General features: G+C 58.2%; 2 protein-coding genes across 6 annotated transcripts; one reads left to right on the top strand and one right to left on the bottom strand.

Moving 5' to 3' along the window:
• The first annotated feature begins 7,505 nt into the window (after positions 1-7,505).
• Positions 7,506-33,622, top strand: ADGRD2 (adhesion G protein-coupled receptor D2). The gene is made up of 25 exons (XM_070518777.1): positions 7,506-7,753; positions 8,343-8,437; positions 8,804-8,867; positions 9,245-9,457; positions 9,773-10,414; positions 10,772-10,870; positions 11,240-11,325; positions 11,581-11,862; positions 13,091-13,202; positions 13,925-14,059; positions 14,533-14,656; positions 15,090-15,195; positions 21,694-21,749; positions 22,398-22,524; positions 23,471-23,574; positions 23,825-23,927; positions 24,212-24,365; positions 24,872-25,005; positions 25,093-25,208; positions 26,044-26,164; positions 30,308-30,349; positions 30,483-30,709; positions 31,292-31,350; positions 31,659-31,689; positions 33,322-33,622. Exons 2-22 carry the CDS (start codon positions 8,402-8,404, stop codon positions 30,630-30,632), a joined length of 3,006 nt encoding a protein of 1,001 aa, XP_070374878.1. The 5' UTR covers positions 7,506-7,753; positions 8,343-8,401; the 3' UTR covers positions 30,633-30,709; positions 31,292-31,350; positions 31,659-31,689; positions 33,322-33,622.
• A 2,815-nt stretch (positions 33,623-36,437) lies between these two features.
• On the bottom strand, positions 36,438-63,610 carry NR5A1 (nuclear receptor subfamily 5 group A member 1). Of its 5 annotated transcripts, none has more exons than XM_070518773.1 (7): positions 61,547-63,610; positions 57,692-57,808; positions 57,439-57,580; positions 54,808-55,433; positions 47,731-47,850; positions 45,710-45,857; positions 36,438-38,167 (listed from the first exon to the last, which is right to left on the bottom strand). In XM_070518773.1, exons 2-7 carry the CDS (start codon positions 57,791-57,793, stop codon positions 37,920-37,922), a joined length of 1,386 nt encoding a protein of 461 aa, XP_070374874.1. In that variant the 5' UTR covers positions 57,794-57,808; positions 61,547-63,610; the 3' UTR covers positions 36,438-37,919. The 5 variants fall into 5 exon arrangements, with proteins under 5 accessions (XP_070374874.1, XP_070374877.1, XP_070374873.1 ...); XM_070518776.1 differs by lacking the exon at positions 61,547-63,610 and adding an exon at positions 61,247-61,540; XM_070518772.1 differs by lacking the exon at positions 61,547-63,610 and adding an exon at positions 59,533-59,910.
• Between the last annotated feature and the right edge of the window lie 4,921 nt (positions 63,611-68,531).

The raw sequence follows: 68,531 nt of genomic DNA, 5'->3' as shown, positions 1-68,531 counted from the left end.
CTGTAATTGGAGGAGGGTCAGAAATGTCTCTTGTGTCCTCAAATGTCCTTGATTAAAAAACAAAGGACAGTGGGGTGGGCCCCATGTCACAGTGGTTAAGTTCGTGCACTCTGCTTCAGTGGCCCAGGGTTTGCAGGTTCAGTTCCCGGCTGTGGATCTACACATCACTCATCAAGCCACGCTGTGGCGGTGTCCCCCGTACAAAACAGATGAAGATTGGCACAGATGTTAGCTCAGGGCCAATCTTCCTCACCAAAACAAAGGACAGAACAAAGAAACACAAACAAACATGATTCTCCACTTTGCCTTTGGGAGGCAGCATTGCTGGGCAGCTGTGTTGCTGCAATGTCCCCGAGGCCGGAGACCCACCCATCCTCTCGCTGGCACTGTCCACAGTGGGCAGGGACCGGCGGGGACTCACGGCGGTGCCAAGCACGCAGCATTGGGAGCCCCTACTTCCTTGTTAAAACAGGAGGACGTACAAAATCCTGCAGGAACCCAGAGAGAACACCTCCCTCTGCCCCGAGGGCGGGGAAGCAGCCAGTGACACAGAGCCGAGTCTTGAAGCGTGACTAGGAACTTTCCAGAATTCCTAGAAATCCACCAGGCAGAGAGACAGAGGAAAGGCAGTTCAGGAGGAAGGCCCAGCGTGTGCAAAGGCATAGAGTCGTGAGAACACCGCATGTCTGGGCCTTGGTGAAAAGCGCAGGGTCACCCCGAGGAGGGTGTTTGGAGACGAGAAGGGACAGGAAAGGAGTTGAGGACACTGGAAGGGCCTTCCAGAGCTGGCCGAGGAGTTGGGACTCTACCCCTGCATTCCAGGGGACGCCCACCAGGTGCTCACCCAGCCTTGGCTGAATTAACGACGTGGCCAATTTTTGACCCAGATCAGGAGGAGGGGACCCCAAGTCCAGCAGAAGCCCGGGCCCCCAGCCCCCCCCCCCCCCCCCGCCCCGGCCCCAGCAGCGGCTCCCCCTCCCGTCCTCCAGCCGGGATGTTGTTCTCTGCGCTTGATGAAGTTGGAACAAGTCCTCTCCGGGGCGACTCGCAGGCGTCCAAATTGGATTGGCACGCGGACGCCGAGCAGTTGGTGGCAGGAGCCAGGGGACCGGAGAGCAGGTTTTCGCTGGAGGGGACGTGAGCTTTATTTCCCTCTTGGTCGCTGACAAGGAAGCAGCTGTCCCTGCCTGATTATTTTTACCTCGAGTCACAGCCGCGGATGCGCAGCCCCCCGCGCGCCCGCCGGGGCCGGGGGAGCAGCGGCCAGCTCCTTGCGAGCCTCGAGCGCCACCTCCCGCCTGCGCGCCGGCCGAGACCCTGCCGCTCCAGGGGGGCGTCGCTGCCCGGAAGAGAAAGACCAGAGCAGCCTTGAAGAATATTTGAGACAAAAAAAAAAAGAGAGAGAGAGAGAAAAATTCCCATCCTCTAAAGCAATAGCTCATTTCTTCTTCTTTTAGTCTGATGAGACTAAATCTGAATACCCCTTAACTGTTAACTGAGCACGTCCAAAGCTGTCATGTCATTCTATTCTTGAAAACCCAACGGGTTCTAGGTGTCATTAGCTCCATCTTATGGCTGAGGAAGCTGAGGCTCAGAGAAGCGGCTTGCCTGAAATCACACACTAACAGAGCAGGAGAAACGGGATTTGACCCCCAGTTTGTCTAACTCCAAATCTTGTACGCCATCCACTGTGTTTCCAAGTCTTTGTCCATGTATCAGTTAGGAATGCTCTGAGCTGCAACTAGCAATAACAGTGCTTTAAATAAATGGAGCTTACTTTCCTTGTGTACCAAAAGACTGGAAGTAGGTGGTCTCTGGGTGGGGAGGCAGCCCAATGATGTCATTGACCCAGAGTCTTTCAATCTTGCTGCTTCATCATCTTGATAGGTTGCTTTCTGACATGCTTGCTGCTTCATGGTCACAAGAAGGCTGCTGCAGTTCCAGGCATCTCACCTGCATTCAAGGCAGAAGGAAGATAGGGGGAGGGGATGGTGAAAGTTGTGACAACCCCTTTTATCAGGAAGGCACAATATTTCCCTGAATTCCTCCAGGACTTTGGTTTACATCTTAGTGGTAACAATACCACCCACAGCTGCCAGGGAGGCTGAGAAAGACAGCATTTTGAGGACAAAGGAGAAGGGCACAATTTATGTCAGTCACCAACAATGTCTGCCACAGTCTACATAGAGTTGTGTGTGCTTACAATTATATCATATGTAAATTTTGCTTGCTACTTTTTCCTTTTACTGTTATGTCATTTGAAGTCTCCTTATCGCTATGTTGTTTTTATAATTCTCATTTTTAATGGTTTAATAGTATTTCTTTAAGTGGATAAGTCATAATGTATTTGTTGGACTCGGGTAGCTTCCAATTTTTTCCATATTTTACATAATACTATGATGCACAAAGTATTTTTGTTTAGTCAGATGTCTCCCGAGCATAAATTCCATAGAGGACAATTACTTGGGTCAAAAATTTTAACATGTTTGCTGCTCTTGCTACATTACCTTATTGATTTCTAAGAGGATCGGGCTATTTGACACTGTGTAACAGTGCCTGGCTGTCCTAATTTTGCCGCAACTGTGCCCGCAGAGAGTAATATCATTTTAAAAAGGTGTTTACAAAATCAGCGTCATACAATGATACCTTAAAGTTGCTGTTGTTTTTATTTAATTTCACAAGATTGTAAACTATCATAACTCAATAAAAATTAACTTAAAGAAAAACTAAGGAGGAACATTTTTCCGCATGTATTTTTCACTTTGTATTTCCTCTTTGGCGACGTATTTGTTCATTTCTTTGTCCGCTCATCTCCTGGGGTAAGAGACCCGTTGTTATAGAAATGGCCGTACTGTTCCTGGTATCAGCTCTGGGCATAAGGCAACTCAACTTCTTCCTTTGATCCTACAGATTCCTGGGAGGGAGGCGGGGTGGGGAATAGGATCGAGTCACCGATGAGGGAAGTGGGCTCAAGAAGTTCACGCAGCCACTAAGAGGCAGGTCCCTGGACTCCAAGCCCAGCGCTTTTCCTTGCACAGTATTGCTCTTTTAAAAATAACAGCTTTCTTGAGATGTAATTCACAGACCGTACAATTCACTTGTTTAAAGTATCCGACTCGATCGTTCTTGGTACATTCACAGAGTTGTGCAACCATCACCACAATCAACTTTAGAACATTTCATCATCCCCAAAGGAAACCCTGAACCCCCTGGCAGTCACTGTTATATTGGGTAGACGTAAAACTATTCTGAAGATATTCAAAATATTAAAGATACTAAATTTATGTGCTAATATTATAATTACATAATTATTATATATGTATATATAAATACATTTATATAATATATAACCATTATTAAATAAAATATTAAAGATATTAAAAATATTTGGAGAGAAGAGAGGTGTGGCATGGGCTGTGTGAGGAGGGCAGAAGCTTAGACTGTGCTACGGACTTGCGGTGTGACCCAGGTCACGTCCCCTCTCTGGTTCTTCGTTTCCTCCTAATACAAATAGCTATTTATTGAGCGCCTGCTGTATGCCAGTCTCCTCACCAGGCGTGCCACAGATGTTCATGACCATTCTCTATAAAGCGGGGTGAGGAGACCCTCTGTATAGAAGCAGGAAACTAAGACCTGGAGCAGAGATGCGGAGTCATTCGGGTCCCTATGCTGGTTGGTGGCAGAGAGGGGCCTGGTGGGGCGGGGAGGGGTCCTGACTCCCAGATCAACCACCACATCGGCTGCCTTCCGCTCCTGGCTTCTGGAGCTGCCCCAGTGACAGGTGGGGACAGGTGGGAGGGGGTAGGAGGGGCTTCTCCTTCAGTACTGACTGAGGAGGGTCTGAACCCGCCTGGCACTAAGTGTTTGTCTCGCCCTCTAGTGGCCACAGTCAGCGGCGAGGGTGTCTGACCGGGTCCATTCTGCAGAGTCCCCTTCCCACTGCCTGCCATGCCAACCCGCCTCTGCCCCACCCCAGCACACACTCACACCAAACCTTAGAGTCACAAGGGGTCTGTCTGTTGGATCGTTCCTTCAGTCCTTCAACAAACACGAAGTGCTCACTCTGTCAAGCCCTGGCCTGGGGCCGGGGCCGGGGTCGGGAGCAGACAGTACCCAGGCATTTGTAGGAATCTGGGTGTTCTGGAAACAGTTGAATGTGGGGCAGCAAAAGCATCCTGGGAGGTCTAAGCTGAGACCTGAAGAATGAGCAGAAACGAGCCAGAAAGGACTTGGAGGAGGGTGCTCCTGCCTATTCCGAGGCAGAGGGACTAGCATGTGCAAAGGCCCGGAGGTGAGAACAAAAAGATGTTCCCTCTGATGACAGGTTGGGCTATTGAGTGGGAGGGGTAAGAGGTGCACTGAGGGAGGAAAGAGGGCAAAGATGATCTTGTTAGCCCTGCGCGGAAGGCTGGACTTTCTCCTGGAGCACCAGGGAGCCACAGGATGGGGCGGGGCGGGGTGGGGGGGTGGTTGGACAGGAGCAGATGGAAATTCAGAGTGATCACTCTGACTGCTGAGTGGAGAAGGGTTGGGGTAGGCAGGAGGCAGGCAGGGTTGGTTCTAGGCCTGTACTGATTTCTCAAGACCCAGGGAGCGTAGGGATGGGGGAACGGAAGGGACTTCATTGTCCACAGAGTGGGAGCCAGTTCCCTCCAGAAAAAAATGACAAGGGGGCCAGGTTGTAGGGCACGCCCGACCCCGATACCCACACATCTCTTCTCACAGCCCCCTCTATGTCCCTGAGAGGATGAGGTGATGCTCCACATTCTATGCAGGAAGTCACAGAGCACAGAGACTTGCCAGGTCACATGGAAGTCGGTTGACAGCCAAGCCCAGGTTCCATAGGGTTTGTGGCAACCCCAAGGTGAAACACCCCAGCTGCCGGCTTCTCCTGACCAGCTTCCCGTCCCTAGACTAGGGACAGTTTGGCTGAGGGGTCGGGCAGGGCCAGGCCCCAGGGAGGAGCACCCTGGCTGCCCTCACCACCCCCCCCCCCCGCACCCCCCTCCCCCCCCCCCCCCCCCCCCCCCCCCCCCCCCCCCCCCCCCCCCCCGCATCGAGGCAGACAACAAGCCCAAGGGCCCCCAGGCTATCACTCACCCACAGCCTCCAGGCCTTGTCTACGGAGACAAGGGGCCTGTCAGAGCTGCCCGCCCGTAAAGCCGATGAATGGGCCCTGGCTGCCAGTCGGACAATACCCAGGCTCTGGGGAGGAGAGATTAACCGGCCACAGCCCAAACCGGTCTCAACTGCCCCAGGTCCATGGAACCCCTCCCCCGTGGTCCTTGGCCATCTCCAGGAGCGACTCCTGGGAAATGTGACCCCACAGAAGGGAAGGAGCTGGGCTGGGGGCCCCGGGGGCAGGGGTGTTGCCAAGCATGGGAAGGTCAGTGGTCACTTAGGCTACAGGGGAGAGATTTGGGATGGGAGAGGAAGGCAGGGAGGGCCAGAAGGCAGACAAGCGAGGCTGGGACAGTCGAGCTGGACACAAATCCCACCCCATCCGCAGAGAGAAAGCATGGACCTGGAGCCCACCTTGCTGGGTGACCTTGAGCGAATCCCGTCTTCTCTCAGGGCTCAGGTTGCATATGTGCAAAAGAGTCCCTGTCTTGAGCAAAACGGTGCGAGTATGGAGAGGCCCACGAAGGACCGGCAAGTCACGGCCCTGTCTCCCTCTCCCCCTCCCCGCCCCTCTCACTGGTTCCCGACTCAGCAGGGCGGGGGTGTCACAGACACCGGACAGCCACATGCTGCCTACGTCCTGCTGGCCCAGGACCCTGGGAGACGCCCAGAGGTGTGCCCCCTCTCCTCTCCCAACTTTTGTTTTGAAAACTCTCAAACCTGGAGAAAAGCTGGAGGAAGAGCAGACCGAACACCTTGATTCCTCTCCTTCTTTTAAAACTAAGCCATCGTAAGATGGTAAATTTTATGTTATGGGTATTTTACCACAATAAAAAAAACAAAAAGGAAAAAACCCACAAACCGTTCAGCAGGCGATTGTAACAAGTGTAAATTCAGATTGGACAAGAAGACTAAACGGACTGTGCGACAGGCGCCAGGCACAAGCCACCGGCTCTCTACATGCTAAGTCAGAGTCACTTAAATGGCACAGTATCCCCATGCTACAGATGTGGAAATCGAGGCTCAGAGAAATCAGGCAACGTGCCTCAGGTCAGAGTCAAGATGAACTTGGATGTCTGACCTTCCTCCCAAGTGGGAATCCCTGCGACTAAGGGCGGATGGCTGCCCCCACCCCAGCTGCCCACCCTCCATGCCAGGACCTCCACTTCAGCATCCTCCTGCCGCCTCATCAATCTAGCACCCCTGGCCTCACCCCCTGGCCAAGGCTCTGTGCTCAGAGGCCAAAACCCCTCTACTGCCTGCCCCCTACAAGACGGCCTTTCCCTGCTCCCTCTGTTACTTTTTGAACGACCTGGATGAGGATCCAGGGACCTGGGTTCAAGGCCGGCCTCTGCCACTCCCCAGCTGTGTAACTTGGGGCGAGAGCCCTCAGCTCTCATCTGGAAAATGGGTATGACGCCCCGCCTCACAGTGGGTGGAAGGTAAAGGGGATGAGGCCTGTAGGAGCCCAGCTCAGGGAGCATAGTAGGCTAGGTACTGGGCGCTCCGTCCCCTCCCGCCATCCTGGCCTGAGATGGGACGGGGAAGCCCAAGGATCCTTCAGCTTGTCGAGTTTGCTTGGGATGCAAGTCTCACAAGGTGACCCCTTCTAATCCGGTGAGTTTACCTGGGTGTTATGGGGAGAGATTTGGCGACATGTCCCACCCAGGGACTGAGGACGCACCCTCCGCCCCAGCGACGGTCCACCCCAACGCGCGCGTCTCAGGCTGGCCTGGAGCCTGCCCAGTCCGGCGCGCCCAGGAGGGCGGGGGCCCCCAAGGGGCGGGGTCTCCTAGCCCCGCCTCCAGGCCCCGGTCCGCGCCGGACGGTCGGTATATCCGGGGGGACAGCGCGCAGCGGCAGCCGCAGGAGTTCGGTCCCCGCAAACGCCTCGCAGAAGGTGAGCTGACCGCAGGAGCCGGGCCAGGCGAGGTGGGTGGGGACCGGGGCTGTGAACAGGGCAGGGATCAGCCAGGTGAAGGGGAGGGCTTGCCCCGGGCCCTTCAGCCTAGGAGGGATTCCCTTCTGGCCCCCGGGGACGCGCCACGGCCGTCAAACTTCGCATCTCTTTCTTGGGTACCAAAGAGTGTTTGATGAGGAAGGAAGATGGGCGCCAAAGAGTTTGCGGGGGCAAATATGGGCCAACAGCGAAGTGAGGCTTTTAGTGAGCCTAGCCTATGTGCCCAGCACCGGCTAGGCACGGGGCCTCAGCCCGGACCAGACTCATACAATTCCTCACCCGCCCTGGGTGGAGGTGCGGGTGCGTGGACACAGGTGCTGTTTAAAAGGGGGAAAGTGACAATAAATTGGTGCTTTTCAGAGTCCAAAAAGTGTGTACTCCCATGCTGGGATGTGTTTGATTTTCTTGCTTATAGACTTTATCCGGGAGATGGAAGAAGGTGTGAGTCATCATTGGTGATGGCTCCAGACTTCCAGATGGCATGAGGCGAGCTGGGCGGGACGCAGCGGGTCGATATTTCACCTCCATTGTTTTCTGAGACCCATGTGTGCATGGCCAGGGCTGGAGGAGAGACCAGGCAGGCTCTTCCTGGCCGGAAGCCCCCCAAGAGCAACCCCCAAATCACCCGTGCTTAAGGGTATCCTCAGCTTACTAGGGCACCCAGCTGGAAGGGTGAGTGATCGCAAGCTGATCTGGTAGGAAGTGCTGCTGAGGGAGTGGGAGGCCGATCCAGGCAGGAGAGACAGCGTGTCCAAAGGCTGGAGAAAGGATGCTGCCTGGGGAAATGGGAGCAGCTTGGGGGGCAGGAGAAAGGGGGGCTGCATGGGGGAATCGTGGGACTGGTGAGGCTGGAGGCCTGAGGAAGCAGAGCTGGAATGCCAAGCTGTGAACCCAAGAGCACAAGAAAGCCCACAGGGCCCTGAGCTCCCCCTTCCCCCTCTGGGGACCCTGCACTCCGTGATTTCACCCCGCTCTGGCCAGTAGCCTGCTGCCCCCTCCTCCCCCGGCCCCCCAGCTCACCAGGGCTGCAGCATTTCCCAGCTGCAGTCCTGGAAGGGGCTCCTGGAGACCATCCCTTTGTACAAGTAAATGTCATCCCCAGTGGGTGGGCTACCCCATCCTGGGCTCCCAGCCCACTGGGTTGGCTCCCAGCCCAGTGGGGTCTAGGAGCCAAACAAGGAGCAAGATGACCCCACAGGAGACAGAGGGGGTAGCAAGGCAGAACACTGAGCTGCTTTCCTTTCCTTTTTCCCTTCCACAGTCCACACTGGCCACGCCTGTGACCTCTGCTCTCCCTCACCTGCCCCTGCTGGATCCAGAATGGCTCCCCGGTTCTGCCGCCTCCTCTACCTCCTGGTACTTGAGCTTCTGGGAGGGGGTCGGGTGCAGGGGAGGAGGCTGAGGGGACTTCCAAGCGGCCACCTCACATCATGAGGTCACTCCAAAGGTTCCACAAGACAAGCCCCTGGCATAGACATAGAATAAAATCATCCACACGGTGCTGTACCTTTCACATTCATCATCGACTTGTTTATTCCTCACACGGGGGAAACGGGCTCAGGGCAGGGCAAGATCACACTCCGGGTCAGACTTGGACTCAGGTCTGACTGCAGCGCCTGCAGCTTCCACTGCACTCCTCTGGAGTACACAGAAGGCATTCAATAAATGCACACATGGAGGTGGGGACCTGACTCAGCCCCCACCTGTCTTCTTCTCTCTCAGATAGGGAGTCTCTGTGGGACCTTCTCCAACTCCCCGGGTGAATCAAGGAGTCCTTGGGTCGCAGGTTGGTATGAGGGATGCCCCAGAGAGGCACCCCTTTCCCCCAGCTCTGCCAGCCTGGGGTCCACGTGGTGTCTGGCCACCAATGCAAAGGAAGGGAGGAGTTGCAATTTGGTTATATATAGACACCATTATATCAGGCTCTGGGCTGGCACCTTCCCTCATGCCCATCTCATTTCTGCCATTATACAGATGACAAAACAGACTCAGCAAGGGGATGGGACTCGCCAGGTCTAGAGCATGGCCAGGTTCAGCCCTATCCACCCCCAAATGACTCTGAGCCCAGTGTCCTTGGTCCTGCCCTTGCCCCCCACCCCCACCCCACAAGGGTCAGATGCCCACACACTGCTTTCCCACACCGTCTCTCCTCTTGCCCGGCAGCTCCAGTGGCTCCGGGAGAGGTAGTGGAGACTGCAGATGGGGTGTGCACGTTCCCAGGGCAGCGGCTGAGCTGGTGGCAGGCCCAAGAGTCCTGTGAGCAGCGGTTTGGCCACCTGGCACTGGGGCCGCCAGATGGGATCCTTGCTCCACGGCTGCCCAACCCCATCTGGGTAGGCCAAAGAGAGGCCCCTCTGCGAAGACCCCCGCAGAGGCGTGAGTGTCGGTCCGGGGCCTGGGAAATGAAGGGGAGGGAGTGGCTGAGGCTTTGGTGAGATGGGAGCCCACAGTGACAGTCCTTGAGAATCGAGCCCGGAGGAAGTCCCCATTGCAGCTCAGGTTCACTTGTCCTGGACTGAAAGTAGAGGGTTGACCCCTGGGCACGGGCACTGGATCCCCACATCTTCCCTCCCGAGGGAGGGAGGCACCCTACAGCCCAGGAGGGGCCCCGCAGCTGCGCCAAAGGGCGATCACAGGCAGGAGTGTGTGCGCAGCTGGGGAAACTGAGGTCCAGCCCGCGCGTCCCCGCAGGTTCGCGCAACACGGCCGCGCTGCTGTTCGGCGAGCGGAGCGCCGAGCGGGCGGCGCGGCTGCGGACGCCCCTGCCCGAGCTGGGGGCGCTGACGGCCTGCGCGCACGTGCAGTGGGACGCCGCCTCGCCCGACCCGGCCGCGCTCTTCTCCCTCGCCGTGCCCGCGCAGGCCAACGCGCTGCAGCTGCGCGCCTTCGCCGAGCCGGGCGGCACCGTGCGCGCCGCGCTCGTGGTGCGCGGTCACCACGCGCCCTTCCTCGCCGCCTTCCGCGCCGACGGCCGCTGGCACCACGTGTGCGCCACGTGGGAGCAGCGCGGCGGGCGCTGGGCGCTGTTCGCTGACGGGCGGCGGCGCGCCGGGGCGCGGGGACTGGGCGCGGGCCACCCGGTGCCCCCCGGCGGCATCCTGGTGCTGGGCCAGGATCAGGACTCTCTGGGCGGAGGCTTCTCGGCGCGGGACGCCTTCAGCGGCAACCTCACCGACTTCCACCTGTGGGCCCGGGCGCTGAGCCCCGCGCAGCTTCATCGCGCGCGGGCGTGCGCGCCGCCCCCCGGCGGCCTGCTCTTCCGCTGGGACCTGGGCGCCCTGGACGTCACGCCCTCGCTGCTCCCGCCCGTGCGGGTGCGCCTTCTCTGTCCGGGTACGGCCCCGCCCTGCCCTGGCCTGCCTTTTGGCTCAATGCCCCGCCCCCTGGCTCCCGTAAGCTCCCTTCTGACCTCCGGAGCCAGCCCGCCCCTTGCCAGCCGGGCCCCGCCCAGCTCTGGCCACGCCGTTGCCTCCTGGTGGCTTGAGTGGGCTCGTCCCTGGCTGGCTTGCTCCTCCCGGTGCTGGCTGCAGTGCCCATCTCCCAGGTTCCCACGTCGTCCCCTAACTCGAGGGCTGTGCGTCCTGGCGCCCCTTCAGGTGTGAGGGCGTCTTCAAGGCCCCAAGGGGCGGTGGCTGACGGGGACCTCTGGGGAGTCAGGGTGCGGCCCTGACACCTCCCCCACTCCGTCAGTGCCCTCAGAGGAGTGCCCTACGTGGGACCCAGGACACCGCACCGAGGGCTCTTCGCTCTGCCTGCAGCCACGGCCCTTCCTCTGCTGCTACCGGACAGGTGCGCACCGGCGGTGCCCCGGGAGCGGTGCTGAAGGGGAAGCCGGGTATGGTCCAGTGTAGGCTGAGGGGGAGTGAGCACTTGGCACAGCCTGGGAATTCAGAATCTTCTCGGAGCCTTAGGGTCTTCACGAAGTCTAGACCACAGGACAATGGGGCCAGACAGACCTGGGGGTGAATCCCAGCTGTGTGACCTTGGACAAGTGCTTTTGCCATCCTGTGCCTCAGTTTCCCTATCAAAACACTGGGTGTAAGCCTCCAGATACACAGCCATCAATGTGCTCTTCCTCCCCTGGGCAGCACAGGGGGCATGGGGCACCTCTGGTCAGAGTGTTGCCTAGGGCACAGCCTGGCATCCACTTTTCTGCAGAGACCTATCGGCAGCTGCAGGACTCCCAGTCATGGCCTGGCCAGGACGTTATCAGCCGAGTCAATGCCTTGGCCAACGCCATTGTGGTGAGCCCCCTGTCCCCCAGGAGGCTGGAGAGTCTGGGGGCACCATGGGTCACCTTCCTGTATCTGAGTTTCCTTACCTGTAAGGGGACACTCACCTAATGTATCTGCATGAATTTCGGAGCCCTTGAGAGCCAGGAGCTTGTGACAAGTTAGACCCACACCCACCAAGAAGATCCTGGCAGAGCCCAAGTGTGGCCCCTGGGGGGGTCCCCTCGTGACAGCCACACCAACAGTCAGCAGCTCCTCTGCCCACAGCTCCTCCCTGACCCCCTCTCTGAAGTCGGCGGAGACCTGTCCCTGGCTGAGGCCTCCAGCTTCCTGAGTATCCTGGAGGGAGTCCTGGCAGAGGAGGCAGCTCCTCTGGGGCCGGCGGCACTTCTGGCTGTCGTGCACTTTCTGAAGAGGGTGACGGCCCTCGGGGCTGGGGAGCCAGATCCCTGGATAGGGCCCTGGGAGCAGCTGGGACGAGGCGTCATGTCTGTGGCCAGCCTGGTCCTGGAGGAGCAGCTGGCTGGGGCATGGCTGTCCGTCAGCGAGGTGAGGCTGGCAGGGTTGGGGCGTGGCTGCCCGTCAGAGAGTGAGGCTGGCAGGGCTGGGGCATGGGGGCCTGGGGTCTGGGTCCAACCTTGCCACCGGCTTATTGTGTCAGGACCCTTCGCTGGGGTCCCCCCTCCTTCCATCAGGAGAAGCTCCTCTTTTGTCTCTTTTGTAAAGTGAACTTCCACATACAACTGCTCTGGAACAACAGCTTCTGCAGTTAAAAATTATTAGGAGCCACTGATCAGTAAAGGCCTCCCCCATATCCAAGAATCTGCCACCCACTTTAAGTGGGAGGTCCTCTGTGCCGAGTCTTCAGACAAAACAGCCCAGACGCTGGACAACGTGAGAGATGCTCTCCAGATGGGGAGGGTGTGGGAACGATCCTGGCAGAAGTGGCTGTAGGCCTGGGAGTGACCAGCCCAGAGAAGGGAGAGAACAAAGGGTCATGGACATTGCCTGCAGATTTCTGGGGCTGAAGGAGCAGACATGGTCCCCCTGTGGCCTCAGAGGACAGGACTGGGAGCCGGGCTTTGGGCTAGGGTGGCGATGACCCAACCCTGGTTCCATGGAATGGTTCGCCTGTCCAGGTGGCGAGCTCCCCATCCTGGGAAGGGTGTAAGCCCATGTTTGAGTGGGGATCTGAGGCACCGTGGTGGATGGGGAAAAGCTGGACTCTGAACCTCAGTTTTCTTCCCTGGAGAATGGGGATTATCACCCTGCCTTGCCTAGGCAACAGACAGGAGTAAATGGGCCAATCAGCAGCCTCGCCCAGCACAGAGAAGGTGTCCTGTTCATACGTGTCCTCCCCTCGCTGTTCTGTCCTCACCCCGCACATGGCTTGCCTTTTGGAATCTGGAAGTTGAGCAGCTGTTACAGGTCTGGCGCTGAGTGGGACCAAAGAAGGGGGCATGGCCCTGCCTTCAGAGTGCGCCCCGGCTGGCAAACGACCGGCTAGCAGGCACAGCGTGCCATGAGGCCTTCCTCCCAACTAGAGGATGACGTGGCTTAGGAGAGGGTTGCAGAGGTCCGAGAAGGCTGATGAGGCAAGGCCTCAGCGCCAGCTTGGGGACCCAGGGTTTGATCCCAGAGACCCGAAGGAGCCACTGAGGGTCTGGAGCAGGCAGCCCCCTCACAGACCGTGGAGTGTGTGTTAGCCCCAGCGGTCATGGCGGGCAGCTGTGGGGCGTGGAGTGTGAGAGGCAGCTGAGGTGCGGCTTCCTCCCAGGTGGTTGGGGGCCCCATGGCCCTGGTGGTGAGTGTGCAGCGCCTGGCACCCCTGCTGAGCACCGTGCTGACGTCCGAGCGACCCCAAGTGCACATCCAGCACCGCCATGCCGGTGAGCCTGCGGCCGCCCGTCCCACACAGCTGGGCTCTGGGTGGGGCCTGGCCCAGACATCTCTCCTCAGCCCTGGTCCCTGGGAGCTCTCTGCACAGATGCTCCATTCTGTTTCCTGCCTTTGCCCATGCTATGCCCTCCATCCAGAATGCCCTTTTTCCATTGACCTCCCAGCAAACTCCTATATATCCTTCAGAACCCTACTTGAGCATCACTCTTCCAGGAGGGCTTCCCAGGTTTTGGCTCTCTCCTGACAGTCAGTTCCTCCCTCTGTTACCCCAGTGTCTTGAGCATAACTCTTGTTGCATTTGTGCTGATTACGTCATTCAGCCTAAGCTCCCTGAGTGCCAGGGCTGTTTCTGAGTCATTTCTGCATCTCAGGGCCACACCAAGTACACAGTCAGTGACAGTTTATAGATTGAATGGGGGAGCACTTACGGTGGAACTTCAGGCAGAACTTTTTTCCTTCAGGCACCTGGTGGTTTCTGGTGGCTTATAGATATTCAGGTCCTGCTCCCCAGTGACCCCCCTTCTCAGTGACCCCTTCCCCTGGACTTGGAGAAGTCAGCATTCCTTGGGCAAGTTGCTGAACCTCTCTGAGCAGGAATAGTGGCCCCCTGGACCTGTCATAGGGGGTGGGGGAGCAGACCCTGCCAGCTGGGCCAGCTCAGCAGAAAGAACCCCCTCCTGAGGTCCAGCCACACAGCCGCCTTTGACCCCAGGCCTGGAGGTGCGGAGCCTACGCTTGAGGGAGGCCAGCTCCGAGGGCCTCATGTTCACGATGCCCGGTGGGCGTCCACGCGGGCCCGGCCACATCCACATCCCCGCGGGCGAAGTGAGGCGGCTCCTAGAGCAAGGTGGGTGAGGCGCTGGTGGGGCCCCGTTGGGGTCTGGGTCAACTGTCCCTCTCTCAGGGGCTGCTCTGCTGCTTTTAATAGGTCTCCCTTCAGAGCCTGTGTCCTCGTCTGTAATTGTCACATTAGTACTCGCCTTGTGGGTTGTTACCCAGTGAAAAGCAGCCACCGTGTAGTAGGTGTCCACTTAGTCTCCTCCTGGAACCCCACACCTTTCCTCTCGGTGCCACCCAGGGGCAGAGCATTAGGACAAGGGCCAAAGGGCTTTGGAGCTTTGGGGGTTGAATCCGTGAACTATAGCTGGTTGGAATTCTGGCTCTGCCACTTATCAGCTGTGTGATCTTCGGGAAGTCATTTAACCTCTGTGAACCTCAGTTTCCCTCTCTGTAAGGTGGGCAGAGCATCTCCCTCGGGGCCAACATGTGGTGCTTGTTCAGTCACTGGGTGGGGTCTTGGGCCCTCTCCCACTTGGCCAGGCCTCTCTGGAGTCACCGTGGTCCACAGCTGGTTCAGCTCCGGTGTCTTCCAGCACCCCCTGGGGGCGCCTGGCCTGGAGCCCCAGACCCCCGATAGCTCAGAAGAGGCCAGCAGGATGCAGAGGTGAGTGGGCCCCACCCAGTAGGCTGCTGAGGGCCTGGATCCTGTCCCCAGGGAAGGCCAGGCCTCCGTCCCCTCCCAGAGGCCCCACTCTGGTGGGCAAATCTGCCCTTAGCAGCCCAGGGCCCCTCGCCCCTGACAGACACACACATTTCTGCGTCTGCTGGTGGGGACATGGCTCACATCCTCCCTGGGGTCCTGGCTTCAGTGTTGAGACTCGGTGAGGGAATGGGGCTTACTCAAATTACCAGCCAGTCCCCAGGGCAAGACTGGGACCCAGGTGTCCTGGTTCCCAGCACAGGACGTTTCCTAATGTTTCTTTGGACACAGAGGGTGTCATCTCCTCCACACACACCTGGATGAGATGACCCCAGCCATGCATGACCTCTCCCCTATAGCCAGCTTGTGCCCTTAAAAGCTCCCCTTCTCCCCACAGATTCCTAAGCACCCAGGTGGGGTCAGCCATCATCTCCTCTGAGGTGTGGGATGAAGCTGGGGAGGTCAACACAGCCGTGACCTTTCACCTGCAACACCAGGCCCAGGTACCGGGTGATGCTTCTGGGAAACAGCCATTCCAGTAGAGGTGTCCTGGTTTGGTCTCCCCCCACCTCCCAATATTTGTTCATTGGATAACAAAGGTCCAAAAATGTTTGAGGAAAATACTCATCCACAAGCCATCCCATCGTCCTCAAGGGAGGGGGAAGGCAAGTAACGCATTGCACACATACTTCATGTCAGCTTTCTTAAATAAGCAGCATTTGGTTAATCCTCCAGCTGCCCATTCCTCATAGGCAGAAGGTGAGCTTGGGAGAGGTGCTGAGTCTGGCCCCAGCTTGGAAATGGTAGAGCTGGGGTTCCATTGTAGGTCTGCGTGACTCGAAAAACTGGTGGTTCCCACTGGAACATAGAGGGAGATGTGCAGAGGCCAGCACTGCCACGTGCTTCAGAAGAGTAAAAATAACCTAGATGTCCATCCATAGGGGATTACTTAAAAAGCCATGAGAGCTACACAATGGAGTAGTCAGCTGAAGTTTCATAAGGGAAGAGGTATTTTGCTGTAAACTGACATGGAAAGATCGCCAAGACATGTTGTTTAATTCATTATATGTAATATACAAATTCCTTTTTGCTTTTGAATCTCTAGAACATTTCGAGGAAAGCCAAAGTCTCCCTTGCTCACAACTGCTAATCCTGGACACACACACACACACACACACACACACACACACCCACTCCCCACACATACACCCCCTACAGCTTATCAGTCTTTTGTATATCATCCCAAGACTTTTTAAAAATCAACTTGATTGAAGTATATAAATCTACATACACTAAAACATCCATTTTAAGGATACAACTTGATGGGTTTTGACCAGCGTGTGTGCTCATGTACCACTGTCCCAATCAACTTCTAGAGCATTCTATCTTCCCAAAAGTCTTCTTCATGCCCCCTCCCCATCTGCCTTCCTCGCGCTGACCCCAGGAAATCAGTGATCTGCTGTCTGTCACTGTAGATTATATCTGTCTTTTCTAAAGTTTCATGCAAATGGAATCATAGCGTGTGCCGTGGTCTGGCTTCTTTTGCTCAGATGGTGTTTTTGACAGTCATGCGTGCTGTTGCCTCTTTCTATAGTTGGCTCCTCTTTGCTGCTGGGCAGAATTCCATATATGGATGTACTGTGATTTGTTTTTCCATTTACCTGTTGATGGAGATTTGAGTTGCTCCCATTTGGGGCCATTATGAATAAATCTGCTATGAACACTCATATAAAGTGTTTTTGTGGACATATGATTTCTTTCTATCCAGGAAATACCTAAAAGTGGACTTTCTGGGTTGTATGATAAGTGTATGTTTAACTTCCTAAGAGACTGTCAAACTGTCTTCCAAAGTGGGTATACCATCTTACATTCCCACCAGTGTTCCAGCTGTTCCACAGCTTTGCCAACATCCTTGTCTGTCTGGTTTTTTTTTTTTTTTTTTTTTGCAGGGGAAGATTGGCCCTGAGCTAACACCTGTTGCCAGTCTTCCTCTTTTTTTTTCTTCCTCCCCAAAGCCCCAGCACATGGTTGTGTATCCTAGTTGTAAGTCCTTCTAGTTCTTCTGTGTGAGCTGCCACCACAGCATGGCAGCTGACAGACTGGTAGTGTGGTTCCACAACTGGAAAATGAACCTGGGCTGCCGAAGCAGAGCACACCAAACTTTAACTATTAGACCATCAGGGCTGGCTCCTTGTCTGTCTTTTTAATGTCATTTATTATAATGGCTGTGTATTCATACCTCATTGTGGTTCTAAGTTACAATTCCTTAAAGACCAATGATTTTGAGCATCTTTTTCTATACTTACTGTGCATTCATATATCTTCCTTTGTTAAATGTATGTTAAATCTTTGCCCCAATTTTTAAAAATTTAATTAAAAAAATTTTTCAAGAAGAGCCACCAGGTTCTTTTTTTTTTATGGGAAATATTGTTTATTCTTTTTTCCCCCAAAATTTACACATTTGCCTGCTATTTGCTCTTCTGATTACTGACATTTCTCCAAGTGAACTATATGGATCTTCTCTTTATCTATTTATTTATTTTATTCTTTTTATCTTTTGACCCCCTTTACCCATTTCTCCCGTCCCCCACCACCCACCTCTGGCAATCACCAATTTGTTCTCTGTATCTACAAGCTGGTTTTTGTTGTTGTTATGTGTTCCACATGTAAGAGAGATCATATGGTTTTGTCTTTCTCTTTCTGACATTTCATGTAGCATAATGCACTCAATGTCCATCCATGTTGTTGTGAGTGGCGAAATTTCATTCTTTTTTATGGCTGAATGACATTCTATTGTGTATACCACCTTTCCTTTATCCATTCCTCCATCAGTGGCCACTCAGGTTGTTTCCATATCTTGGCTATTGTAAATAACGCTGCAGTGAACACAGGGGTGCATATATCTTTTCGAGTTAGTGTTTTCATTTCCTCTGGATAAATACCCGGAGGTGGAATTGCTGGATCATATGGTATTTCTATTTTTAATTTTTTGAGGAACCTCCATACTGTTTTCCGTAGAGGCTGCACCAATTTACATTCCTACCAACAGTGCACAAGGGCTCCCTTTTCTCACCAACATTTGTTATTTCTTGTCTTTTTGATAAAAGCCATTCTAACAGGTGTGAGGTGACATTTCATCATGGTTTTGATTTGCATTTCCCTGAGGATTAATGATGTTGAGCATCTCTTCATGTACCTGTTGGCTATCTGTACATCTTCTTTGGAAAAAGTCTAATCAGATCTGCTCATTTTTTTAATCGGATTGTTTGTTTTTTGCTATTGAGTTGTATGAGCTCTTTATATATTTTGGATATTAGCCCCTTGTTATATATAGGATTTGCAAATATTTTATCCCATTCAGTAGGTTGCCTTTTCATTTTGTTGATGGCTTCCTTTGCTGTGCAGAAGCTTTTTAGTTTGATGTAATCCCACTTGTTTATTTTTGCTTTTGTTTCTTTTGCTTTTGGTGTCAGATTCAAAAAATCATTGCCAAGACCTACGTCAAGGAGCTTCCCACCTATGTTTTCTTCTAAGAGTTTTATGATTTCAGGTCTTACATTCAAGTCCCTAATCCATTTTGAGTTCATTTTTGTATATGGTGTAAGATAGTGGTCCAGTTTCATTCTTTTGCACGTGGCTGTCCAGTTTTCCCAGTGTCATTTATTGACGATACTGTCCTTTCCCCATCGTGTATTCTTGGCTCCTTTGTCGTAAATTAATTGACCATATATGTGTGGGTTTATTTCTGGGCTCTCTATTCTGTTCCATTGATCGATGCATCTATTTTTATGCCAGTACCATACTATTTTGTTTGCTCTAGCTTTGTAATATAGTTTGAATCAGGGAGCGTGTTGCTTCCAACTCTGTTCTTTTTCAAAATTGCTTTGGCTATCCTAGGCGCTTTGCATTGCCATATCAATTTTAGAATCAGCTTGTCACTGTCTGTAGGGATCTTAATTGGGATTGCATTGAATCTCCCGAATTGAAGTAAGATGATAACCTGGCATCTTAACAGTGAGCCCTCCAATCCACGGTCAAGGTATATCCCTCTGCGTATTTAGAGTATTCTTGTATTATTCTGCGTATTCTTGACTCTCTCAGCAGTGATATGTAGGTTTCAGTGTATAGGTTTTATATTTCGTTAGATAGATCCGTAAGTACTCCATAGTTTGGGATGTTATCATAAATGGTGTTGTTTTCTTAATTAAATTTTAAATTGTTCATTACTGGTGTATAGTAATACAGTTGATTTTTATATAATGACCTTGAATCCTGCAACCTTCCTGAACTCTCTCACTACTTCCAGAGCTCTCTTATGGAGTCCTTAGGATGCCCTACGTACCAATTGTATTATCTGCAAGTGAAGACAGTTTTGTTTTCTCCTTTCTAATCTGTGTCTTCTTTTCTCTTCCTTCCTTGGTTCAGTGGCTAGGACCTCTAGCTCAGTGTTGAGTGGGAGTGGTGAGACCACACATCTTTGTCTCATCCCCCACCTCAGGGGGAAAGGCTTTAATCACTAGGTCTTTAATCACTAAGTGTGATGTTCGCTGTGGGCGTTTCATAGATGCCTCTTAGCAGATTAAGTTCCCTTCTCTTCCTGCTTTGCTGAGAATTTTTATCACGAGTGGCTGTTGAGTTTTACCAAATGCTTCTTCCACACTGATATGATCATATGGTTTTCTCTTTTATTCTGTTTATATCATAAATTGTGTTGATTGATTTTTAAATGTTAAATCAACCTTGGATTCCTGAAATAAACCCACTTAGTTTTGGTGTATGGTCCTTTGTATATATGACTGGATTCAATTTCCTAATACGTCTTAAGGATTTTTATGTTTGTGTTCATGAGTAATGTGTTCTGTGGTTTTCTTACACTATCTTCCTGTGGTTTTCTTACGCTATCAGATTAATACTGACCTCATAAAAGGGGTTGAGAAGTGTCCTTTCCTCCTCTGTTTTCTGAAAGAGTTTTACAGGATTAGTATTATTTCTTCCTTAAATGTTTGATAGGCCACTGAAGACCAGTGAAGTCTTTTGGGTCTGGCATTTTCTATATGGGAAGATTTTGAAGTATGAATTCTATTTCTTTAATTGATATAGAGTTATTGGGTGTTTTATTTCTTCTTGAGGTGGTTTTGGTAATTTGTGCCTTTCAAGGAATTTATCCATTTTTTCCAGGTTGTCAGGTTTCTAGCATAAAGTTGTTCATAATATTCACTCATCATCCTTTTAACGTCTGTAGGATCTGTAGTGATGTTCGCCTTTTCAATCTTGATCAGTCTAGCTAGTTTACCAATTTTGTTTATATTTTCAAAGAACTAACTTTGGAGATTATATTTATATATGAATTATATGATTTTAAATACATTAAAATGAAAAATAAATAAAAGTAATGGATTGCTCATTGTGGCAAATTTGGAAAATGTAGAAAAGGATAAAGAAGACAACATCCTATGACCCAGAGATGGCTGCTGTGAACATTTTGGTGAATTTCCCTTCAGCCTTTTTCTGGGTACATAATGCTATGTATATTTTTTCCTTTTGCAAAGTCAAAACCCTTGCTCTCTCAGCTGAGCCACGTGAACATGTATGTTCTTCGGTTTGCCTGCAGGCATTTTCTGCGTTGTCTCAGTCACGTCCCTCAGTGATGTCCCTCTGCCCCCTGTCCTTTCTCACTTGCTGCTTGATCCCAGCACATGTAGGTCTTGACTGCAGCCAGGTCCAGAACCTGCACCTTCCTGGGGGGTGGTCCAAAATGAAACTGACCCCCTCCCAGTCGTGCAGCCAGAGCATCTGCAGTTTTTTCTATTACAGTAAACCCTGCCTCGGCCTTTGAAAGTCCTCACTCATAGCACATTTTGATTTTGGTGACTATGTCTTGGGGACATACAGGTGTACGGGCAGGTGTGGGGTTGCTGGACACAGGTAGTTTTGTGACTTTTGAGTGTACAGCTGCATTTATATTTCAATTTGTACCACTTGAAAGTGCTACCAGTGGTGTCATAATCATCCATTTAAAAAGTAAACACAGGTTTTGTGTTCCCAGCACCTCACATAGCACCTGGGACCCAGGAAAAATATTGTGAATGAATTAATCCATGGGATGATAATTCAGTCAACCCAAGAAATGATGTGTCCTCTGGATGCACCATCACAGAGCTGTGGAAAGAGCATAGAGCTGAGTCAGTCTCCACTCTATGCTGTGTGATCAGGAGCAGATTAATTCCCCTCTCTGAGGCTCAGTTTCCTCATCTGAAATTACATGAATTTATAGCCGTCTCCTAGGTTGCTGTGAAGATCAACCATAATAAAGGAAATGAAGGACATGACACAAAGTGTCATATTCTAGTGGGGTGACATTGCTGTTACCCTCGCCAGTCGGGACAAACAACCTAAATCCCAAGCTCAGGCAGCCTTCTCTGCCTGGACTGGGGCTGGTACTCCTGGCCGCTGACATTTCCTTACTGCTATGATGTCTTATGAAATCTGTATTGTTGTTGTTGTTTAACCATCATTAAGTTAGCTGTGTGTTTGATTCCAGACCTCTCATGCATGTTTTCACAATTAATAGACCTTTTTTTTTACATAATTGGCCTCATATTCTGCATAATGATGTATAGCTGTTTTGTTTACCGAACAGCCTATGGCAGAGCTCTTTCCCCACCGGTAGGTAGAGACCTGTCTGTTCATCTCACCAGGTGCAGAGCATCCCAAAGAGGGAACAGTTGCGATGGTTTAACTGCTGCCCGGAGGATGGACATCTAGCTTGCTCCCACTATTTCCATGTTACACCTAATGCTAGTGAGACAGTCTACTCTCCTCACCTTCCCTCTGCCTCCCCACTGGCGTTTTCTCCAGCCCCTTCACCCATCACCCATGCTAGGCAACCCCCTGGCCCCTCAAATGTGGGAGGCCTCAACGTCCCCCTGCATCCTTCTGGTCTCTCTCTCCTTCCCCACACACACTCACACACCTGCCCTGTCCCTGTTTCCTGCCCCTAGACCTTTCCTCAGAAGCTGGTGGAGCCTCTCTGTGCCTTCTGGAGCTTCAGCATCAGGTGAGTTTCCATTTCCAAGTTCTTTAAATAAGGCAATTTGGTTTTTTTAAAGACATCCATTCTGCTTGAGGATGAGGCAGGACTCAGGTGTGTTTTTGGCCTTCATTCACCAATAGGCTTGCAGGGGGTGGCTTCAGGCCCCACCCAGCTCCAGGACAAGCTGGGGCAGGAGAATCTGTTACCCAGGAGGTAGTGAGCTCCCCATCATGATAGATATGCAAGCTCACTCTGGGGGGTGTCTAAGAAGAGACTCACCTTTCAAATGGGTGTTGGACTTGATGATATATCCAAGGCCAGGGCCCCAAGGCATTTGAGGGGGCAGAGGAAGGTTCAGGGATGAACCCAGCTCTGCCTTGGATCTTCAGCTGAACGTCAGTCATTTGCTTAGTAATTAATGCAGTTAATCCGTGGTCATCACTGGTATTAGCCCCATCCTCCTGCCATCCCTGAGAGTGTTAAGTACGTTTTACAGATGGGAAACTGAGGCCCAGGGAGGGGACAAGACTTGCCCAAGGTCACACAGCTGGTTAGAGGCAGGGCAGTGATGGACCTTAAGCTTTGGAGAGAGGCTTTCCCCTGCTTGCCACCTGCCCCCCACCCCATGTCTGGCCCATCTCAAGAGCCCTTCTGTTCCCTCCCCACCCTCAGTCCAGACTCAGGGGGCTCCTGGGCCACTGCTGGCTGCTCTGTGGCTGCGCTGTACCAGGGCTCCACCGCCTGCTTCTGCAACCACAGCACCAACTTCGCCATCCTGCTGCAGGTGTACGACGTCCAGGTGAGTGCCAGGGGTGGGGTGATGTCAGAGCCAATCTTAAAGGATGCACAGGAGCCGAGCAGAAAGGCAGAGGGGAAGCATTCCAAGCAGAGGGCCCGTCTGAGCACAGGCAAGGAGGCTAGACACAGCATGGCAGACTTGTCACTTCCTCGAGCTTTGCTGTGTCTCAGCTTCTAATGCAGGCCCAGGAGTGGAGGGGGATGGGAGGCAAGGTGGGCACGGGTCAGATCACACAGGGCCTGGAATGCCAGGCTCGGCACAGGGCAAGTGTTAGATTTGCCCGGAGGGAGCCCTCTGGTGCCGGGGTGAGGCTGGCGTGGAAAGAGCAGGGAGGGGTCCTGGCCTAGGCAGACCAGAGGGGCCCTGGACCAGGGCACAGTGGGGAGACGAGGAGACTGGACCCAGGGAGGAGGAGGGGGATGGTCCAGGATAAAGGCCTGGGCAACTGGGGGCTGAGGGACTAGTCTCCGGGGGGCACAGGTGGGTAGCAGGTTTGGGCGGGCCACAAGTCTGCGGGGCGTGGGGTCTCTGGGTCTGCTGTTTGGGGCAGGAGGGCTCTCGGCTGGAGATGGAGAGCCAGCAGGTAAAGCCGTGGCCGAATGAGGTTCTTGTAGAAACCGAGCCTGGACATTTTGGCACGTCATGAACAATCCACGACAGCTCTGTGGTCCCCCCACCCTTGAAAATGCCCTCCCCATAGATATGTCAGTCGTTTCCAATCTCGTGCCCTTAATAGCTGTTGAATCAGTGAAAACTGGGCCGACTGGGGCCAGTTTAGGGGGAGCCAAAACTGTATGCAGGCCTGGCCTGGCGGTGTGTTCTCATCCCTCCTCCACTGCAGAGAAGGAGGCTGGGGGAGATTTGCCGAGTGGGTGTGGCACCTGTGCTGGTCAGGTCAGGGTGGCAACAGGGTCACTACATTCCAGGGTCTCTGTCCCTCCCACAGAGAGGCCCCGAGGAGGAGTCGCTGCTGAGGACGCTCTCCTTTGTAGGCTGTGGTGTGTCCTTCTGTGCCCTTGCCACCACCTTCTTGCTGTTCCTGGCGGTCAGGTGAGGCGAGCACACCACAGCGACCTGGCATCCTGGGCCCAGCCTGCCCCTCGTGGGCCTCCTGGGACCGGTGTCCATCCTTGATCCCAGCAGACCCTGGTCCAGGCCTCCCCCAGGGCTGTGGGCCCCCTGTGGAGCTGCCCTCCCTGCCTTCATTAGCCTGTCCACAGAGCCCCCTGGCAGGAAGGGGCTGATGGAGGGTGGGGGCTGTCGGTGGGGTCCTTGTTAACTGGCTCCACTGCCTGTCCAGGGTCCCCAAGTCGGAGCGAGCCACAGTCCACAAGAACCTCACTTTCTCCCTGGCCTCCGCCGAGGGCTTCCTCATGGCCAGCGAGTGCGCCAAGGCCAACAAGGTGGGTGGCCAGTGGGTGAGCTTGTGGGCTTATGGGGGCCTGGGAAAGCACCTTCAGCCTTTTCTGGGTTGCCCATTCCTAGGCTTCACTTGGCTCCATTTCCCAGGAGGAGGAAGGCCCAGAGAGGAAAGGCCCAGAAGGTTGGAGCTGGGCCTAGGACACCGCAGGAGACCTGACCCACTGATAGCTCTCTGGGTTGGCAATGCCAGGCCTGGGCATGGGACCCAGCGCACGGCTGCCTCCATGGCTGGCCTCAGTGGGTATCCCCACCCTCCCACCCACAGGTGGCGTGTGTGGCCATCACCGCTGCGATGCACCTCCTCTTTTTGGTCGCATTCTCCTGGATGCTGGTGGAGGGACTGCTGCTGTGGAGCAAGGTGGTGGCCGTGAGCATGCGCCCCGGCCCCAGGATGCCGCTCTACTACGCCACCGGCTGGGGTGAGGCCCCTCTGCTCCCCATCTTGTCTGTCCTCCTCAACTCTGCCTTGCATGGCCTCCACAGCCACCTGACACCACCCTACCCCCAACACCACCTGGAGCCCAGCACCCAAGTCTGACACAAGCTCAGTTTCCTCAGCTCCGTCAACCTGCAGCGCGACCCAGTTCTTAATCCTCCTCCACGTCAGCTGCTTCACGTCCCCACTCCAGCGCCGTCTCCCTAATCTGTGACCAGCCGACCCCCATGCCAATCGCCAACCTCCACCTCCGTTGATTCCCAATCCTGAGCCCTCGACTCAACCCCAGCAGATCCACTCCCCAACTACTTGGGGCTTCAATGCCACCCCAAAAGTATGAGGCCCTCCCAACCCTGCTCCCCAGATCTCCCAGTGCCACCAGTACACCTGCTACCACAGGACAGCTGTGGGTTAAATCTCTAGGGAAGCTGAGTCCCGAAGAGTACAGAATGGGTGGCATGGTCCTGAGGTCACTTCTTCTTCCCCTAGGTGTGCCTGTGGCCATCGTGGCCATCACCCTGGCCATGTCCCCCCATGACTACGTGGCCCCTGGGCACTGCTGGCTCAATGTGCACACAGACACCATCTGGGCCTTTGTGGGGCCCGTGCTCTTCGTGCTGACTGTGAGCGGGGAGGCCTGGGGGCCTGGAGGGGAGGGATGTGTCGGGGGCAGGGGGAGGCCCTTTTGCCCACTGACACCAGGTCTCCAGGCCAACACCTGCATCCTGGTCCGTGTGGTGATGGTCACCGTGTCCAGTACCCGCCGCCGTGCCCGCATGCTGAGCCCACAGCCCTGCCTGCAGCAGCAGATCAGGATCCAGATATGGTGAGGCCTGAGATTGGGGGAGTCAGGAAGACGTGGGGGAGCCGGTGTGAGTCCATGGTGGGTGTGTGTGCCCACGTGGCCATGTGTGCTCATGGGTATAAGGCTATAGATGAACATGTGTGCACATGTCCCTGCTTGTGTGTGCATGTGTGCTCATGTGTGTGGATGTGTGTAAGCATGTGCCCATTCATGTCATGCGTGGGGATGGTCATTGATCTCGTGTGTATGTGGGGGTGGGGTATAGACACCAGCCACTGTCCTAGAGGCTCACCGTCTACAAAAGGTACTGATGGCCTAGTGGGGACAAGGAGGGGACACCCTCAAATCAGGCAGTCCCAGAAGTTCAGGTTCAGAGTGAGGATCTAGGTCCCTCTTCCTGCCGAGAATCCTCATTGGTCTCCAGGGCTTCCTCTCCCCAACCACCATCCTCTGCCAAGGGCAGGGCAGCCCAGCCAGTGGGTCCCTGAAAAGCCAGGGAGCCCCAGGGGTCCTTGAGGGGCAAGAGGAAGCCCCCCTGACTCCATGGCCCCGGGACTCGCTGCTCAGTCCTCAGCCCTGCCTCTGGGCAGCTGCCACTCCCTTCCTTTGAGCCAGGTTTGGGACTGGGACCCCATCATCTCCCCAGGGCCACATCCCCTACTTCATGCCACTTCTGGGTCTTTGAGAAGGGGCAGCCACGTCCAGCCGAAGGTTCCAGCTACACCTGAGTCCTAAGCCATGGTTCCTGGGGTGCAGCTCTGGCTCTTCTCCAGGCATTTCCAAGGAGCTGCTCCCCCAGACCCCTGCAGGGAGCTCCCGGGCCCCCCGGCCTCCCTCAGCCCCTGCTCTCCCACAGGGCCACGGTGAAGCCGGTGCTGGTCCTGCTGCCCGTCCTGGGCCTGACCTGGCTGGTCGGCATGCTGGTGCACCTCGGCCCGGCCTGGGCCTATGCCGCCGTGGGCCTCAATTCCTTCCAGGTACCTCCAGGCCTGGGCCGTCTGGGACTGGGGCTCAGACACTGGGTCTTTGTCAGGAGGAGGGGGCGGGGCGTGGGAACAAAACCTCAAATCAAAGAGCAGGCCATCAGGAGATGGTGTGGCCCCTTTGACAGCCGAGGAAGCGGAGGCCCAGAAAGGGGATCATGAAGATCCCTGGTGCCCTGACACTCAAGGCGCGGCAGAAGCTCCAGCCTCTGGCCGGTGTGGAGCCACCAGGCCAGGGGTGCAGGACACCGGTGCCCTCTCCCCTTGGGGTCTGTGGGTGGCCTCCTGAGGGCAGCAGGAGCTGCTCCAGTGGTGAGGACAACACTTTAGAACAGGGCTTGGTTCCGAGGACAATGCTCGACCCACGTAAATGACGCAGTAGCAGTAGGACTGCTGTGTTCCTGTCGGCTCCTGTGTCCTGGAGCCACAGAGATGGGTCAGACTAGTCCCTGTCCTCAGGGGCTTTGCACATCTGTAGGTGACCTGGACATGGACACAGAGGGCCACAGCCCAGGGGGCTGAGTGCGGGGAGGGAGGGAGGTCCAAGGAGGGCCCTCCCTGCCCCTGCCTGGCCCCTCGGGCTCCCTTGCCCCCCAGCACCTCTTCCCGTCATCAGCACCCACCACTCTCAGCTCTCCCTTCTCGGTGCTGAGAAGTGGTATGATCCAGGGATGGACAAAGACAAGCTCAGGAAATCACGTGCAAACTCCATGTAGGGTCTGTGTGTCCTCAGAGCTGGGCCTCCTGGGGACCTTCCATCCTGTCTGCAGAGAAGAGGGGCTGAGGCCGTGACAGCCACTTAGGACCCCTGGGTGCTCTGAGCCCTTGGCCAGGCGCACTTTATATCTCTGAACAGCCTTACAAGTGGGGACACTGAGACCCCACGAAGACACTTGCCTCACAGTAGGAGGGAGCAGCGCTGGGGCCCGAGTCCAGAGTCTATGTTCTCGGCCATCGGATGTACAGCCTTGACCACAGAGAGACCTGGCTAGTTCCTGGGAGAGCTGCCGAGGCTGGAGGGGGCTGGGGTGGGCAGGCACCCTGACCCAGTTATTCATCCAGCTCTGAAATATCTATTGAATGGTCATTCTGAGCCAGGCACTGTTCTAGGCGCTGGGGACACGGCAGCAAAGGAGGCTGCAATACGCCCTGTTCTCGTGGAGCTGCCCTGAGCGGGGAGGCAGACCAGGACCAAGAGAGGGAGAGAGGGGCTTGGGGACAGAAGAGGCAGGAGCGGGGAGGGTGTTGACCGCCAGGGTCCTGGTCCATGTTGTCTTCTCCCCCCGGGCCTTAGGTGACCTTTGCCACCCTCTGCCAGACATGCGTGGGCATGGACAGAGGAAAGAAAGGGGACACTGCTGGGAGGATGGAGGTCGTCCCCCGAGAGGGGCCCAGAAAATGAAGAACAACTGGGGTTCCAACACTGCCCCCAAAGAAGCGCGGCTCCCAGATTCCTGTCTGGGCCTGAGCAGTGGGTGACGGGGTGGCACTGCGCCCCCTTCCCTGATACGGACAAGCCCTCTTCCAAGCCCCACACTCCCAGAGCTCCATGGGATCCAATTCCAGCTCTGCTCCCCTAGCCATGTGACCCTGCCACAGAGCGGAGGGCAGCAGCCTCCCGTTGCCATGGCGATGACTCCAGCTCCATCCCTGCCTGTGGCCCTCAGGTGGGCAGAGCTGCAGCTGTGGAGGCAGCGCCACCATCCCTCTGCCCCACCTCCCTCCCTCCCCCCTACTCATCCTTTTCTCTCTCCGTGTCTCATTTCTTTGTCTCTTTCTCTGAATTTTCCCTGAGATTCTTTCTCTGTCTCTCAGGCCGTCACTGTCACAGTCCCATCTCCTTGTCCCCTTCTCCTCTGGCCTGGATCCCACCCTGCTCTTCCCGGGCCTCTCTCTGTCTCCACTCCTGTTGATCTCTGAGCCCCTGTCTCCTTGTCTCTCCCCTTCCTCTCCATCTTTCGGAGTGTGACCTCTCTTACCTCTCCCGGTCAGCCTCAGACCTTCCTCGTGACGCCCTCCTGCTGAAATGAGGGAGAGGCCGCCTTGCAGGGGGTCAGAAGGCGTGAGACCCAGGCCCACTCTGACGTCCCTGTGACCCTATGGGGCAGCTCCCCAAGTCTGGCTCAGAGCTGCGTTCTCTGGGTCCCTCCCCAACCTGGCCCTTCCCTCTCCTCTCTCTTCCACCCTACCTGCTGTCTCTCCGTGTCCTTCTCTCCCCACCCCACCTCCAGCCCTGTCCCTCTCACTCTGTCTTGGGCATGGGTTGGGCAGGCTCTGCCCTCAGGACAGCCCTCACCCCTGCGGGGTGACCACGGGGCAGCCCGGGTCTGGAGGGACTGAAATCGGCCCAGCCTCGTTCACTCTTCGGGCAGACTTGTTTCCTTCCAGAGCCTGTGCCAGGTTTTGTGGTGGAAGAGCAGAGCATCCCTCCTATAAGCAGCTGTAGCTCATGCTTCCCCTGGCTGGGCGTCTGGTCTGGAGGCTTGGACAGGTTGAAACAGCCTCAGTATAAAGGGGATCTTACTCTCTGCCTCCTGGGATCCTGGTGGGGTTCCACCGAGATGGTGGTCGCAAAGGGCAGAGCACAGCTCCTGACACCCGCTGGGCGTGCTGTGAACGTGAGCTCGTCGGCTCCATTCGGTCCTTCAGCACTTCCTTCCCCAGCGCCAACCCTGTGCCCGCGGAGGCTGCACACTGGAGCATGTGGTGGCGCACGGGATCAAAGAACCCACCCTCAGAGGTCTCGGCCCGAGGGAGGGACAGACACCAAAGCCACAGCATGGCACGATTGAGGCTGAGAGATGAAGGGACAGTCAGCGCAGAGTGAGGACAGAGGAGCCACTCGTGGGGGTGCAGAATGGGTGCTTCCTGGAGCGAGTGATTCTCAGCTAATACCCGGGCGCTGTGTGGGGAGAGGGAAAAGAAGGTTTTAAGTCAGCGGAGCTTGGTGGGATCAAATGGAGGGAGGCATGGATGGGAGGAGCTGGTGAGAAATGGGACAGGAGGGGACATGGAGCCAGACCGGGCACAGTCCTCAGAGCTGGTATAAGGGGTTCAGACTTCATCCCAGGGTACTAAGGAGCCATGGTGGGTGTTAGGCAGGTGATGATGTGGTTGGGTTGAAATTTGGAAACATGCCTTTGTTTGGGAGGTGAGGAGTGGGTGAAAGGAGACAGGATGGGGAAGGCTGTGCAGAGGCTACAGAGAGAGGACAGGGTGGAGTGGGGGGCTGGGAGGCACTAAGGTCTGTCTTAGGGGCTGGGGGTGGGGTGGGTATCATCCCAGGTCATGCCTGGGAACCAGGGGGAGCAGCCAGGCTCTGGGGCTCCAGTTCTCAGTCCTGGGAAGCTGGGACCCCCACGGACCCCAACCTGTGTCTTCCAGTCTGAGCCTCAGGCAGGGGCTGTTGCTTTTTGCAGGCAGAATCTGAGGAAGTCCTGGGCTCCAGATCCCACCTGCTGGGTCACATTTCAGCCTGGACCTCATAGCTCTGGTCCCCACCCCAGGCCCCTCTCCATCAAATGGGGAGAATGAATCCACCCCACCCTGGAGCTGCTGGGGGGTTCAGCGAAGACCCCACGTGTGATGGTATTTTGTGAGTGGCGAGGCCCTCTTTGTCCTCACATGTGTCAGGAGAACCCAGCTATGCTCTGGCCACTGTGCTGAGTCCTTCACATATAGCAGGAGGCAAGTCCTGGCCTCATCCCCACTTTCTAGATGAAGAGACAGAGGATCAGAGAGGCACTCAGCTAGAGGCACAGTCAGAATGCCATCACAGGTCTGCTGTCCCAGGAGCTGACTTAGCCTTGTACTTTCAGGAAGGTGTCCCCCCTCCTACACCCCACCCCTGTAGGTCTGGGGGCTGAGGCGTGGAAGGACAGAGGGCAGAGGGGCTGCCTGGTAGTTAGAGGCTAAAGGCGTGGAGTCGAGTGGGGCAAGGCCCTCTCACTGCTGCAGAATACCACAGGTGCCCCCTCCCCAGTGCGGGAGCGGGGGCGGGGCAGGGTTTGTGTTCATCAGCCTGTCTCCCAGTGTCTCTGGGTATCGGGGGAGGGGTGTCTGCGATGGCCCCAGGACGGGCGGCGGTGCAGGGACTCCCAGGCACTGAGCCCACCCAGCCATTGCATCTGTCCCCAGGGCCCATACATCTTCCTAGTCTATGCCGCCTACAACGAGGAGGTGAGTGGGGGGGACATCAGCGGCTGGGGGGTGGAGTGGTGATGGAGGTGGGCAGGGCTTACCTACAGGGGGATCCTCAGCCTCCCAGGGGTCGGGGAGGGGCCCAGGCCTGACCCCAGTGCCTGTCCCCCAGGTCCGGAGTGCCCTGCAAAGGATGACTGAGAAGAAGGCAGCCGGAGCATTCATGGTGCAGGCAGGTGTGGGGCCGAGGGGAGGTGGGTCCCACTCTGGCTGGGTGGAGTGCCAATGCCCTCTCCTTTCAGGCCCAGGAAGCCCGCCCTAGGCCCTCCCATCCCTGGGAGGTAGCCCAGGACAACCCCTTAGCCTTGGCTCCACCCCGAAAACACCTGGCTCTCAGAGGTACGGCCACACCACCCTCCGGTTCCAGTGCTACCCAGTACCTCAGTTTCCCCAGATAGCTGGAGGGCAAGAGCAGATCCTATTAGCCCATCTGAAAGATGAAGAGACTGAGGCCCAGGAAATTCTGCAGGTGTGGGGCCTGGGAGATGGCTTAGAAATGGCTTGGTTCCTCTTACCCCCCACCCCACCTCCAGGGAACAGGGGCCCCTGGTACCCAGCCCTGAGTCGAGGCTTGCCCAGGGTTACCTGCCTTGGATCTCTATGCAGAGGGGGTTTGGGGGGTCCTGAAAGGCAGGGTAGATGAGGTTCAGGGCCCTGAGACAGGGCATGGGTTGAATGACTTCAAGGCCATGCCAGGGGTTCCAATCCCAGCTCCTAGTTCATCTGCTCTGTGCCCTTGGGCAAGTTACCTTTCCTATCTGGGCCCTAGTTTTCTCATCACTAGTCTGTAGGGTAGCCTGTTGAGTGGATTCCTAGGGTCTTTGACAGTGAGGTTCCTGCCCAGAGTGGGGGAGCAGAGAGAGAGCTTCCTGCCTCAGCCTCCCAAAACGTCATCTACTCCAGCAATGTTCCCCCCACTAGGGACCCACGCCCCCAGAATGCCCACAACCTTCTCCTCCATTGCAGAACCCAAGACACCGGTGAGGCTGGGACGGGGGTGGCAGGGGTGGCAGGGCTCTGGCAGGGGGCCAGCAAGTGTGACCGGCAGGGTTGGGAAACCACAGGGACTAGGGTGGGGCTGGGGTGGGGGCCTCCCCTGGGGATCCAAGGGCCCCGTTCCTCAGTTACCAGGCTGAAGGACACCGGGAGCTGCTGACTGTACGCCGGCAGAACCTGAATGCCAAGGCCACTGGGGGTGGGGGCGTCATCACCAAGGTATCGGAGGGCCCCCAGGGTCAGGGGGAGCAGGAGTGGGGCCCAGCCCCTGATGGACTTCCTCCGTTCTCAGGCAGTGGAGCTGACAGCATTCAAGGCTTCAGGTAGAGCTCCTCCCTCAGGGGCATCCCCTCGCCCCCTTGGTCACCCCCCAGCCCCACTGCACCAGAATGGAGGCGGTCTGCGGAGCCACCACACCTGACCTGCCATCACTCTGCTCCTTGTTGGTGCCCAAAGGGCCTCCGGTAGCACACCAGGGCGCTGGCAGTGAAACTGGGGTGCTCCCTGGGAGAGGGGTACTTAGGGGACAAGTCTGGGACCCCTTCCCAGGGCCAGTGCTGCCCGGGGGCCGGTGAGCAGGAAGCCTGCCTCTGTGCACCCACTCTCTCTGCCCCCAAGCCCAGCCCCCCAGCCTCACCCCCTCTCGGGGCCCCTGTGGTCTGAGAGGCCTTCCAAACCTGGGGAGGGGCAAGTGCTTTCCTCCCAGGCCTCAGTTTCTCCAGCTGGACAGCTGATAGAGGCGTGAAAGGGAGCCTATGGGCCGCAGGCAAGGCTGGGGCCACCCCAGGCCCTGCTCAAGGAGGGACGGAGCCCGGGGCGTTCAGCCAGGCCCCAGGGGAGCCGTGGGACCTTGTCAGCCTCTCTGCGCCCAAGTTCCCAGTCTCACACCAGAGGCTGCCCTGTGAGGGGCTGGCCAGCACTGCCCAGCCGCAAACCGTGGGATTCTTTCCAACCTGTTTCTGGAGCTCTGCCTGGGGCTGGGCTGTGTGCTAGATGCCAGGCCTTAGCTGACGCCTTTAATCTGGCGACCCGGGGACATGGAGGTGCTGTCCTCCTCCCACCCTGCAGCTGAGGAAGCTGAGGCACAGAGGGGAGCCGTGACAGCCAGGGCCTGGGTGGAGCTGGGGTCAGGCCGCCAGCCCCCAGATGGGGACGCTGAGCTGCAGCGGTGGGCACGTGCTTGTAAGCTTGGGTACATCTGGCCCCGGGGCTGTGTCACCCCAAGCTCCCAGCCGGCCTCCACCTCTGGCTGGTGTCTCAGGCCCTTGGAGCCGCAGCTTCTCTTTCTGCAAAATGGGCTGGAGGCGCCCCCTGCAGGCCTGATGGGAGGGCGCAGGCGCCCAGCGCGCGGGCCGCGTCCCGAGGGTCCGAGCTGCCCCTCCACCCCAGCCCCGACCACTCCTCGCGCCTGCGCCCCCGCCCCCGCCGGCGCAGCGCCTCGGTGGGAACAAGAGCGGCAGCAGCGCCTCTGCGCTCAAGTGACAGCGCCTTTGTCTCCGCTGAATGGGTGCGTTGCTAAGGCCGTTCGTAGCAACCAAGCCGCTTCCACCCTGGCCGCGGCCCGGCCCCACTCTCCGGACCCCCAACCTGCACGCTCGCCCGACCCCCTAGCCCGCTACCCCACCGCCGCCCACTCAGGTGGCCTGAGCAAGAGGTGCGGGGCAGTGAAGGCTGCCAGCTGCGTGTCCACCACGTGCCTGCCAGCGCCCCTCCGGAACGCTCGCGGAGCCCTCGGGGCATGCGCTGTTGCTCGGATGGGGAAACGGAGGCGCAGAGACCAGATGAGGGAGCCTGCCCAGGGTCGCCCAGGACAGGATTCGCCCCCCCCCCCCATCATTCCCAGTCTCCTTCCCATCGTGGGGGGGGGGGGAGAGGGACGGGGGACAGGGAAGGGGATGACACAGGACACTGCGATTCCCCGCCAGCCCAGCCCAAAGGGTGCACTTTCCTCCCAGGTTTCTAGAGCGAGTACATGGGACTTTCCTGCAAGTTCCACCTGGGGACCTCAGAAAGGCCCAACTGAGGGCCCCTGAGGGACAGACAGCAGCATCTGGACCACCACCCACTCCCAGTGGCCTCAGCCTCTCCCTCCTCCTTCTGGGAACCCCCGATGCTCTTGCTAACCCCACCATGTCCCACAGCTCTGTCCCCCTAGCTTTCTGTCTGTCTGTGATTGTCTCTCCCCTCTGCCCTCTCCACCTGCCCTGAAGTCCTGACAGCCCTGTGGTGTCTCCAGTAATAAATGGCACTGTCGTGAACTGGTCCTCTTGAGGGGTTTCCCTGGCCTGGGAAGGGGACGGGATGCCAGGCTCCCTGGGAGGAAGGAGGGACAAGGGAAGCTGCCACTGTGGCTTTGGGGCTTTGACAGCCCCAGCTTCATGACCAGGGTAGGTGCAGCCAACACTAATTAGCATCTACTGTGTATATAGCCAGTGCTGGGCCCTTTACCATCTTCGAGCTGTGGGTCCTTCCCTCAGCCCTGAGGCCACCATCACCCTGTTGTACAGAGGAGCAAAGTGAGGCTCAGAGAAGGCCTCCATGACTCAGACCCAGCTGGGTACCACGGGCGTCAGGGGTGGAGTTGGTGTGAGGGGGAGCCACCCAGGCCGACTGCTCAGAGGAGGCACCAGGGCAGGCAGGACTGGCTCCAGCTCTGCTGAGAGTCATGCCATGGGAAGGGCCTGACCCAGAGTCTGGCTGAGGGACCAGGCCCTGCCGCCACCCATCTGCGGCCACAGGCAAGATGTCTCTCCGAGTCTCAGTCTCTTCTTGGGCAGAACAGATATCAGAGCCGAGGTGAGAACAGCGATGATGTGTAGGACCTGGCACCAGGGTGGGCCCCAAGGCAGAGGCCAGGTGAAGGAGGGGCCCGGGTGCTGGGACTCGGGATGCAGAGCCTGCTAATACCATCCTGCTGCCCTCAGCCCTGCTCGAATGCTGCTGGGACGAGGACAGCGTGGCCCAGCTGCGAAGCATCAGGGCAGCCTGCCTGGGGTACCATGGTGGGTAGGCGGCGGTGGGGCAGGGCCGAGTGAGAAGCAGCCTGAGACCCAGCAGGTACAAGCTGCCCCTACTCCCTCTGCGACCTCGGAAGCCGCTTCCGCCCCGGGCCCCACCTGGGTTGAGTCTGGGACAAAAATCTCTCAGGTGGCTGACCTTCCACTCAAGGCCCGGGGTTAGGATGTTTCGCTGTGGAGCCTCTCGAACCCCAGTCCATTGTCTGCAGAATGGGGGAGACAGCAGGCCTCCTGCGCAGGTGACATGAGCAGGGAGCGCAGTCCCGTGTGTCAGTCCCAGTGCCCAGCACACGGCAGGCACCAGGGATGCTTCAGCTGTCGCCAGAGAGGGACGAGCAGGGGACTGTGGGAGCGCAGAGCCCGCAGCCCAGAGGAGGTCATGTTTAAGGCCTTGAAGGCCCCAGGCAGACAGAGTAGACAGCAGGCCTCCGTGGGGAGGCAGCAGGGTCCCCGCCCGCTCTGGGAAGACACAGCAGTACCCTAGGGAGGAGCGGCAGGGTGGACGCCACTGCCCACGGCCCACAGTCCACAGAACAAGGGGCTGGAGCCTGCTGCTGTGGGGCGGGGTGGAGGGGCTGGAGCCTGAAAGGGCAGCAAGAAGGGGGTACAAACTGGGCGGGGTCCTTGGTGGCCCCTCCTTCCTGCCTTTGCAGTGTCCTCTGACTCACCCTCACCTACAGAGGGCTCGTGCCCCCCTCCCAACTTATCATCTGGGCTGGTAGGGGAGGGGCACCGGGGTGGGGACCAAGGAGCCTTTTCCAGTCTCCCTTCCCCCTGCTCATACCCTTCCAACCCACACACACACTCTCTTTACGCTCCAGCCAAAATAACATCTCCTAGGTCCCCAAACACCACTGGCTGACAGCTCTCCATCCCTTTGCTCACTCTGCTCCCTCTGCCTCGACTGCCTCCAACTCATGTCCAGCTCGTGAATTCCTGGGTAACCTTTAAAATCCAGTTTGGATGATACCGTTCTATGACTTCGTGTCCCTGCCAGGAGCAAAATCAATCACCTCCTCATCTGGTTCAGGTACATGATGTATTGCATTGGATTATGAACTCATTAAAGACCGTCTCCTCCAAGACTGGGCATTCCCCAGAGGCAGGAACCAGGGCATGTGCTGCACTTCTCGAAATGCCAAGAAGGAACGGGATGCTTTTTTCTTTGCATAAAAGCCACTGCCACACCGTGTGCCTAGGGCTGCCTCGCCCTAGGGGGGGTGCCTTTTTCTAATTCGCACAGAGGCAGCGGGTGGACCAGGAGTGGCGCTGGGGGCAAACCAGTCAGGTCGGGCGAGGTGGGTGAGGGCGATGGAGGTTTGCGCGATGGCCCCGCCCCTTCTCAGCTCTGTGACCTTGGACAGCCCACTTCACCCCTCTGCACTCAGTTTTCTCTCTAATCTGTGGCTGCCACCTGCCAATGTGGCTTCAAAGAGCAGATGGGAGAACAGGACAGACGAGGCAGGCAAAGCCCTGGGCAGGCACCTGGAGCAGAGGAAGCACGCCTCAGGGGTCGGCTGTGCTGCAGGGGAGGGGGTAAGAGAGTCAGTGAGAGGGGCCGGCCCGGGGCCCACGGGTGGCCAGGGATGGACAGAGAGTGAAGGCCAGCGCTCTGAAGCCCGGTGGACGCAGGTTTGAATCCACTCCCCCAGGTCACTGACTGAGGGCCACTTAAGTGCTCCCTTCTTCTCAATTATAACCCCTGCCTCATGGGCTACCGTGGGGACCGTGAGATGGGGGATGGTGCACAGTAGGTCTTCATCAAATGAGTGCTCCCTTCTGCCCAAGATGGGGGCGGAGCCGGCACGGCCAGGGTGGAGCCAAGACTGAGGCCCTGGACCAGCGTCCTGAGTATGGCAGGGGCCCAGGCATGAGGTGGGGCCCAAAGACATCTTCCATCTCTGCCCCCCACACCCGATTCTGCCTCCCCAGAGTTTTGAAGCGAAGGTTGTCTGAGTGTCTCCTCCATCCCACTGGGAGCATTGCCCCACCCTAGACCACCCAAACCCACCTAGGAGGTTCTGCTTTGGCCCCAGAACGTAAATAGGCAAAGGTAGCTGGAAACTAATTGCAAAATTTATTCCAGGGCTGTGGGGCTGGGGAGTTTCTTAAGGGCACTTCTCATTTTGGGGCTGAGGGTCTCCAGCCTTGGTGGGGGCACACGTTTCAGAGGGCAGGGGCGGGGACAGAGACAGGGCAGTGGAAGGTGGGGGGACAGGGACGCACAGTCACCTCCACTGGGCAGGCTCAGCGCAAACTACAACATGAAAGCAGGACAGACGGTGGATGCCCAGCCTGGGGACAGAGGACAGCCAAGCCCTCTCCTTAGGGCCTGGCCCTGGAGAGCGTCTTTCAGGACATAGGACAGGAGGCCAGGGAATTGAGGCCCAGCTTCAAGGTTTGCAGCAAGGGACCCAATGGGACAGGGCCGATGAGGGAATGTCCCTGTTCTGGAGACCCACATACGCTCCCCAAGGTCACCCATATTCCCACCCACAGAGACTGCGATCCCCCACAGGGCATCCTGCTGTCCGTCTAGTGGGGTGGGGGCACAAGCAATAGCTCTTCTCTGGATTGGGGTAGGGGCTCAGAAATAACGAGCCAGCACCACCCGTGGGGAACCCGGTATGAGGGGAGAAACCATGGGCGGTACTTGGTGCTAATCCCCAATCTCAGCCTCAGTCCTCAAATCTGGCCCCTGCCCCAGCCACACACGCCTCTCAAGGAGTCTCTAGATTAAAAACAAATTAAAAACAAAAAACGAAAAACAACCTCCTGACTACAGCCTTGCAGATAAACACCAGCCTGGGCTGGCCCACTGGGGATGGGGCTAGGATGCTGATTGTGCCAAAGGTCTCCTCTGGCAGGAGAGGGATAGAAAGGTGATTGATTGTAGCAGAATTCTTTTCAGGTGCTTGTCAGAGTTCTCCCCTGCAGAAGCCAGGCGGGGTAGAAGGGCGAGGGGAGACGTCCTTTCGTCCTAACCAGTCTGCCCGTGTCCTCTAGGGCCAACAGCCCCTGCCCAGTTTTGCAAACTCAGTTTATTCCTAGTTTACAAAACAGAGGGCTTCCCTCCTGGGCGCTGTGACGGAGGGCTGGGGACCCTCTCTTCTCTCCCAGCTGACCCGCTCAACCTCTCTCTGCCTCTGTTTCCAGGAGAGGGGGAAGAGATGACCTCTGACCCAAGGGACATGGAGGCCCACGAGGGAATCCCCAACCTGCCCCCTGGACCTGTGCTCCAGACTCCAGGACAGACAGCTGGGAGTAGGGGCAGGGGGAGGGAGTGGGTAGCAGCTGCCTCCTTGGGGCACTCTGAGTGGCAGGCTAGTGCCAGTGGCTAATAGGGACCACCCCACCTCAGCCAGGCCCTGCCCACCTTCACCCACCTTCCCAAACACAGGGCTTCAGAGAGCTCAGGGGCAGGGGCCTACAGGGTGGGGCTCCTGGGTGGGCACGATAGAATCAACCATCTGGAGGGCAGCGGGGGTGGCTGTGAGCCCTCCCCCGGCCCCGGCCCGACCCCACCCAGCCCAGACTCAAGTCTGCTTGGCTTGCAGCATCTCGATGAGCAGGTTGTTGCGGGGCATCTCGTTGCCCAGGTGCTTGTGGTACAGGTATTCCTTGGCCTGCATGCTCAGTGCCCGCACCTCCACCAGGCACAGCAGCAGCTGCTGGAACTTGTCCCCGCAGTGCGGGTAGTGGCACAGGGTGTAATCAAGCAGGGCGGTATTGGCCTTCTCCTGAGCATCCTTCACCAGGCTGTGGTTATTCAAGAACTTCACATCTGCAAAGGGAGGAGCTGCGTCACCACCACCAGCCCGTCACATCATCCACAGTCACTGGCATCACCAACACCAGCATCCTTGTGATCAGCAAAGACATGCGCACCGCCACCATCAACACAACCACAGCCTCCCCGTCACCACCATGTCACCATCACCCTTGTCTTCACCATGGCTGATGAACACTGCCACCATCATCCGTCACCCATCGCAGCATCCCTGTGTTTTCCCCAAACGTGGCCCCTGCTGCCGTCATCAACCAAACCTCAATCATTCCTGCCACCACCATTGTCACCATCACCACAGTTGAAGACCACATCTCTGTGGTTACCACAAACACGACCACTGCCACCATCAGCCACCCAACCGCCATCACCTGTCACCATCACCTCCATTGTCATCACAATGGTGATCACAATGAACGCCTCTATCATCACCAACCTCCCTGGGCATGTTATTTAACCTCTCAATTTCCTCATCTGTAAAACGGGGGTGACAATAGTCCCTACTTCACAAGGAGTCAATATGTGGAAAGTGCTAGAACAGCATCTGGCACGTAACAAGGCCAAATATGTTAGTTGTCACCATTAGTACTCCCAACTGTCCCCATGGCATGGTCAACACCATCCCCATTTCCATGGTCAAAACCATCCTGTCACCATCATCCCCATGGTGGTCACCATCAGCATCACAACCCCACCACCTCAGCACCATGACCAGAGGGTGCACTGTGAGTGGAAGGGTCCCTTCTCATGACTGCAAGGCATGTGACGGGTGGCCCCATTCCAGAAGGCGACAGGCTGTCCTTTGGTCTGCCCTCTGACCAATCAAGAGACTCCAGTACCCCTAGGAGATTTTCTCTTGGGGCCATGGCGGGACACGGATGTTCAGTGCAGCAGTGTCTGTGGTGATGGAGAGAGGGCCTGGATGTACCCCGGGGAGAGGTGGTGGCCGCGCCCCAGGGAGTCCTGTGCAGTAGACAGAAGTAATGGAGCAGACATTACACAGAGCAAACGGACGGGTCTTTCAAACCACGGGGCTGAGTGGAAAAACAACAAAAATCCAGAATGAGCTCTATCAGGCAAAGCCACCTACATAAATTGAAAACGCTCGTACACTCATCACGCACGATATGGAAGCCCAGGGACAAACAGGAAGATCCGAGGTCAACACGAAGGAGGGGTTGCCTGCGGCAGGCGGAGGAGGGCGGTGGCTCTGTGTGGACCAGCGATCATTCGCGCCAAGGATGGAGGAGTGTGATAAATGCATCCCTTGCACCACGGTCCAGAGGAGGAACAAAAAATAAGGTGTCTGGAGATGAATGGGGGTTCCAGTGCCAGCACCACCGTTTAAGAGCAGCGGCCTTGTGGGGGAGTCCCTGCCCCGTCTTGACCCGAAAGGCCTTCTTCCTTTGTGAAAGGGGCCGTGTCCACCTTGCTGGGGCGAGAGCTTGGGGGCTGGGGCCTGCCCAGTGCCTGGCCCCCAAGGGTCAGTTTCTTGTCACGTCAGTCCTCATCTCCGCCTGCAGGCCTCTTTCAGCCCCTGGGCAGCATCTCATCTAGAAGCTGAGGGTCCGCAGGAGCCCACAGAATCGGTCGCCCAGCCTTGCCTGGGATGTGGCGCCCAGAGGCTCAGAAAATGGTCCTCCATCCACTTCCACTCCGCCCCCGGCCCCCGGCCCTGCGGCTGCGGGGGAGTCGGGAGCCAGCATGTGCACTCTGGGCCCTTGTAATCCCTCTAAACACGCACAGCGCCAGAGGGCTTCATGCTCCTGGCAACCCTGATCCCCAGCCGCCCCCAGCGCACCCGCCGAGGCCTGTGTTGTCCAAAGTTGGATTTAGGGAAACCCGAGCTGGGCCGGTGGCGTATGGCGGGATCTGGCCCCGATCCTCCACCCCCACCCCTCGCCCCCTCACCTCCCTTCAGTAAATGAGCCAGGGCCATTTTCTTCCTCGCCTCCCCAGGATCACCATTAGCCCGTAAGACACCTTTGTGCCAATTAGAAAGAAGTTCCTCCTTTTTCCACAGAGAGACAGCTTGGTGAGGGGCATGCAGGCTGGATTTCAGCCTCTACTTATCTCCTTCCTAGGTGCCATTGTGCAGTAAACAACCTGCCCAACTGTACATAGCAGCTCTGCTCCCTAGCCTAGCCCAATCCAGACACATTCAAAGGTCATGGCAAGTCTTCCCACCTAACTAGCATCCTGGGGACAAGAGGTGCCTCCTGGTCCCATCCCTTTCCCAACTTCTTTCCATCCCAATCCTGTCCCATCTACCTTCACCGCCCATCAACCCCAGGGCTGGGCAATTTTCCTGACATTGTCTTCTGACAATTCACAATAGGAGGCTGGGAGTCCAGAGAAGGGTAGGGACCAGCTCAAGGCCACACAGCAGTAAAGGGGCCCCGAGGAAACAGCTGGGGGTAGGGGGAGGACTGGCTAGGATGCTGCATTAGAAGCAGAAGTGGGGTGGGGGGAGGACCAGAGCCTTGGCTTTACTAGGATTTACTGTTCTCAGCAGCACCGTGCAGGGCAGAGTGCGGGGGGGTAGGGACAGAGCAAGGACAGCATTCAGTTTCAGGGGCTGCCCCCCTCTTAGCAGATCCATGGTCCCACAGCTCTCTGCAGGCTGGAGACCCCCCTGTCCCCATGAGTGGGCTCCAGAGCTCGGGGAGGGAGGCACAGTCAGTAACTGAGCCCCAGTGACTACAGACTACGTCCACCCAGTTTCCCGGGCACCCGCCAGGCACCTTGACCCAGCTCAGTTAATCCCACAGACACCCAGGCAGGCAGGAAGGGCACAGGGACGGGGGACATGCGTGGGACACATAAGAGGTGCCAGAGTCTGGATTCAAACCCAGGTCTCTCTGGCCCCGGAGCCCTACGGACAAACAGGTGTGGCCAGGCTTGGACATGGGTTCCTGGGAGGTTGGACCTGATAGCTTTATGTGTCATGCAATCCAGGAGTCCTGTCCAAGGGCCCCTACCCCGGGGGGTCTCGGTTTCCCCAAAGAGGCCACTCGGGACTCCAGACCCAGTTCCCTCCTCACTTTGGAGGAGACCGTGGTCAAGTCCCACCCCTCTCCCAGCCTCACAACGTCACAAAGATTCTGTGGGATCGTGGACGCGACAGAGCCAGCATGGCACAGAACACCATGCCCTTCCTCCATTAGACACAGGGTCAGGGGTCACACAAACCTGGAGATGCCCCCTAAACGTGTCCAGGGGTCAAATCCCAGCTCCACCACCAGCTGGGTGACCTTGGGCAAGCCCCTTCCCCTGCCTGAGCTGCAATTTCCTGTCATCTGCAAAATGGGGACAAATTCATCTCCGCCTCCCAGGGCGCCCAAGAGCTGGACCTAATCTGTGAGCCACCACGGGGTGGAGACGGGCACCCTGGAGAAAAACCTGCCTGCGTCCCCCAGCCTGCTGGCTCCCGGCAATCCTGGAGGCGGGAGGTGGGAGGGGGCCGGGAGGGGGGCCCCCACCTCCGAGAGCAGCCCGCTGGCTCTGCGGAGCTGGGGGCCCCCGGGTTCTCAGAAAAGCCCCCTTTTCACGGTTTAATTGAATATTTGAATAATCCTTTCATTCCAGCGAGGCATAAAGAATGTTGTCCCAATAGCGGTGACTCAGGCAGGCGCCCCCGCGCACAATGGCCCCTCGAGTGGGGCTGCTATTCAGGCCGCCTTTTGTTGGCGCGGAGCTGTGGGTAAATTGCAAACGCTTAAGGGAATGCTGGAGCCGCCGCCTCAATGGAAGCCGGGAAATCGAATGTTAGGTCAATCCATTAAGCTTCGATTAAGTCCTCTGCGGAACAATGCCCGCCGGGCCCATCTTCATAAACACTGTGATTGCCAGAGAGAGGCACTAATTTTAATTAAGCCTCCTTACCTGCCTCCAAGCCTGCCCGAGCGGCTATTTAGACGCCAAATGGCACCCTTCTGCGGAGGCTGGGGAGAAGGGGGTACAGAGTGGGCTAGGGGCGGCGGGGTGGGGCGGGGTGCAGGGACAATCATCACCCGAGTTCAGGCTGCCCATCCCCAGGAGGTGCTGCCCCGAGGGTGCCGCCCAGCGTGCCAGCTGGAGGTCAACGGGCCAGTGGCCGCCCCTCTCTGGGCCGCAGCTCCCTAGGGGCCCCAGCTCTGGTGGTCTGGGTGGGATCATGGGTGGAGCCTCCTTCCCCTCCTCTTGCCCAAATTTGCCCACTTCAGCCCAGCCCCAGGTCTAGTCTCCCGCAGGACTCTGGGCTGCCGCCTGCCCTCCTTTTCCCACACTGCAGGTGGAAGGACCTGGCTAAAATGAAAATTTGACCCTGTTATTCCTGCAGAAAATCCTTCCCAAGGCAAGGTTGAAGGCACTTGGCCCAGCATTCAAGGCCTTGCACGGCTCAGCCCCTGCCCACCTCACCAGACTGCTCTCCACCTCTCCCTGCCCCACAGCCACACCAAACCTCCAGATTCCCCATATCTTTGCACAAGCTGGTCCTTCAGGCTGGAATGTCCTTGCTGCTGCTTGCTTTGTTTCACCCAGAATACTCCTACTCATACTGCAAGGCCCAGCTCACAGGCCCCTCTTCCAAGAAGCCTTCGGTGACAGCCTAGGTGTAATTGGTTTCTCCGCTTTGGCCCAACCCTGGTCACACTGGATGGCTCAGGCTCCTCTCCTAATCTGGAACCTGTCGGCCAACAAGCCTCCGTGGCTCACCCGGCCTCCTCTCTTGCTGTTGCTCTTGCTGAGCTGCCATGAGCTCAGGCCGGCCCAGGTCGCAGCTCTTCTCCTCCTCCCCGTCAGCCTCAGCCTCACTAGAGTTTCTGGCCTGCTGGGCTGGGTGCTCCCCTACCGACCTCAGCCAGACACATGTCCCTGTCTCCAGAAGCAAGGCACTGAGTCACACAGTGTGCGATAAACACGGAGACTCACTCATTCATTCATTTCATTCATTCACTTGTTCATTTGCTCATTAAATTAACGATGGTTATGATGAAAACAATGATGCCGCACATTCCAAGGGGCCAGGCCATGCGCTGAGCACCTTGGGGAATTCTCTCATTAAATCTTCATAGCAACTTAAGGAGTATCGTGACGGTCATTTTACAGATGGGGGCAATAGAGGCTTGGAGAGGGAAGTGACTTGCTCAAGGGCATAGCCGGGGAGTGAGTCCGGATTTAGAGTCCAGGTGGTCTGTCTCTAGTCCCAGGCCTCATCACTGCTCCCCCCGCCTCTCACGTGCACACACGTACACAAGCGCACTCTCCATCCCACCCCCCTAGCCTGTTCCAGCCAAGCACTGAAGACAGTCCCACTCTCTCAGGTCCCAGCCTCCTGCCTCTGGCATGAAGGAGGGCCTGGCACGGCCCCCACCCAGGCCCGGGAGCAGAGGGCTGGGCTCAGCTTTGCTGTCCTCCTTACGCCCCGTAGAAGGAGGAGTCCTGGCTTTATCACCTAGTGGAGGCCAGAGCTGTGCTGGGCCTGGCAGGCCCCAGCACCCGGGCTTTGGTGGGAAGAGGGGCCGGGGGTTGCAGGGCATGCTCGTCAGGCCCCGGGGGGTCTAGAAAACCAAGACCTGGTCCCTGTTCTGCAGGGGGCGCCCAAGGATAGAGGGAGCCCTGGCCAAGGAGGCTGGTGGCTGGCAGCCCACCCTCCACCCAACTCTCTCCAGGACCTCCCTGGCAGCCTCTTGATGGAGGTCAGGTCAAAACTGTTACCTCACACACCACCCAGACGGCCACAGATCCCACCCTCCAATCCTATGTGCCCCCAAGCACCAGCCATCCCTCCAAATGCCTCACGTCTGCAAACCCCCCAGTCGCTCCCTAGTGACACTGATTCTTCACACAACGTGACATCAAAAACCAAAAGCCTGTAAAAGTTCATAGTGTGCATGTGGGGGAAAACCAAGACACCGACACAAAGGCACACGCATGCACGTGACTCCTGGAGTCCCCACACCCCCAGCCACACACGTCTGTGCTCTGGCCTGAGCCAGTTCCCGGAGCCCGGCAGCTCAGAGACGAGGTGGGGAGGAGGGTACCCCTGGAGGCCGAGGAAGTAGGGGGCTCCCCCCGCTGGAGCCAGCCTGGCCTGGGCCGAGCCTCCTCTGAGAACCTCAGGCCACGGCTCCTAACTGCCTGCCCAAGATTCTTCCCCAGCTCCCACCCTAACTGTCCCCTCCCCACCCCTGCAGAGCCCTCCCGGTGACCAGAGGAGGCCAGCAGCTTTGCAGATATGCCCTCCGGCACCAGCCTGTTGTGGCATAACCAGGCGCCCAGCCCGCAGTACCTAGTCACACAGCCATGGCCTTAGCACTGGGCTTCCCACAGTCACCACTTCACTAGTCACTCCCCTCCTGGCTCGCTTCTTCTCCTCTTCTCCAACTCCCCCCACTCTTGGGCAGACATACCCTTGCCAGACTGTGGCTATAATGCCATCTGCCACAAAGACGATGTCTCAATCCTGCCCCCTCCCCAGGTGATGAGGCATTCATGCCACTCTGTTCCAACCTTCCATCCCATCTACACCTCTGCTAAAAGATTTAGCCACCTAGCAAACTCCTCTTCATCCTCCAAAACCCTGCTCAGATGTTCCTCTTCCAGGAAGCTTTCTAGGCAGAGCCCTTGTTCCTCACCCTGGGCTCCCCATCTCTCTGTCCCAGCCCTGATGGCACTGGCTGGAGGCCTCTCCCGGACTGGGAGCCACCTGAGGAAAACCTCTATGTTCGCAGTATCTCTGGGCACAGAGAGGGCACTGGAGATGGCTTGCAGGGTGAAGGAGGACAAAAGGAGGCAGGCCTGATGTGAGCCCAGAGGGAGGATGGAAACTGAGCAGCACCGGCTGGGCCAGGGTCAGAAGGGTGATGGGAAGGAGATGCCAGACGCCTGGGTAGTGGGGCGAGCCAGTGGCTGGGCTCACCTCTGCCTCCTCCCTGCTTTCTTCTCCTCCTTAGTCTTTATTGTGATCGCCCAGGCTATACATTGTACTACTCAGTTCACTAATTTATATATTTACTAATCATATCACACTTGTTGGCTCTCTCCCCCAGAGAAGGTCGGCTCCAAGAAGACAAGGACATCAGGTCCATTTTGTCCACTCTGTGTCCCCAGTGCCTGGCACAGTCCAGATGCTCACCAAATGTTTGTAGAGTGAATGAATGAATGGGCAAGGGGTCTGGGCCCCAAAGGGCTCAGAGTCAGAATGCGGACTCCTCTAGAGCAGGGAATTAGGGAAAACAGGGACCCCCGGCCAGGAGCCAGGGAACAGAAGCTCCCGAAGCCACCCAGGCATCTTCTGGAGGTGGCATGGGCCAGGAATTTACCGAATTCTCAGAAGAGGTCCTTGGCCCATACAGGGCAAGTCTTAGATGTTAGCTTGGCCCTCTCTGCTTCCAAACAGAGAAACTGAGGCCTACAGAGGAAGCAATCCCCATTTTAAGATCCAGGTCCTGGGCCAGGTTCCCTCAGCCCCAGCGCCTAGCCCCATCCTGGGGTCTCGAGGCCAGGCCGCCCCCGCCCCCGCCGGCCCGGCCAGGCCGCACGCAGCCCACTCACCTAGGCTGAAGAGGATGAGGAACTTGAGGCAGACAAACTCCTGGCGGTCCAGCTGCAGCGCGTGCATCTGCAGCACCAGCTCCTGGGCCCGCAGCACCAGCCCATGCAGCAGCGAGCCGGCCTGGGCCGCCACCGTGGTCAGCTCCACCTGGTGGCCAGAGGACAGGGCTCAGGGGCAGCGGGTGTGGGGCAGGAGGCTCTGATCAGAGATACGGGGGAGGCCGGGGGTCGGGTGTGCCCAGCCTCGGAGCTGAGCCAGGTGGGGGCAGCATCTCCTCGGGCCCCAGGGACCCTCCCAGCCCCGACGGCAGGGCCCAGCCTTCCTAGCTGTCCTCACCGTCCACCCCAGGCTGAGGGCCCCGCGGCAGCAGAGCCAAGACCAGGCCGCCGGTGCCGAGGGAAGGCCGGGGGGCACCTCCCACACAAGAGCCGCCGCCCGCCCCGTGGTACGAACGGCTTTTGTGTCTTGTGTGGTGTGTGCAGCGAGCACCACATAGCGCTGGGCTTGGGGCAGAGGTGTCCAGAGACACGTGGATCCTGCCACATGACTGCCAGGTCATGGACACTCGGACTGGGGATGCGGTCACACCTCAGCTCACACTCACACACACACACGGACACACTCACCGGGTCATCCGCCCAGTTCATGAAGTGAAGACACACAGACGCATGCTAACATGGTCATGTCACAGGGGAACACAGACTGACACACGCCCGTGTGGGTTCACATTGACGTGGGCAGATCTCGACCCCCCGACACTGATGTGTGTGGAGATCTTTGCACAATAAAATATGGCAAACACACACACACACACACGCGCGTGCGCGCATTGGACATTCCCATGGCCTCAGAGACTGACCTGCACATTGACAAGGACCAACACAAACACACCCATCCCTCAGCCGCTCCCCATCCACACTCTCAGGTGGCCTCAAAGTCACCCTCTAGAGACGAGCATTCCCTGGCCATGGACGGCCTGAGGCAGCCAGGGTGAGAACAGAGGATGGGGACAGAGGGCTAGCGGTGACGGTAGCGGGTGGGGAGCAGGGCCTCCGTCTCCAAGCCCCACCCACAGCTCCTGTCAAGCCTGCTTGTCCTCCTGGATCCCCCGCAGTGATGCTCCCTTCCCCCCCAGCCTAGACGGGGGACCCCAACCTGCCTTCTCCCTCCCTCCCTCCATTTCCCCTACTCGCCTCCCTCTCACCACAAGGGCTCCTCCTCCTTGAATTGTCCCCTCCCACCCCCAGCATTCGGAGCTTTGGGTGGCTGTTCCACTTCCTCCTCACCTCCCATCGTGCCCCCTCCATGTGCTTCCTCAAATACAACCCGGCCGGATCCTTCCCCGCTTGACTCTCCCCTTGCTCCCTGCTCCATTTCAGGAGTGTCTATGCCCCGGGCTCCCATCCTCGTGCCCCTAATTCCCTGTTCTAAGGGGGGCCCAAATTCTCACTCTGAGCTCTTTGGGGCCCAGACCACTTTGCCCATTCATTCAGGATTTAGGGCCTGCAAGCCCTGGTCCAACCCAGCCCCTAGCAGTCCCTTCAGCCACCTCATCCCACCCCCCACAGGGCCCCCGGCCCCCCAAACCCATGTACCAGCGCACCAGAGGCCCTGGGCGCTTGGCAGCTCTGAACTTCCCTCTCTGAGCCTTTCTATGCCCTCTGCCTATGGTGGGGTGGGACCTACCCCCGCCCCCCTTCATTACCTGACCAATCCCTGTTTATACTCTCAGGACCCAGTACACTGTCACCTCTTCCACAAGCCTCTGATCCCCGCCCCCCATCGCTGGGCTGCTTCGCCTGAGGATGGCTCCCAGGGGCTGGCTCCTCTCAAGGCCGGGGCAGGGCTGGGCAGAGGGAGGTCGGGCCCGTGGGTAGCCCATGAACTTGAGGAAAGGGCTGGTATTCAGGGTGCTCAGGGCCAGCCCTGGAGAGGCCTGGGACCTCTTCTGGGCCCAGGATTCTGGAGGTGCACGGGGCGGGGGGGCAGGGGGGAGTGAGGCACAGTGGGGTCTGGTCACCTCCTGCCCGGTGACCAGCAGGATGCTGCCCTCCTTGCCGTGCTGGACCTGGCGGTAGATATGGTCGAACACCAGCAGCTCGCTCCAGCAGTTCTGCAGCAGGGTCATCTGGTCGGCCACCTGCAGGGAAGAGGCACGCGGGGGTCGGGGTTCCGGCCGGGTCCCGCTGGGGACCTCCCTCTCTCCCCTCCTCCTCCCAACTCTCAGCTCAGAGGCTCAGTTGGGTCTGTGACCTGGGTGACCTGCGTAACCTCTCTGTGCCCAGTCCACCCGTGTCTACTTTATCCGAGTGTGGCAGGGGCCTCACAAAATGCTAAGAGGGTCTGAGAGAGATGCTCAGGACTCGGATGCGCCTGGCTCCAAGCCCCAGCTCCGCTTTCACAGGTTGTATGACCTTAAGCCAGTTCGATGACCTTCTGGGCCTTAGTTTTCTCATCTGGAGAATGGGCAAAGTATTGGAAGGTGCCCTGGCACGTACCAATGTCTAAGACATCAATAAATGTTAGCGAATAACGTCCATGGAAGTGGTCTGTGAACGACTCCTTCAAATGTGAGAGATTATTATGAATTTCAATTTGTTGTTAATTTAACCTTGTGCCCATTTGTCTGTGGTCACATCTCTAGCAGCCTCAATCGCTCAAAACTGAGCCATGAAGAGGGAAGGGAGGGCTCCCCGGGGCCTACTGCAGAGCTTTCAGGCTCAGGAGAAGAAGGGAGGGCCTGCCTGGTCTGCAGCCAGCCCGGGGATGGCAGCGGGCTGACACCTGGAGCAGGAACGGAACAACACCAGGGGGCGCCTCAGGTACCCAGCCTGTGATTGCAGCACTCTGGGCGCGGGCCAGGACCGCCCCTGTGCACAGTGTCCTTCCACTCTGGGGCGTCGCTACATTCGAAGAGTGGACACTCATGACATTGGCCAGCGGGACTCTGGACCATGGGATGCCAGAGCCAGAAGGGCCCTCGGGATCCCCTGGCCTAAACCTCTATTTTTCAGATGAAGAATCTGCAACCCAGAGAGGGTAAGGGACGCTCCTGGGATCCCAGAGAGGCAGCGCCATGCCTCTGGCATTCTCAGTCCTCAGCTCCCCACAGTGACACATACTGAGCTCCCCCGGGTGTTCAGAACTGCACTGGGCGTGGCTGCTCGTCCCAGGAGGACACGGTACACACTCGGGTCGCCCTCAGCATCTGCGGCTCCTCGGCCAGCTGCCATCCACCCCATGGGCCCTTCCCGGCACCTTCCTGGGCCAGGCCCTGCAGCGATGCAACCCAGGAGAGCTAACGGTCGCTGCACGGCAGCCCCACAACCTACGAGGTTGCTGCGATTGTGACCCCCAATCCAACGAGAGAGGCCACTGAGCCCAGAGAGGTCAGGGAACTTGCCCAAGGTCACACCACTCTGTCTGGCTCCAGATCTGTGCTCTTAACCACCAGGTATGGAACTCCCTGCCGACCCAGGAGTTCACGGCAGGCTCATTAGCTCCCCCCTGAAGCCCCCCTGGATTTCTCCTCCTTCCATGGTGCCGTCACCATCCTCAGGACATGGCTCTTGCAACATTTAAAGGCCCCAATTCCTGTCTCTGTCTTCCCCATACCTGTGGGTCTGGGAAGGCAGGACTGGTGTCCAGCTCCACTCTGCGTCCCCAGAGGAGGGGTCAGTAAGTGGTCGATGAACACGTGTGTGCTCCCCAGACATGCACAGAGAGCACAGAGGAACCACCCCCAGCTGGAGTCAGAGGAGTCGGGGCAGCCCTCAGACCGAGGGGACCTGGCCCAGGCTTAACGAGGAGTTCTCTCTTCTGGGGAGTAGAAGCCCCCTCCTCTCCCAGGGGCGGCCCTGGGGCCTGTCCTCAGGCAGACAGAGGGAGAGAAAAAGTGGACACAGAGCAAAGGGAGTGGCTGGACACATGGTCAGGTTTCCTCCGGGCCTCGCCTGCCCGCTGCTTCCCCGGCGCACAGGGCTGAGAGCAGGAGGGAGGGTCTGTCTCTGTGCTGCTCTGAGGCACCAGCCTCCCATCCCCCCCTCCCTCACCTCATCCCCACATCAAGAACCCACCCCTCCCTCTCTCCTCCCGGCAGAAAGTTCTCCCTGGAGCCCCATGATGGTCAGAATCGGAAACCCAGCCGGGGGATGGCAGGCTCCGCCACAGCTAGCCCTGATTTGGAGGGGCCCCGAGAGGTTGAGAATGGGGCGGGGGCGAGTCATAAAGTCATCTCTCCTTATCTCTCCTCAGGAAGTGCCCAGTGCCTAGAGAGCCGCTGGCACGAGGCCTCCCCACCAGTTTCCAAGGAGAGGGGCGGGGCTCAGGGAGTACCCAGGCCAGGCCCGTTCCCAGCACGCCCGGCACCCCTCACCCCTGCCCTGTGGATGAGGAAGCAGCCCATCACAGATAAGAGGCTCACCTCAGGTACCCTCAGGGATCTGGGCTCTGCCCAGATGCCCCCACTGGGCTGTGCTTCTGGGGGGCCCTGGAAACTCCTGAGGCCCGGGTAGGAGGCGCCTGCTCAGGCGGCCACAGTGGCCCACCTTGGGTGACCCAGATGGAGGCAGAGGGGGAGGGGGATGTGCGGGGCTGAGCTCTGCCCCCCACTCATCGGAGCCCTCGGGAGCAGACACCCTTGTGCCCGGGTTGAAGGAGCAGGGGGTGGGGAGGTGGAAGAGAGAGAGATAAGGGCAGAATTGGGAGATAAGCAGGCTGGGCTTGGGGCGGAAAGCAGCAGGGGTCACAGTGACCGGGCTGGCCAAGCCCTGGGAGCAGACTCTGCACCCAGACCCGAGCCGGGAGGGAGGGCAGCCCTGCCCACGGGGCTGACGGGGGCGGCAGGGCAGAGAAGCAATATGGTGGCTAAGCTTTGGTGCCCTGTGCCCTCGGATCCCCAACTCAGCCACGCATGCTCCTCAGCCCTAGGTTCCTGTCCTGATAAATAGGAAAAACAAATCCTCCCTCATTTGCTTAGAGGAAACGTGTGAGCACAGCGGCGTCAGTCGCAAAGGGCTCTGTGGACCCATCTCCTGGGAATGCTGCCCCGGACCTACCCCAGCCAAGCGATCTTGCCTGCCAGGCACTTCCTCGCTCCTCCCCTAGATGGACAGATGGACACATAAAGACACCAAACTCCAAAACACTCCTCACACAGATGAACACACGTGCACGCACACACACACACACACACTTCCCTTTTATTTAAAAGAAAACCAGAAGGCCCTAGCCGCCAGCCCATCTCCACAGGAAAGCAGGTGGCTAAGAGGCTCTCTTAACCAAAGAGAGTTGGTTTTCACCTTCCGGAGGTTTCTCTTTAAGCAAAAGGTTCCTCCTCTACCCTCAGGCCGCCCTGCCGCCCTGGGAACAAGGACATTTGCAGTCCCGGCCCTGGGGTCCCTTGTCAGCCTGGCCTGTCTGCTCGGCCCACCAGCTGCCCACCCCTCCTGCCGGTCTGCCACAAATCTTCCCTGAGCCTTGACACTTCGCAGCCTGCCTCAGAGACGGGGTATTTATGGGTGCTGAGCTCGTCTCCTTCCCAGCGGGCCCCCCTCCGGCGTCCCCGGGGTCTGATGAGGCTGGCGGCCGAAGGCCAGCGGGCTCTGTAATTCTCCAGTGGCTGACGTGCCATGGGCTGGCCACAGTGCTCTCTCAGCCAAGTGGTCAGCGGGCCGTCATTTGTCAGCCCAGGACTGACAGAGTTACTGCCCCTCCAATGAAACCATATATCTGAGCAGTTAAATGTGTTGCCAGTCAGGGGCCCCGGAGCCGGACGTCAAGGGTGAACTCATGTCAAGATGGGTCATTAGGCAGACTTGGCCCTCGCCTCCAACTCCCTGATTCCTATCTTGGGTCCTCCCGGCCTGTCGTTCATGGGAACCATCCAGAAAGCCTGACTCTCTGGACCTACGCACTGCCCCCAGTGAGCAGCAAGTACAGGTGGGTCTCTGCCATCTTGCAGGTACAAAATTGCCTTAGAAGGCCAGGGCAAGGTGGGCGCCATCTGCTCCCACAAGTCTGGCTGCTCAGAGGAGCATGGATACAATGTGCCCTTTCTTACTCTCCGGGCGGGCCTGTAAACTACCTGCAAGCATGGATTAAATTGTAGGGCATCACAGGGGGACAGCAAGGAAGGCAGCTGCGTTCCCACTCACTGAACGCTTCCTGTACTCGGCACCCTGTCCTAAATTCTTTACCTGGCCTGGCTCACTAAACCCTTCCAGCAAGCCGATGAGGTGAATATTATTTCAACTCCCCTCATTTTATAGATGAGGAAACTGAGGCCCAGAGGAGTAAACTCACTCGCCCAAAGTCACACCCCTGGTAAGTGGCAGAGCGGGAACTTGAACACAAGCCTCTCTGATTCTGCTCTTTGTTGTAAACTTCTGTGCCACTGTCAGATTGAACACACCATCATTGTGTGAGATGGAAACATAGAGACAGAGGGACGTCCACGCTGGGAAAGGGGATGGAGGAGGAGCACCCCAAGAGGGCATCCAGAGCCCCGACATCTGGATTCCCAGCATCTCTGACAGTTCAGCAAAGACCCCAGGCCTTCCCCTAGGCAGCAAGACATCATCAGTATCCTAGAGGACTGAGTGGCCTCTGGGGAGAGCTCAGGCTCTGTGGTGAGAGCCCTCCCTGCTGCAGGATGTGGGGTCCCAGCCTGCCCTGGAAGGTTGTCCATCACCCACTGCCAGAGGATGCACTCCTGGTCCAAGCTCTGCCTCTGACCCTGCCAACCTCTCCAGCCCTGCCTCATAGGACTGCCTGGAACTCCCCGACACATGATGCCTTTCCACACTTCTGGACCTCTGCCTATGCTGTTCCCACTTCCTGGAATGCCCTTAACCTCAGGCTGCTTTCTGGAAAGGTGCAGATCAAAGAAACCTTCCCTGACTTCCTTACACAGAGCCATCTGCCCTCCTGCTGGGCTCCCTCGGCTGCTTTCCATTGCTCTCAGAGCCCTGGGCGCCCTGTGCTGGCATTATCCATGTGAATGTATGTCTCCTCCTCTGGCCTGGCAGCCTCCGGGATCCAATTCATTTCAGTGTCCCCACTGCCCAGCCCAAGAGCTGCCCCACTCTCAGAGCTGGGGAGCCCCCTCTGCTGTCTGCTAAGATGTGTCCTGCCTGAAGGTGAGGGGATCAACGGTTAGCCAAAGGGAGAACAGGGTCACTCAGCACCCCTCCCACTTTTCTGCCTCCCCACCTCCAGCTTTGCGCCAGACACCAGCCCAGGGCTCAACAGTGGGAAAGAAGTTCTACATGGCTGATGAGAGACTTTCTAAGGATTAGGCTGGTACTTATCTGCAAGCCTCCCTTACAGAGGGTAGCGACCTGGTTCATATTCCTGGGCTCAATTCAGAGACTCTGGGAAGGGGAAGCAGGAAGGTTTGGACCACAGAGAAGCCAGAAGCAGGAAAAAACACTCAGCAAACCTGGGACAAAAGCCCTTCCCATCCTGCGTGAAAAACCCCGAGAGACCAGGAAGGCGGCCGGAGGAAGTGCCCTGCCCCTGGATCCCTCCCGGGTTCTGGAAAGCCAGGAACGCGCTGCTCTTCCTCCCCCTGCACTGGGAGCTCATGGGAAATCTGGAGGGGAAGCTGGCAACCAACCCAAGGGTCCCGGGCTCCACGTCCCCCACCAGGGCCTCCAGCCATGAGGGGAAGGCAGATGGGATTGTTCAAGGCCCTGTCTCTTGTCCCATCCATGAGGTCGGCCCAGAGAGGGGGCAGAGGAAGAAGTCCCCCCCAAGACAGACACATGGCACATCCCCGGGCCTCGGCCACGACAGGTCCTCCACAGAAGCAGCAGGAGCCATCACCGCCAATTCCTGACTCCCAGAGTAGCCCAGGCCCCCAGCCCCATGGTGTCTCAAGGGCTCAGAGGGCCCACCCTCACCTTATCCCCCGTGCCCAGCCTGGGCAGGCAGTGCCCCCTGCCCATCCGGCCACGTGTCCCTGGAGGAAGCCCAGGCCTGAGTGGCGTCAGCACTGACAATGCTGCTCAAGGCTGCAGCGGCCCCGGCAGGGAGGGCAAGAGGCCCCGCTGTTTACACCCAGCCCCAGAACAGCCAGGGGGCCAGCCCGGGAAAGGGAAACATAGAGAGGTCTGGACTGAAGAGCGGCTGTGCCCGGACCAGGGAAGATGGGCCTGGACTAGGCTTGGGGGGCCTGAGGTTGGCAGAACACCCTGATCACAGGGAGCCAGGGCACCAAAGGGGCGGCTCCCAGGCATTGGGCCCTTCACACCACTAGGTGGATGACTGGGAAGTTCTGATCTGTCTGGCCCCAGTCTCTCCCGCTGCTTGCCTGCTTACTTTAGCTTCAGGTACTTCAACCCAGGGGGATGGAAGGCCTTGCAGTAGAGGAAGCCTGCCCCACCTGGAAGATGGATGGCAGGCCCTGCAATCTGCCAGCTACCCTCCCACCTGGCCCCCCTGCACTCAGACACACACCCTCACACGTGGCTCCGACTGTCATGCATGAGAGACGTGGGGACAGTAAGATCTTTCACCTTAGCTGCGAAGGAGAAGGCCCACAAGCATCCCAAACTCTGAGACGCTAAGACCCCACCTGTGACATGTGCGGCTGCCTGGGAATGGTGGCTTCTCCAGATGGGAGGACAGGATGATTGCACCCTCTTCCTGACACTGGGCTGGGGCAGCCGGAGACTCTCCCCAGGACTCCACTGGTCCTCTCGGGGAGCCCAGGGTCTCAGAGAGAGAAATGCCTACTAAGACCCAGCCTGGGAGAGAAACAGACAGAGCCAGAAGGGGCTGGAGAAACACAGAGAGGCAGAGAGACAGCACACCGGGGAGAGAGACAACAGAAAGACAGAGGCAGAGGCTGTGAGAGAGAGAGACTCAAGAGACAGAAGGCGGGGGGTGGGCAAGGAGGCAGGAGAGGGGCCAGGAAGGCTGCGACAGACCAGAAACATTCCTCAGTGTCTCCAGTGTGGCCTCCCTGTCCCCAGATGCTGCCGGAAGCCAGTGGGCAGGATGGCTGCATCCAAGGAGCGACTGAGACTGAGGCTTGGGCCGCTGAGAGGACAGCCCCCACGCAGCGGCCAGCCAGGTGGGAGGAGGGACTCACCTCCAACTCCTTGAAGACCATGCACCTGCGTGCCCAGTCCACGATGGAGATGAAGGTCTGGTCGGCCATCCTGCACAGGAGGTTGAAGGACGCAGGCTGGTCGGGGCGGCCTTTGGCTGGTTCCTGCAGGCAGCCGATGATGCGCGCCCGAACCTGGTCCTCGTCCGGCTCCAGCTGCAACAGCTGCAGGATGAGCTCGGGCACGCCAGGCCCCCCGGAGAAGGGCTCTGGGTAGCCATAGGGTGGCCCAGGCTGCGGAGGGCTGGTGTAGGGCTCCGGGTACTCAGACTTGATGGCACGGCCAGGGAAGGCAGGATAGAGGTAGCCAGCCAGGGGCCCATTGGTGCTGGGCACGGCCATGGGCAGGGCTGGGGCCCCAAAGTCGCCCAGTGGCCCAGCAGGTGGACCAGAGGCCAGGCCCTTGGGCTCAGGCACATGCAGGCCGGGGGGCAGCATGTAGTCCGGTGGGGGAGGGGGCGGAGGGGGTACCCCCATTGGGGGGCCTGTCTCCAGCTTGAAGCCATTGGCTCGAATCTGTGCCTTCTTTTGCTGCTTCAGGGCCCGGTCCCGCTTGTACATGGGCCCAAACTTGTTCCGGCCACCCCGCATGCGGTCAGCACGCACGGCTGTGGGCAGAGGCAGAGGGTCAGACTCACTGCCTCCGAGCTACCCACCATGCTGCCCCACTCACAGATCTTTCCCCAACAGATCTCACTGCGTCCCTCCCCGGCTCAGCATCTTTCATGGCTCCCCGTGCCTGTGGATGAAGTCCATCTCCTTAGCCTGGCATTCAAGGCTGTGTTCACTTTCCAGGTTATCCCTCACGAGACCTTTTGTTTTTCGCACTCCACCTCACTCATCTCTCTGCTGCTCTGCTGGGCACTTCTCCTCCGTCCTCCACCCTGTCTTTGATATTCCTTCTGCCTCAAACCCTTTCCTTCGCTCATGCCTGTCGAACATCCAGCCCTGAGGTCACCACCTCCAGGAAGTATTCCTGGATTCATCCCAGACAGAATCCTGGGATGTTCTTGCCCCAGATGTCTTGCCTCTTGCCCATTCTCATCCTGCTGAGTGAAATCATGCCACGTGACCCAGGCTGAGAGCTCCTGGGGGCTCAGCAATGGGTTCAGGAGCCCACCCTGGGGCCTGGCAGGGAGACAGTGACAGGAAGTGCGCCCTGGTCAGCCTTGTTCACAGCTGGGCCCTCAGTGTCCAGCTGCTCCTTGACTGACTGCCTGACTCCGTCAGACCCCTGTTGCCAAATGACTGAGGCTCCCCCCACTGCCTCCAAATCTGAAGCTGAGTTTAGGGCTGGCCGGGGCTCTATGCTGGGGGAAGGGACCTCCCTTGCTGACCAGATGTCCCTCCGCTTGGCCAAGAATGTGTCACCAGCCAGACCCAACAGGTGCGTCTCTGCAGCTGTAGAGTGGCCCCAGCCCCTGCTTACAGGATCCCACCCTGGGCTCCGGGAGAAGGGAGAGAACAGGACAGAGGGGGCGGGGCTCCCCACCAGTCCTCCTGCAGGGCCTGGGCAGCCCGGCTCCACTCACTCCTGCCCCACCAGGGGTTTCTGCTGCTCACCCAACCTGCTCTCCTGGCCCCTCAGGACCTGGAGCTGGGGTCTGGGCTCTGGGGACAGGACAGGGGCTCCCCCTCGAATACAGGAGTCCCTCCTCTAGGGGGCATCTCTCAGAGCCTCGAGGGGCCTTCTCCTGGAGCCAACAGCTGTCTGCTGGGCGCACAGCCCGGCTGGGGCCGGCGGGGTGGAAACCTACGACTGTCCACGCCGGAGAGCTTGAGTCTTTCCTGCTCAACCGCTTCTCCTCCCCTCTGGACCGAGAGCTGGGAGGGGGAGGCAAGGATGGGCCTGGGTCCTCGGGGGCAGTTGTTCCCCACTCCCCCGCCCTCTCAGGGCCTGGCTGAGAAACCCTGCCGGCAGGAATCTCACCCGCTGAGTGAGTGAACTGAGGGAGTCTTTCGGAAGGGCCAAGAGACGCACACAGGGGTGGGCTGGATGAGGGAGGGCAGCGCAGCGAAGATGGACAGATGATAACGATCATGACAGGGAACCTGGGGAGCGTTCGCTCTGAGCCAGGCACGTGCTAGGAGCTTTTCACGCAGTTCTCTCGCACTAACTCAAAAGGAAGGCACTACTATTAGCTCCATTTTTCAAACTTGGAATCTGCCGCTCAGAGAGGTTAACGAACTTGCCCAATGTCACCCAGACTGTAAGGGGTTGCGCTGGGACTTGCACTCTGTAAAGGTATTGAACGGCGTGGCTCTGGCTGGGTTAGGTGTCAGTGCAACACCTCACAGAAGGAGGAGCTCAGAGGCGCTGCCCTGTGCTGCCCACCTCTGCCAAGGGCTGGGGACAGGCTCATCTCCCTGGGGTTCACTTCCAAATACTTCTAACCCAATCCAGGCTCTTCCAGCATGCATCTCCCCTCCCGGACCGACAACAGTTCTCACCCGTCCCCCGCAGAGATCAGGGCCCTAACGTCCCGCCAGGGGCCAATCGTCGGCCCCAGAAACTTCACGGCCAGTGGCGCCCTCCCCTCACCCCTTCTCCCACCCCCACGCCCTGTCGCCGTCAGCGGTCGCGGGTCCGAGGCCCGGGCGCGGCGCGCGCACCTTCCAGGCGCATCCCCACCGTCAGGCACTTCTGGAAGCGGCAGAAGGGACAGCGCTTGCGCTGCGTCTTGTCGATCTTGCAGCTCTGGCTCTCGGTGCACGTGTAGTGCTTGTTGTTCTGCACTGTGCGCTTGAAGAAGCCCTGGGGGAGCGGGGCGTCAGCGCGGGGGGTCCCGGCCGCTCGGTGCCCGCGCAGGGCTCCCCGGGGCGCTCCGCGAGCCCGCCCCCTAGCCCGGCCCCGCCGCCTGCTCACCTTGCAGCTCTCGCATGTGAGCAGCCCGTAGTGGTAGCCGGACACCTTGTCCCCACACACGGGGCACAGCTCGTCCAGGTCCTCGTCGTACGAATAGTCCATGCCCGCGGCGTCCGCCTGCCGAGGGAGGAGGGGGTCACCGGGTAGGACGGGTCCTGCGCACCCGCCGCGCACCCACACGCCCTCCTTAGGGACCCGGCCCGCGGCCCATCACAGCGCCCAGGGCAGGCCGCCCGTTGGGGCGCCCCGAGCAGCCCGCGCCGGCCTTCCTGACCCAGTCCCAGCGCGCCCCGCCCCCGCCCGGGGTCCCTCCTACGCAACCCCCCGCCGCCCCCCATCCGGGACCCTCGGATTCGATGCGCTTTGATCCGCATTCGTTCGTCTGAGAACAAAACCCCGATTCTGAGAAAACGAGATGGGCTCGGCCGCGGGGGAGACGCCGATGAACCCGGGCGGAATGGGGCCTGGGTGTTGTGGGGATTCGACAGAGACGAGGAGGACAGAGACAGAGTCTGGGAGAGACAGGGAGGGGGCAGAGACGAGAGCGAGAGACACCGACCGACACTGCTGAACGAGAGGGGACCCGGGCGACGGAGACAACGAAAATCCGGGACTGACAGAGACACAGTGATGCCAAGTCAGAGGAAACCTGGGGGAGACAAGAAAGACAGAGACAGAGAGGGACAAAGAGAGAGAGATGAGAGACACCGAGAGACGGAGGCCCAAAGAGAAAACCTGGGAGACACAGCCGCAGAGCCAGAGACGCGGTGGTAGAGGAGAGACAGACGGAGACACCGAGAGACAAGAGGAACCTGGGAGAGAAGGAGGAGAGAGAGAGACAGAGACACCGAGAGAAAACCTGGAGAGACGGAGGCGCCCAGCCAGGGGTCGGGGAGGGAGGATGCCCGGAAACGCGGGCCCGGCGCTCGTGCCGCAGGCGCGCCCTGCAGAGCGGCCCCGGCCAGGGTTGGAGCCGCGGGAGGAAGACGACGCGCCCGGGACGGAGCCTGAGCGCGCGCGGCCGCCGGGGCCCCGGGGCCGGGAGAGACAAAGCCCGCGGCCGCGACGGCAGCGGGGGCGCAGCCGGCCGGCGGCCGAGACGTCGGGCGGAGAGCCGGCCAAGGGCGCCGCGGAGACGGCGGGCGCCGGGCGCGAGGCGCAGAGACCTCGGGCGGAGACCCGGCGGGCTCCGGGAGGCCGAGCCCGAGGCGGGGGAGCGACCTCGGGCGGAGAGTCGAAGTCCCGAGGAGGACAGCGCGCCGAGCCCGGGCCCGGGCAGCGAGAAGGGGCGCGACGGCGGCCGCGGCCCGCCCGGCGCCCACCTGGAGGCTCCTACGAGCAGCAGCGCCCCGCGTCCCGCCGCGCGGAGCCCCGCACCTCCCGGCCGCGCCGCCGCCGGCGATGAGCCGCACCCGGGCGCAGCGCCGCCCGCCCGCGATGACGGCCGCTCGGGCCGGGGGCGGGGAGGCGGGGGCGCGGGGCTGGCGGCGCGGGCCTCGGCGCTCCCCACCCCGCCTCCCCGCCCCCGCCGCCTCCAGGGCCGCGCCGAGGCGCACCTGGGACCCGGGCCCCTCCGCCGCCGAGGCGCGCTGCGCGAACCCGCCGCGCGGGGCCAGGGGTCGGCCCTCTATATGGGCGCGTGGGGATCCGGGGGCGGAGGCCGGGCCGCGCCCTCCCCTGCCACCCAGCCGGGCTCGCGCCTTCACCCTGACCCTGTCGGACCCCCAGCCCCAGCCCGGGCCCCCGGAGCCTGGGCGCCCCGGAATCCGGGTAGATGCGGGCGCCTGCGAGCCTCGGGCCGCCCGCCTGCGGTGCAAGAAGGCGAGGCCCTGTTTGCAAACCCAGCTTCGTCGTGGCGAGGGTCGTGTTGCAGCGTGGAGGTGGGTAAGGGCGAAAGTGGGGGGGCTGCGGCCAAGGCCCGGTGTCAAGGCTTGAAGGCAGCTTCTCGCCCGGCCCTGCCACGTTTCCTCGCTGGAGGCCTGAGCAAATGTCCTCCCCTCTGCGGTCCTCAGTTTCCTCATCTGTGAAGCAGGAACGACGACTGCATTTCCTTAAGGGTGGTCGTGCGGATGAACCGATGGGGTGTGGGCACAGCACCTGCCTGGCCCTGCGGAAGCGATCAGTACCCAGCTGGGCCACCTGGGCCAAACCTCTTCTCCTCCATAGGCCTCAGTTTGCTCAGCTGGAAATGGGAATCGGGGAATGCCATCCTGTGAATTTTCCGAGGTCTCGGGAGAACTCGAAGCTACCGAGGGCGCGGGCGCGGGGAGAACAGAGCCCCCGGGAGCAGGAGAAACCCTCCCCATTCCCTTCTGCGCTCTTACCTGGGCTGGGGGCGGGGAAGGGAGTGCCCGACAGCCCCGGGGACAAAGGGGTCCCCGGGCCAGGAGGGGCTGGCCAGTTACTCTGGGCTGGGGCACGTCTACCTGGTCACTCATGTTTTAGATGAACAAATTGAGACCCGAGAGAGGAAGGGGCCCGTTCGCATCGTGACCCCGCCCCGTCGGGCACCGAAGTCCGAGAGTGTTGAGAGCGGCGAGACCAAAGAGCCGCGATCTTCCCGCCACCGAACACCACCGTCCTGCAGGGCAGCGACGCGGCCGACAGAAAGGCCAGCTCTGCAGCTCGAGCCCTGCCCCGCCGCCGGCTTCGGCTTCGGCTGGCCGCGACCCGAGGCCTCCGGCTTCTGCGGGAGCTGGCGCTTTGGTCCTGCGGGCCGGGGCCCTGAGACCCCGCGCAGACCACCGTCGTCTCGCTCAGCCCGCGGAGCGAAGGGCGGAATCTGCGGCCCACTTGCTCTGCAAGTTCGGGCAGGTCACTTCGCTTCTCGGAGCCTCAGTTTCTCCGTGTATAAAATGGAAAAGACGGGCCCTTTAGAAGGGGTTCGTTCTGCGGTTTCCGTGAGGTTCCATGTACGCATCTTGGTGAGGAGGGACGACAGAGAGCTGACGCCTGAGTTGGGTGCAGACCCCCCAGCCCAGCCCCTGAGAAACAACAGCGTCTGCCCGAGCTGCAGGTGGGGGCTACCGCCTCTGAACAGCTCACCATCGGGGAGGGGCCCTCAGAGAACAGAAAACTGGAGGGGCATGCCTGCCTCCCGGGGAGAGAGGGGGCCTGAGGGAGAGGGCTGGGCTGGGGGTCCCCAGCGCGCTTCTCTAGGGTAGCCACGGCTGAGGAAGACCTGGGCAGTGCAAGCGCAGTCTGGGCAGCGGCCAGGTGGGGTGGGGGCTGGGCTCCGAGCCAATTCTCCCTTCTCCCTCCACCCCACCCCCTCTTCCCCCCAGGTTCCTCAGTCCCAGGTTGGGAGCCCTTGGGTTGACCTCCAGGCTCCATTGCTCCCACCCCTCACAGCCCCAGGGTCCAGCTCACTGTGTAGGCAATCTCAGCCCCTCACCCACCTCCCTAGGGAAGCAGACAGACCCTGGCCCAGCCCCAGAACCTGGACTGACAGATGGACGTTGGAGACAGACACACGAATCCACAGAGACAGCACGGACACACAGGCAGGGAGACCCAGAGACCCGAAGACAGGCCCGGGACCAGGGACACACTCACAGACCACTAGGCTTGGGCCAACACAGCCCTGTGAGCACCCGGCCACCCATAGACAGCAGGACACCCACAGACCTCCATAGGGCCTCTCCCCGTGGGCCTAGCTCCTCCCATCAGCCACCCAGGGGAGAGGAGGGGGGTAGCACGGTGGGAGGGTGGGTCTGGGGAGATCCTTGGCCCCCTCCCTGCCCAGTGTAGCGGGCACCAGTCGCTCAGCAGAGCAGGCAGTGGCCGGCCCAGGCCGCAGGGAGGCACTGAGGAGGGAGGTTGGCCATTAGAGGCCTGGGCCAGGCCCGCACTTACGGAGCGGAAGGCGAGCTGCACGCTGGATGAGGGTGGACAGTGGGCACCGGGGGTCCGAGGGGAGGCCGCGGTGGGCCAGGCAGGGTAGTGGCGACCGTGGGCACACAGGAACTCCTTCACGCCACGGCAGGCGGACAGTAGGCTGGCCCTGTCCGTCCGTCCTCCTCCTCCCCGCCCTGGGGGGGGGCCACCGGAGGTCCAATTGGTCTCTGCCCCCACGTGACTCTGCAGGCCTCTCTCCTTCTTTGTTGGTGTTTCTCTTCATTTAGGTCTCCTTTTTTGCTTCTCCTAAAAGAAAAAAAAAATAGCCCTATCTATCTGGGGGCCGCGGGTGGGGGTAGAGGCCAAGGCACTCTGGAGGCCTTGGCCAGCTGGCTGCTCCAGGCCGCTGGGGGAGCCCAGAGGCGGGGACCCTACGTAGGCGGGTAGGCAGCCCTGCTTGTTAGCGACTGGGTGGGAGTGGGGCCTGATTTATGGGCGGCTCCCCCACCCCGCCTGCAGCGGCCTCTCTCCCCTCTGATGGCTACCTCCCTGGGGCCTGGCCCAGCGGGTCCGGCCTGGCCCAGACACGGGAGTGGAGTCAGGTCAGGCTGGCACGGAGGCAGGGGCATGGATGACTTGACCAAGTGGTCCTGCTGCATTGGCCTGGTCTTTTCGCTCTTCCAGAAGGTGAAGAAAGGAAGAGGGGGACAGAAGGCAAGCAGGTGAGCTGAGCGAACACCTCCCCTGTGCATTCCAGGGGAATGTGGGCTTCTCTGAGCGTCGCCATCCACTGTGGGCTGCTGATGTTCCCAGCCCAGAGCTGGGAAAGTTGAGGCTACGCCGAAGCTGCCTCCAGGGCCAGGTGGCCCCAGGTTGGGCCAAGAGGATAGTGAGGCCAGGACAGGGCAGCGGGAAGGGGGTTTTGTCTAGAAGGCCAGGCCTCCCCACATAGCCAGGGATGTCCCTGTCCAACCTCCAGGCCCAGACAGGTCCTGAACTGTCCTGGTCCTGTAGGGCCCAAATTGCTCTGCTCCGCACCCCTTCCACGCATGATGAGTTCTTTCGTGCATCCCTTCGTCGGTCTCACAGTCACCGAGTGCACACTAGGTGCTGGGCACTGGTCCAGGCGCCGGAGAAGAGGGAAGGAGTCTCTGTCCTTAGAGGATTCACCTGCAGCCTTTTGTCCTGGGGATGGGGAGGGGGAGGGGCCCAGGGCACCAAGGGGCCATCACTGTGGAGAACCCCACACGACCCCCTTCATTTGAGGAAATAGACAAGTCACACAGAACACCTCGCTTGTCTGCCTTGGGATGAGAAGGATTGTTCTGGATAATTGAAACCAACTATATCGAAAGCCTAGTGTGTTTTTGCATTGGGCGACTTAACATTTTTTTAATTGTGAAAATACACAGAAGATAATAATTTTGCTGACAATCATAATTAACTGATTCTACTGATTCAACATATTCTAATTCTACCTATGACATAATATGCAGCTTATTCCGCAATGTGCAGGACCTCATAATTATGCCTTTTTCATCCAGAGAAGTTCTTACAAGATACACTTCTCCTGCATATGGCTGAAACGAACTAGTCTCCCCATTTTAACGCAGTGGTTTTGTTTCTGGATTAATACCACTCATCCTCTGAGTTTAAAAAAGAAATATGCCAGCAAACACCCTGGATCAGCAGCATGTCACAAACTTGTAACAACAGTGACAAATACTCATGGTCCTTTCTACCTCTTTTGATGGGAGACTTTGTGAAATGGAGTTTGCTTTCCTCACCTTCCAGAATGGGACAAACAGAGTCTTTCAACCCCCTGGCTCCCTGGAAAGACCCCACCTGGCTTTGCCAGTCTCCTGGTGAGGCCTTGAGCCCTGAGAAGGAGAATCGCTGAGGGGCTAGTGGCAGGGCCTCCAGATTAAATCCCAATTCTGCCATTTTCTAGTCGTGTGCCCTGGGAGCAGTCACTTGTCCTCTTTGGGCCTCACGTCCTCTCCGTAAAATGGGGACAAATAAGACAGCACATGTAACCTAATATATAGTGACTGCCTGGCATGTCATGTGTCTCAATAAATGTTAGCAAAACACAAACAAGCTGAAGGACAGTCCTTTGGGCAGGTCTGTCCTTAGGGGCCCTTTCTGTGTTAAGTGTAAGACTGCAACATCGCCCTGAAGACTTTGCCCTTCTGTGATTGAGTGATTCACCCCAGCGTGGGGAACCCTCAAGGAAAGGCTCAGGGCTGTTTCTCTCTGGGTCCACAGCAGCCAGCGCAGAGAAGCATCAGGGAATGTTTGTTGAATGACTGCTTGCCCCTGCACCCAAGGCCCCTACGTGCCGTTTGTGGATGTAGAATTCTGCCGCCTGCTCCTCCTGTCCTGCCATCTTCTCTGTAGGCAGTCACCTGTCACCTCTGTCACCTTCCACCACTCAGGCTGGGTGCCCCTCACCCTAATCACCCTGGATGTGTTTCCTGATGTCCCGTTTCTCTGTGCTGCCCCTCCTCTGCCCTCCCCCTCCCTGGATTCTGGGAATGGAGAGGCCTGAACACAAATGTGCCTCCTATGTGCTGGGTCCCCTACTAACTAACTAACACCTGTGGTCAGTCTGCAACCCTCTCCACCATCCTGGGCGGTAGGCAGTATTTTCTCCTAGCTTCCCATAGCAGCATTTGAGAGATGAGGAAACTCAGGTTCAGAGAGCCAAGGCATCTTCCCAAAGTCATAAAGTAAGGGTGTGATAGAATCAGAATTCGAATCCAGGCAGTGGGAGTCCAGAACCCGGGCTTGCAGACTCAGCCAGAGCCCCTGGGTGGCCTATTTGTCCCTTCCTTCCAGCTCCAGCCCAGGTGGTCCCAGGCCATGAGACCCACCCAGAGGGGAAGGAGAGGGGGTGTCGTCCTGACCCAGGACCCCCTCCCTCCCTTCCCACGCAAACAAAGCCCAGGGTCTCTCTTCTAAGTGGGGACTTTCCCAAAGTGCCAGGCCAATTTCCTGGAGGTGGAACAAGGAACAAACAAACCAGAGACCCAGAGGCTGAAATGAAGAGACAGACAGAATCAGCAGGCTGGGGTTGGGGTACAGTGTAGAAAGACAGACAGAAAAAGAAAGAATCCCTAGAGAGAATGAGGCAAAAAATGAGAAAAGAAAGAAATGGGAGACCCGTTGACAGCATAACAGACCCAGAGATGGTCAGAGAGAGAGAAAGAAAGAGGGAGGGAGAGAGACAGAGACAGAGAGAAAGAGAAAGGGGTGGGGGGGGGGCGGAGAGAAAGGAGAGAGAGGAAGGGGAGGGAGGGAGGGAGACAGGGGAAGGAATGAGAGAGAAATTCAGCTAGAGACAGAGAAAGAGAAGAAATGAGAGAGAGAGAGAGACAGGCAGAGAATGAGAGGAGGGAGGGGCTCACAGTGGCCAGCCTCAATGGCCAATTGGAGGCAGAAGGAGCGTGGATGTGGAGACCCCTAGCAGGGCAGTGGAGGGGCGGGGCTGCTGGCAGCGGCCGAGCTGTTTCCGCTGCACCCCTTATCAGCCTGCTGCCAGATGTTCAGATCCGATGCCAATGTCAGAGAAGTCCATAGTGCCGGGTCAAGGCCGTGGCCAGAGGGAGCCTCAGCTGCAGCGTGGGGAGGGGCGGGGGGATGGCAGTAGACCTGCTCCTTCTTTCCCCTCTGCCTCACGCCTCTCCGGGCTGGACCACCTGGTGGGGGTGGGAGAGACCAGGTGCCTCTGCGGGCTACTCCTCTAGTCTCAGAGCAGGGACTGGTGGAGGGCGAGTGGGGCTCCTGGCAACATGTGGACACGCATGTCTTTGCACACCCCCACACGAAAGAAAGCGTATGGACACATGCACGCAGACCCACACTCGTGCACATAAGTGAACAAAGCCACATGGGGACAGCTCACAGTCCTGTGCACAGCTGCTCCACCACAGCGCCCCTCTGCCTGAGCCCCTGCTCTACATGGCCCGCTTAGTGAGCCACTGGCCCCTCACCTGAGCCAGGACTGCAGCCGGAGCTGGAGAAGTGAGCCTCTCTGGCTAGTGGGCTTCCCAGGGTCCACCCTGATCTTCTGTAAATGGGACACTCGCAGAATCTGCATGCCGTCAAGGGCTCGGCTGGGAGACCTGAGACCTTCTGGAACACGGGGCCTGGTGGAGACCCTCAGGAGGAGATGCAGGGCTTGGGTGTCTGGCAGGGCGGGGGCTCCAGCCTTGGGCCTGGGCCTCTCCACCGTGCTCCTGGAGCGTGCAGCCGCAGCTGGGGCCCCCCTTCCTGGGGTAGTTTATCTCACAGTGCACACGCTTGGCCCTCAAGGGGTGACCCAGCCTTGCTCCCCACATTCCTCTTCAGCCACGCAGCCGGTGGGCCCCCCACAGCCCTGAGACAGGGCCTGTACTTGGGGGGTGGTCAGGAGCAACAACTCAGAGCCATCCCACTGCCCTCTTGGCCCCAGCGCTTTGCAGCTGTGTCTTCACTTCTTTCTCTGCTTTTGTCTCTCAGCATCTCTCTGATTTTGTCTCGGCCATGATGACTCTGTCTGTCGCTGTTTTTGCCTCAATCTTTCTTTAGGAGTGTCCTAGTTTGTTTTTCTCTGTTTCAGTCTCTTTGCCTCTCTCTAGGGTCCTTGAGTGGGACCAAGTCTGGGGATACCTCTGCTCTTCCTTCTGGCTCACAGTGGCCAGCCTCAATGGGCAAAGATCCTGGGCAAGTGGAGGCCTTAGACTTGTCATGGGTGAACTGGGGCGGCCCAAGCAGCAGAAATCCAGACCCCTCCCACCCACCTGCTAAGAGTCAGCCCTGATAATGGACATTGATCCGGGCCTGGAGCTGGTGGGCTCCCCCGTGTAGCAGAGAGGACAGGGGGGTAGGAGGAGGAAGCTGGGGCTGGAGGTCTCCCTGCCTGAGGGCCTCCTTCCTGTTTGTGGGGAAGTGATTGCCTCAGAAAGCTGCTCAGGGGAGAGGAGGGAGGCCATGGTGTCTTCCGGGAAGCTGGCCAAGGGCCTGAGGCCACCCTCCCTGTGCCCACATGGGGCCTGCCGGCCCTGACTTAAAATAGTGCAGTTCCTCCACCACTGCTGCTACTGGGCCAGCCCAGAACTCAAAGGGCTGCTGGCTGCTGCTTGCGCTCCTGGCCCCCGAGGCTGAGGGCGGAAGGGACTCACCCACCTCTCCAACCCACCCAGATTAAGGCTGGAGGCTGCGTCTTGACAATGCGGGTCGGGGTGGGGAGCCACAGAGAAAGCAGAGGTTCCTGAGTCAGAAGCCCTGGATTCGAGTCTCTGCTCCAACACTGACGAGCTGTGAGACTTGGGGCGGCCATCTTATCTCCTTGAGCCTCGGTTTCCACTTCCGTAAAACAGGGTGAGCGCCTGGCTTTCAGCCTAAACGAGACCACATGCATAGACTCCTCAGACCCTTGCTGGGCGTAAAGTGGACATGACAAATGGGAGTGCTCTTGCTGGCTTTGCTTCAAACTCCTCCCCCTGAGCGAGGGCCTCCTCGGAGCTTTGCTCAGTTCCTCCATCACTCCTTGGACTAGGTGCGAACAGGGAAGGTCTGTGGAGAGGGCGCTTGCAGGCAGGGCAGGATGGGGCTGTGGTCTCCATGGTGAGACTCGTTGCCAAGGGAACAAGACTCCAAGAGCCCTGGGTCTGGCAGTTGGGCACTTTTGCCACAGGAGCTCAGAGAGGCTGATTACCACCGAGGACCTGAAGCCCTGGTGGGCAGCCAGGCCAAGCCGGAGAGGTGGCTCCTGGCTCTGCGGGGTTTCTGCTGTTGGGGTGTGAGGGGCTGCAGCTCCCCTCACGCAGCTTCCTTTCATGGACTGACTTCATTGAGCCCCTGCTTGGAACCAGCCACAGTGAATTCTCCTTAAACCCCTAAGACACAGGCACGGTCATCTCCAACTATCTGACGGGGAAAGTGAGGATCAGAGTGGGATCCGGGTCAAGGCCACATACAACTGGTAAGGGGAAGAGTTGGAATTGCAACTTAGATGGGGAGACCCCTGGTTGATGTGCCTGCTGTCACACAAGCTCCCTGAGGGAAATGATCCTGGGAGAGGGCTCCAAGCAGCCTCACCCAACCTCCTCCCAACAACCTCCCCTGGTATCATTTCTGGGGGCTTCTGGCTTCAGTCTCTGACATACTCTAGAGCTGCCGGCATACTGTCTCCTCCTCGGTTACAGAGGAAGATCTTCCCTCAGAGGGTTTGTGTAAGGATAGGAGGCCCTCAATCAGTGCTGGTTTATATTCATTCCTCAGGTTACACATGTCATGTAACCTTATGCAAATTACTCTTCTGGGCCTCGGTTTCCTTATCTGTAAAATGGGATCATTAAGCATCAACCGCACAGGCTGGCTTTGAGGTATCAGTAATCGAATGCACATAAAATGATTATTAGCATGGTGCTTTGCCTCGCTCAATATATGTTAATTGCTTTATTATTCTTAACTTCCAGATTATGGCCTGGCACTCAAGGAAACCTAAAGCTCAGCATTAGATATGCAGCAAACTTACAAATTGACAGTAGTGTCCTAAATTTTATTCCATGGAACACTGTCCCAAGGGAGTTTTAACAGGAGGAAAGAATGTTCTGTGCTCAAATACTTTTGGTAGACCCCGGACTAAAGAAAATTATTTTTCTTCAGGTAGGACTTCTCAGAGCCTTTAACGCGCCCACAAAGGTTGGGAGTCAATAAGAGGAAGGCAGAGTGAGTGCTCTCGTTTCCCAGATTTTTGACACTAGAAATCCTGCTGCTTTTTCCATGCAGCCACCTGCAGGTTGTTGTGAGAAACCACACAGATTTGGTGTCTGCAGCCTTCTACATACATTTGGGATGGCGCTGCTTTTCAGATCAGTCTGGTTGGGTCTGTTCGTTCACCTCTTACAGAAATCAATCCTTTATTAAAGAGTTTTGTTTGTTCTGTTAATAGCAAAAAGTTCAACCGAAGGCCATTACTGAGCCTTGTTACAAACTCCAGACATTCGCATTCAGC

The sequence above is a fragment of the Equus asinus genome, chromosome 10 (assembly GCF_041296235.1).
Source record: "Equus asinus isolate D_3611 breed Donkey chromosome 10, EquAss-T2T_v2, whole genome shotgun sequence".
NCBI classification, from domain to species: Eukaryota; Metazoa; Chordata; class Mammalia; order Perissodactyla; family Equidae; genus Equus; species Equus asinus.
Note: the sequence above shows the minus strand (reverse complement) of the source record. Positions and strands in the feature narration are given on the sequence as shown.

What these genes read in the sequence shown, in the direction of transcription:
- ADGRD2 (XM_070518777.1), top strand. Translation starts at nt 8,402, where the DNA reads ATGGCTCCCCGGTTCTGCCGCCTCCTCTACCTCCTG. An exon ending in GCCGCCTCCTCTACCTCCTG is followed by an intron (nt 8,438 to 8,803) that starts GTACTTGAGCTT and finishes CTTCTCTCTCAG; the next exon opens with ATAGGGAGTCTCTGTGGGAC. An exon ending in AAGGAGTCCTTGGGTCGCAG is followed by an intron (nt 8,868 to 9,244) that starts GTTGGTATGAGG and finishes CTTGCCCGGCAG; the next exon opens with CTCCAGTGGCTCCGGGAGAG.
- NR5A1 (XM_070518772.1), bottom strand. Translation starts at nt 59,712, where the DNA reads ATGAGGAAACTGAGGACCGCAGAGGGGAGGACATTTGCTCAGGCCTCC. An exon ending in CCTCGCCACGACGAAGCTGG is followed by an intron (nt 57,809 to 59,532) that starts GTTTGCAAACAG and finishes CTCCCTCGGCAG; the next exon opens with GCGGACGCCGCGGGCATGGA. An exon ending in CCTCATCCTCTTCAGCCTAG is followed by an intron (nt 38,168 to 45,709) that starts GTGAGTGGGCTG and finishes CTCCCTTTGCAG; the next exon opens with ATGTGAAGTTCTTGAATAAC.